The 72,089-nt window shown below is 40.8% G+C and overlaps 1 protein-coding gene across 1 annotated transcript; it reads right to left on the bottom strand.

The window, feature by feature from the left end:
• Positions 1–17,108: 17,108 nt before the first annotated feature.
• Positions 17,109–56,943, bottom strand: LOC135092852 (carboxypeptidase B-like). The gene is made up of 9 exons (XM_063991593.1): positions 56,799–56,943; positions 42,568–42,674; positions 41,021–41,208; positions 31,057–31,204; positions 30,490–30,653; positions 19,255–19,390; positions 18,194–18,396; positions 17,923–18,007; positions 17,109–17,823 (listed from the first exon to the last, which is right to left on the bottom strand). The coding sequence occupies exons 1-9, from the start codon at positions 56,873–56,875 to the stop codon at positions 17,630–17,632; spliced, it is 1,302 nt and encodes a 433-aa protein (XP_063847663.1). The 5' UTR covers positions 56,876–56,943; the 3' UTR covers positions 17,109–17,629.
• Positions 56,944–72,089: the final 15,146 nt, after the last annotated feature.

The following is a 72,089-nucleotide window of genomic DNA, read 5'->3' on the forward strand; positions in this document are numbered from 1 at the left end:
TCTCTCTCTCTCTCTCTCTCTCTCTCTCGTTATATATATATATATATATATATATATATATATATATATATATATATATATATATATATATATATATATATATATATATATATATATATATATATACATATATTGTTATGACCACATTCCAGCCCTTCTTACAGCCGTCCTGAGGCGAGTCAACTTTCACTAGACTGCCAATCTTGCAGTCCTATATGGGGCAAATTACTAAGTGAATCCAGGCCAATTCACAGCTGAAGCCACGAGGTTGCCACCCTGTTTCAAGTCACAAGGAAAAATAAGATGCAAACTTCTCCTACTTGCCGGAAAACGACTAGCCAAACCACGTGCCAGGGAAAAAGATGCCACAAATACGAAGTTGTAATGCTGCATGGTCATTCCTCCCACATCAGATGGTCCACCCACTGCCCAATAGGACAGCTCCCTGGTCCGAATTCAACTTCTCTCCAATCTCTCCAAAGACAGGGTTGTCTTCAGTCTTTCTAAACACACTCTCAACCCCTCCTAAAATTGGCAAGCCTGGAGAGAAAGCAGATAGCAGAACACGGAGAACAACACAAGCTTATTCTCTGGCCAAGACGAAAGGCAATAAATAATACACATAAAGGTAGTAATATTTAACAAAAGGAGAAGATACTGGACTTCAAAAGACAAGACGGGTGAATGCCTGTTCCCAAAATGGGTCCCACGAGGCCACAACACAAGAACAGGATGACTAGGGGTTGAGAACAAGTTACATTCTTCTGAGACGTATAGAACAGCCACAGACTAACCACATGCATGGGTTGTGTACTACTACTAGTCTTCCACACACTAAATGTCTTATGCCCCAGTTCCACCCTCCCAAACAATAGGTTTTGAAAAACAGACATGGAATTAGTTTGCCACTGAGGAAGCCAGTGGCCCAGCATGTGTGTACCAAAAGGCATCATGAGCACCACAACCTGCAAGGCTATATAGATTGGAACGAGACCACAATTATTTCTTCTTTTGCTTTTTCTCCAAGGGCAGCAAAATCGCAACTATAGCAACCAGCTCTTGATTTATTTTCTGATGCAGCGGGCAGGCTGCTCTCGACCGTGTGAATGTTTTCGGCCGGAACCTGCTGGCTACTCTGGGTGGCTGGAACATGGAAAAACAGCCACGTGCAAACCCACCACCGTGTCTGATCCTTCCCAGGACCAGACACGGTGGGTGTCAGCTCATGCAGTGGGCCACTCCTTTTGCTAGCTAATGATACAGCTACCATCGTGCCCAACAAGGGTTCTGCCCTTCAGGAACGCGTTGCGGTACTTCTTTCCAAAGCAGGGGAGGGCAGCAAGGAAGCGGAGGGTCGAGCAGTGTTTGCAGAGAGTAACAATATTCTGTGTAGCCGGCGGATAGAGGAGGACAGGGATTTGGATCTCCAATTTGCTGTGCCATCTGCATTTAAGGAGGCACGGGTGCTAGTAGCACGTAGCGACCCGGTGTTTGGCCGTTTTGGAGTCAGAATGATTCGGGAGCGTTTGCCGCGATTTTCTACCCCGGCGTGGCCACTTTAATTGAGTATAGCCGCATTAGTCAAGCAGGTAAGCTTGATTACCTCTTGTCTGGGATCCCTCTCCCTCGTGTTATGGCTAGCGATGTTTTCTCTGGGATGGTGACTGTAGTAGATATTGCTAATCCGGTCCCTCATTCCTGTGGGAATTGTGATGTTGTAGCTGACGTGAGCGTTATGGCGTAGCATCGGAAGGCAGTGATGAGTAAGGCTGCCGGTGATGTGTTGCTTTGCGTTCGGGGAGCACCCACAGCCTTGCTGGGGATTCATATAGCCAAATTGGTGTTAACTGTCAGGTGTTGGACCCAAGCAGGGAAATATGTAGCGATGGCAGCTGTCCCCTTTCAAGCGACAGTGAGTCCGGTTTGACGCGAGGTGATTGCATGCAGGAGCAATTGCTAGGATCAGTGGAGCTGGTCTAGGAGCACGTTGGCTGGGCTCATGTTGGAGCTGAGGTTGGTTGTGTTGTGATGGCCAGGTGCGGGAGTTTTGCTTCGTGTGCGGGAATGGATGTGCTGTGTCCTAGAAAAGAGCAGCCGTCAGCACCATGTGACGACTCTGTCATCGAGTGGTTGGCTTGAGGAATGAAGTGCAATAGTATTGCTGTGCCTAGCATTGAGAGACAAGCTTGATTGTGTTACACTTGCGAAATACCATTTTATTTGAGTAAGAGCGATCAGGAGGTTCCTCTTATTTTTTTGCCGAGAAGGTGGCATTTTTATTTCATTTGTTTTATGGGTGGGACATGGCAGTTCTGAGGAGCCAGGAACGGGCAAGATGAAGTGGAGATGTGGGCAGTGAAGGCCCGGTGGAGGATGAAATATATTCTCCTTTGAGGAGAATTGAAGGGGCCAGCAAGTTAGACTTTCTTGGCAGTGAGAAGGGGAGATTTGTTCGGCCAGGAAATGTGTTGCCTGGTGGTGCCTTGATGATGCACCACGAGGCTATGGGCCTACCGTTAAATGATTCTTCAGCACGGAATCGCATGAGAGATTCCGTCGTCATAAAAGTGGTACCGTTAAACCACTCTGAGCTGTGAGAGATGCCGTTCCACGGCCTGCGACAGAATCTTTCGGAGGGAACCGCCTTTCCCTTCGCGGACACTGGTAGCTTGTTAATAATTATCACCTCATTTTTAGATTAAGTAAGCCTATTTGTTTTATAATTTTTTTATTTATTTTAATATTGCTTTTTATCAACTTAATGACGGAATTGACGTATGTGTATTATAAAAAAAAGGCTGATCTGATGGCCAGTTTCCTTATGCTAGAATGTGACAATATACTTGCTAGTACATTCCCTTACCATGAGAATTTCGTCTAGTTAGTTGATAAGATGGGCACATTTCCTTCGTAGTTTGCTTGTAGTTTCATAACAAAGGTAACATGTAAGCATAATATACAAAAAAAAAAAACTGTCTTCATTTGTATTCTTTAAATAAACGATGTCAAAATACCTGTGCTAGGAATGTCGGCACTAGTGTTGACTTGGGGTCCCTGGCTGGCTGGGCCGCTTCTGGCAGATCTGAATTGCCAGTTGTATATTTTCCTTGCAGTGTTAAGGTGAGGATTACACACACACACACACACACACACACACACGTAGCTTTCGTGTCGATGTGTGGTCCATGAAGAGAGAGACAGAGAGAGAGAGAGAGAGAGAGAGACATACATATGATGCTCGTATGGTGACATGTGATCATATCTCTTGCCAGAGAGAGAGAGAGAGAGAGAGAGAGAGAGAGAGAGAGAGAGAGAGAGAGAGAGAGAGAGAACTATGCACGTTTAGCAATGTAATAGTGATCATATATTGTGTTTGAAGAGAGAGAGAGAGAGAGAGAGAGAGAGAGAGAGAGAGAGAGAGAGAGAGAGAGAGAGAGAGTGTAATATCCTCGCCTGACCTGGTAACACTGCAAGGAAAATACACAACTGGCAACTCAGACCTGCCGGACACAGCTCTGCCAGCCGGGGATCCCATGTTTATTTATTTATTTAATTTATTTCTAAGATTATCGCATTTTCTTAGTTTATTGGCACTTATAAACTATAAAATGACAAACTTCAGCTTGGAAGGGGAAGATATGAGTTGAAATTAGAGTGATTGTCTAGAGTCCATTCCTGGCTTGATTACTGGTCTATTCTTTTCCATTCTTTCATATATATTCCTTTAAATACACCCATAACGCAAATATTATATGGAGAAGTGCTCCCATCCTTAACTAAGGTCCCCCTGGTTAGGTAAGGTTAGGTAATGTTAAGCTAGATAATGCAAGTTTTGATTAGTGCCCTTAAGGGGGCTCCAGGTGGGGAGAGAGTTGGAATAGATTATGTTAAGTTAGATTATATTATATTGTATGTAACTCATTAAACCTATCAAACCTAACCTTTCATAATATGAAAAAGTGAAGGGTACAACAAATCAATGTTGACCATTCTCCACTTTTTTTCACAACTTTCAAAGATGGAGTGGGAAAAAAAACTTTTCAGAGCAAGCCCCATCTCTGCTCTTGAGCAGGATCTCTTAATCTACCTCATCAGAAATAAAAAAATAAAAGTTTAGGACTGGAGGACTGAAGGGAAGACCGTTCTGCAGATGAAAAAGGCCTAGACCAAGGTGATGAAACAGTTTAATTCTCATAACCTTGGGCCTGTACAATCTAAGTAGCAACTCAAGAAAGCCTAGGACTGCTTGAAAGTAAAGTAAGTTTATCAGGTGATGAACACACTGTATAAATATGTAGTAATGGTGACAAAGTATTATTCCACACTATGAAGCAGTGGTTCTTAACTGGGGAATACGGACACTCCCTCAGGGGGAAGGGGAAAAAAATTGAGGAAAATTACAGGCTCACTGGCTATTAGCATAAAGGAGATGCAGCTGTTATGCTTAGCCGAGGGCTATCTATCTATCTATCTGATTCTATCTATCTATATATGGTGGCATATTTGGGGAGGGGGTTGAATGGGTGGTACAGGTAGGAGGGAGTCCCAACTGCACTGAACCAACCTTGGGGGTGCCCAGCTTGCAAAACGTTGAGAATCCCTGCTGTGAAGAATTGAAGTTAATGCTAGTAATAACTTAATAAATTTTATCCATGTTTATTTATTTATTTATTTATTTATTTATTTATTTTTAAACATGAGCAAGCTCTCCGGATGAGGGAGCAAAAGAGGACTGGTGGTGGGATCCCTCTGCCTGCTGTCTCCTTGCCATAGACATTGACGACATAGGGAATCCTACCTTGTGGTAAGTTACCACAAGCTTCCCTTCAAATTTGTACTGTCAACATGAAATTATGAGTCACTGAAAGCATATATGAGAAGGCATTAATGCAAAGTACAGTAAAATCCCTCTTATCCGGCATCAACGGGACCGCCGACATGCCGGATATTTGAGTATTGCCAGATACTTGAATAGAAGTGAAATTATGTCCACGATCACCACCCTACACTCACGCATCTTACCATAACAAAGATCAGCTAATCTTAATCAGCAGCTGATCTGATCAGCTGCTTAAGTGTAAGCACAACACGCTTCCTCTTTTCTACAACTTTAGGCATGATGAAGGTGTCAGGCGATAAACAGTGCACACGCGGGACTGAGTCACTGAGTAATTACAGTGCAGTGGGCCGCGGGTGGCGCGAAGCAGTGCGCTCTGGTGGCGAGGGGACAAAGTATGCCTTGTGCGGGAAAAATTTACAGTAAAATCCCTCTTATCCGGCATCAACCGGACCACCGACATGCCGGATACTTGAATATTGCCGGATACTTGAATAGAAGTGAAATTAAGTTCACAATCACCACCCTACACTCACGCATCTTACCATAACAAAGATCAGCTGATCTTAATCAGCAGCTGATCTGATCAACTGCTTAAGTGTAAGCACAACATGCTTCCTCTTTTCTACAACTTTAGGTATGATGAAGGCGTCAGGCGATAAACAGTGCACACGCGGGACTGAGTCACTGAGTAATTACAGTGCAGTGGGCCGCGGGTGGCGCGAAGCAGTGCGCTCTGGTGGCGAGGGGACAACGTATGCCTCGCGCGGGAATTTTAATCGATTTTATGAGTACACATTGATTTTTTTATTGATTTTAAGGCTCTGGGAAAAATGTGCCGGATACTTGAAGCTGCCGGATACTCGAATGCCGGATGAGAGGGATTTTACTGTAATTGATTTTATGAGTACACATTGATTTTTTATTTATTTTAAGGCTCGGGGAAAAATGTGCCGGATACTTGAAGCTGACGGATACTCGAATGCCGGATGAGAGGGATTTTACTGCATATCACAGAATTAATGACTGTAATTTTATTCCATCTTAATCCACAACTTCATTTTTGGAGTGAAATTTTTTTTTCATTTCTATTTATTTATTTATTTATTTATTCTTACATCTCTTAATTCAGCTGTTAACTGGCAGAACACTCTTACTTGCTGGTGTGCGAGGTAGTCTCAACAGAGCCCACTCCTGAGGAGGTGGAAGAGGTGGAGGTGGAGGTTCTGACAGCAAGGCCAAGTACCAACAAACCACTTGTCTCACAAAGGCCCAGTAAGTGTCACAGACTTCATGGTGGCATGTATGTCACCATAAAATGAATGATGGAAAGAAAAGAACACTTAAGATTATCAAAGAACAATAGGTGACTGCCACAATGTGTCACAGACAACAGTCAGTGAATGCCTTCAGACTGCCTCAAGAACAGTTACCAGTAGGAGCAGGCATCACATCTTTCCTCTTCCTTCTGGCAATGATTTGTATTGTTCAGGGGCTTTATGATATTTGGGGAATGCCAGATGTTGTAGGGGTCATTGGTTGTACCCACATTGTCATTTTTAAACCATCAGTGGATAATTCTAAAGTGCTCTGTTGTCTGAAAGTGTTTTTTTTTTTTTATCACTGTGCAAAGTGTGTGTGAGCCTGAGTTTCTGTTTCATAATGTTGTTGCTCATTGGCCTAGGAGTATCAGTGACAGTAGAATTTTTCAAAATAGTCAACTTTGGAATATAATCTTGATTTTAGACACCATTTACTTGGACATGCTGCTTATACACTGAAACCATTTGTAATGACTCCAGTGTCAGCTCCAAGGGATGCCTATGAGGGGAGGAAGCATATAACACTAGCCATTCTCAGGTAAAATTGAACAAGCATTTGGCTATTTTAGTATGAAATTTAGAACAGATTTTGACACCACTAAAGCCATCATTGTTGCATGTGCGGTGATACATAACACAGGTGTTAAAAGTAGATTGATTTTGCCTCATGATGGGGAAGATATCATTCAGAATGATGTCCCATCAGAATGGATGTACAAGTACCTGAAAATGAACAAGGGAGACAGAAACAGGAACAAATAATCAAAATCACTTCTAAGTGTCCCTCCATGGCATACACTGTAGAGGTGGTGTGCCTTGCTAGGAAATAATTTGTAAGAGATAAATACCTTTATGATTAGAAAGAAACAGTATTAATTCTTTGCATTGTTTTATTTCTTAATGACTATGACATACATAGGTATTGATGTGTATTATACATTTTTATATTGTCAAGGCTGGTATAGGTGTGAACAGACAAAGGGCTGTAGAGAATAAAAGTAAGGATTGAATGAAAGGATTGAAATTCATATGAGAGGTGCAAGGAAAGCAGAATACAAGCAAAAAAGTGTTGTGTGTGATGCTAAAGGGAGGGGTGATGAAAGATGGGGGAGAAAGTTAATAGAAAATGTTCAAGAGAATAAGAAAATGTTTTGGAAAAAAAAAGTGAAGAAAGTAAGAAAAGCACCATAAGGTAATGAGTAACAGGTGAAAGCAGAGGATGGTAAGATGAATGTATTTTAAGAAACTGGTGAGTATGGAGCAGGAGAGAGAGCCTGAGATTTGTGTATTTCGAAGAGATATTAGAGTTAATGTGCTAAGCGAGATAAATGGGGCATATATAATGAAGCTGGAGGTGCAGGCAACAGTAAGGGAGATGAAAAGTGGAAAAGCACCAGGATTGGATGGATGTGCAGTTGAGTGCTTGAGGAGAGGTGTAGTCACTGTCATAGAGTGGTTAGTGCACACCACTCTATCCCCCTTGGCCCATGATGGAGAAGAGAAAGTACTCCTGCCCTCACTTTGTGGGGATCAGTCGAAGTTTGGTACAAGCAAAGCAAGTATTCTCAACTACACACCTGATTGTTCCTCACCTGTGTGAGTCTCCATCTTTGGAGGCTGTGGAAAAAAAAAAAAAAATAGGAGAATGATTCACGTTAAAAATCACGTTATGCTCTTCAGTACTTCATGTTTAAACATAGTACGGTAGTATGCAAACATGTAGTCTGCGTCTTCACATACAGCTTTACAGTCTGCATATTTTGTGAAGCCTTACAGAACTGGAGTAGAAACTGAGAAGGAGACCAGGATCATACTAAGGGTGAGCTGAAGTTAGGATAGGGGATAGGTGAAATAAGAGTAAGGTTAGTTTGATCGGTAATGAGTTAAGGTTAAGTGAAGCAAGGTTGAGGTTAGTTTTAATGAGTTACATATAATACATCTAATCCCGTGAATTAAAATGACATCTGCACAACACTTCGCTATCTTATTCACAATTATATTAACTATATTATATTAATTATATTTCGTAATTATATTATAAACAAGGTAGGAAGGATTATTATTATTATTATTATTATTATTATTATTATTATTATTATTATTATTATTATTATTATTATCATTATTATCATTATTACTGTTATTATTATTATTATTATTATTATTATTATTATTATTATTATTATTATTATTATTATTATTATTATTATAATTATTATTTTCAATCAGTCTTCCAACAAATTTCACTCAATATCATCCCCCCACAAGCTTAAGTTCATCATTATATAGCTTATAAGTACCAATAAAATAAGAATGTGTAATGATGTTGGCAATAAACTGGCATAAAAAAGCATTTTTTTTTTTATGTAGGGAGGACACTAGCCAAGGTCAACAAGAATACAATGAGAAAAAAAAAAAAAAAAGCTCACTGGGATGCCGGTCCCTGAACAGGGTCCCAAGCAGTAGTCAAAAGTTGAAGGATAAGTACCTTGAAACCTCCCTCTTGAAAGAAATCAAGTCGAAGGATGATGGAAATACAGAATCAAGCAGGGAGTTCCAGAGTTACCCAGACAAAGGGATGAATGATTGAGAATACTGGTTAACTCTTGCATTAGAGAGATGGACAGAATAGGGGTGAGAGAAAGAAGAAAGTCTTGTGCAGCGAGGCTGTGGGAGGAGGGAAGGCATGCAGTTAGCAAAATCAGAAGTGCAGAAAGCATGAAAATAGCAGTAAAAGGTAGCAAGAGGTGTAACATTGCGATGATGAGAAAAGACTGAAGACAGTCAGTTAGGGAAGAGGAAATGATGAAATGAAAATCTTTTCATTCCATCCCGTCTAGAAGAGCAGTATGAGTGGAACCCCCCCAGATATGTAAAGCATACTCCATACATGGACGAATAAGGCCCTTGTACAGAGTTCGCAGCTGGCGGAAATGTCTCAGGACGCTTAACTTCATAGAAGCTGTTTTAGCTAGAGATGAGATGTGAAGTTTCCAGTTCAGATTATAAGTAAAGAACAGACCGAGGATGTTCAATATGGAAGAGGGGGACAGTTGAGTTTCACTGAAGAAGAGGGGATAGTTGTCTGGAAGGTTGTGTCGAGTTGATAGATGGAGGAATTGAGTTTTTAAGGCATTGGACAATACCAAGTTTGCTCTGTCCCAATCAGAAATTTTAGAGAGATCAGAAGTCAGGGATTCTGTGGCTTCCTTGCGTGAACTGTTTACTTCCTGAAGGGTTAGACGTCTATGAAAAGATCAGGAAAAGTGTTGGGTGGTATCATTGGCGTAGGAGTGGATAGGACAAGTTTGGTTTAGAAAATCATTGATGAATAATAAGAAGAGAGTGGGTGACAGGACAGAACACTGATAAACACCACTATTAATAGATTTAGGAGAAGAACGGTGACCATCTACTACAGCAGGAATAGAACGATCAGAAAGGAAACTTGAGATGAAATTACAGAAAAGGATAGAAGCCGCAGGAGGGTAGTTTGGAAATCGAAACTTTGTGCCAGATTCTATCAAAAACTTTTGATATGTTTATGGCAACAGCAAAAGTTTCACCAAAATCTATAAAAGGGGATGACCAAAACTCTGTAAGGAAACCCAAAAGATCACCAGTAGAGCGGCCTTGACGGGATCCATACTAGCGATCAGATAGAAAGCTATGAAGTGATAGATGTTTAAGAATCTTCCTGTTGAGGATAGGCTAACAACTCTAGATTGGCAGGAAATTAAAGCAATAGAATGGTAGTTTGAGGGATTAGAACGGTCACCCTTTTTAGGAACAGGCTGAATGTAGGCAAACTTTCAGCGAGAAGGAAAGATAGATGTTGACAGAAAGAGTTGAAAGAGTTTGACTAGGCAAGGTGCAAGCACGGAGGTGCAGTTTCGGAGAACAATAGGAGGGATCACATCAGGTCCATAAGCATTCCGAGGGCTTTGGCCAGCGAGGGCATAGAAAACATCATTGCGAAGAATTTTGATGGGTAGCATGAACTAGTCAGAGGGTGGAGACGAGGGAGGAACAAGCCCCAATTCGTGTAAGATAGAGTTTTTAGCAAAGGTTTAAACGAAGAGTTCAGCTTTGGAAATAGATGCAATAACAGTGGTGCCATCTGGTTGAAATAAAGGAGGGAAAGAAGAAGCAAGGTTATTAGAGATATTTTTGGCTAGATATCAAAAGTCACGAAGAGAGTTAGATCTTGAAAGATTTTGACAGTTTCTATTAACGAAGAAGTTTTTGGCTAGTTGGAGAACAGCCATGGTTCTGGGCAGAAATTTAAAGTGCATGAGATTCTGGTGATGTAAGGCTTAAATACCTTTTATGAGCAACCTCTCTATCATGGTTTCTGTAACTTCATCTCATGTTTCCTTTTTGACCGTTCTATTGCTGCTGTGGTAGATGGTCGCTGTTCTTCTCCTAAATCTATTAACAGTGGTGTTCCTCAGTGTTCTGTACTGTCACCCACTCTCTTCTTATTATTCAACAGTGACCTTGTAAACCAAACTTCTTATCCTATCTCCTCCTATGTTGGTGATATCACCCTGCAGTTTTCCGCGTCTTTTCATAGACGTCAAACAATTCAGGAAGTAAACATTTCATGCAGTGAAGCCACAGAACGCCTGTCTTCTGATCTTTCTAAAATTTCTGATTGAGGCAGAGCAAACTTGGTATTGTTCAATGCCTCAAGAACTCATTCCTCCATCTATCAACTCAAAACAATCTTCCAGACAACCATCCCCTCTTCAATGAAATTCAACTCTCCCCCTCTTCTACACTGAACATCCTAGGTCTGTCCTTTACTTATAATCTGAACTGGAAACTTTACATCTCATCTCTAGCTAAAACAGCTTCTATGAACTTAGGTGTTCTGAGACATCTCCACCAGTTTTCCTCTTCCCACCAGCTGCTAACTCTGTACAAGGGCCTTATCCGTCCATATATGGAGTATGCTTCACATGTCCAGGGGGGATCCATTCATACTGCTCTTCTAGACAGGGTGGAATGAAAAGCTTTTCGTCTCATCAACTCCTCTCCTCTAACTGACTGTCTTCAGCCTCTCACTGGCGCAGTGCTGCATATCTAGCTGTCTTCTACCGTTATTTTTCTACTAACTGCTCTTCTGATCTTGCTAACTGCATGCCTCCCCTCATCCCACAGCCTCGCTCCACAAGATTTTTTTCTTTCTCTCACCCCTATTCTGTCCACATCTCTAATGCAAGAGTTAACCAGTAATCTCACTCATTCATCCCTTTCTCTGGTAAACTCTGGAACTTGCTGCTTACTTCTGTATTTCCACCTTCCTATGACTTGAATTCCTTCAAGAGGGAGGTTTCAAGACACTTATCCTTCAATTTTTGATCACCGCTTTGGATCTTTTATGGGACTGCCATTTCGGTGGGCTTTTTTTTGGGGGGGGTTTTTGTTGGCCTTCACCAGTGCCCCTCCTACATAAAAAAAATAAATAAATGTGTGAAGGAGAAAGAGAAGTAGAAACAACCAGAACAGAGAGGGGAAGGAGAGCACGAGGAGTGGACGCGTTTCTTACAGGTAAGAGTCAGGCATCAATTACCGTAACTTTCTATATAAATTTAAAGTTAACCTTCCTCATTTAATTTATTCCACTACCCTTTCTTTTTGAGAGTTGAGACTGCAGGGGCTTGTAGGGGAAGAAATGATGTCCCTCATGGTGTGATTTGTTTTGATCCAGCTCCTCAAATAATACCTCTTGGACTTTTTACAATATGGATGATTAGAAGAAAGAGAGTAGCATAGTGAAGTGTGGCTGTTTCCACATTCCTGTCCCTTCCGCGTTCCTCCCGCTCCTCCTATGTCACAAGATGTAACTGTCGCTTCTGAGCGTGTGGATAAGGGCCCAATTTTTTGGTGTTATTAAATCCCAACACTAAGCTCCACGTTATATTTCCTCTTACTAATTTTGCCAATGCGTTTTTAAACTTGGGGAAGGAGACACAACGTGGTGTTAGGAGAACCCTACACAAATGACACTCTTCGCACAGGTTGGCAGCTCAGAAGTGTCTCAAAGCAATCATCTGAGTAATGCTTTACAGATTTCCAGCCTAAACGGTCTACATTGAACACTGCATTCGCATATATATATATATATATATATATATATATATATATATATATATATATATATATATATATATATATATATATATATATATATATATATATATATATATATATATATATATATATATATATATATATATTGTTACAAGGGCAAGGAAATGTTTGTTTTCGCTGTTTAAATCTAGCACGCTGGGCGACCATGCCCAGCCTGCTCTGCCTTATTGCAGTCTACCTCAGGAGTCAGATCCTGCAAGCACCTGATGCCAGGGCCCACGCCTCGTCTTAGGGCAAATAACAGAACAAACAGCAACTTCAGCAGTCGCCACGTCCGGTTTGGCGTCCTCGGATGGTGAATGCACTGAAACTCTTCTACATGCTAGGTCATTCTCTAGAAGGAAAGCGACCCTAGACACTGGCAAGTCCTCTGCTAGTGCCACCTGCGCCTCCGCAGTTACTAGCGGGCATATATATATATATATATATATATATATATATATATATATATATATATATATATATATATATATATATATATATATATATATATATATATATATATATATATATATATATATATATATATATATATATATATATATATATATATATATATATATATATATATATATATATATATATATATATATATATATATATATATATATATATATATATATATATATATATATATATATATATATATATGTGTGTGTGTGTGTGGGCTTTGCCCAAGTCACCAAGTTACAAGGTCCTCTTTTGACTTGCACCCTCTAGATAGATGGTCATAACGCCAGGATACACTAATGAGATCGCCAGCCTGTTTCATTCACCCACAGGTAAGGTAATATTACAACAACCGCCCAAACCACTCCAACAGCTGGGAAAGAATCAATAGCCATGTTGCAGGGAGGGACAATCACAATAAGGAACACACACTTAAAAGGGTGAAGTGTAACACCTCACTGGACAACCGCCTTCAATTAACGAATCTAACCTACTGTCCAACTATGTACTATATCCTCCAGCTAAGAAGTGTCGTTTACATCCTCCTGGATGGCAGGCCTCAACAGGGCCTGAGGAGGGAGTAAAGTTCCACTACATGGCAACACACTTAAAATTGTATGCAGTCAAACACTCTACCAGGGCCTTGACCAACAGTAGCATTTGACTAAACACGATGTTAGCTGCTCACTCTCACCAGATACTTGCCTCATGAGTAGATGAGGAGTCATGTCTTAATGTAAGCTAATTACCTTACAGGAAAGTACACTTATAGGCAAGCTGATGGAGACCCCAGCACTAGGTATATAATAATCAGGGACGTACTGCAGTAAATTAATGCAATACCCCTTAAAGCAATTGGCTTGTCTAGCTGTATCCTGCCCAGTCTTCTTGAAAACTCTGCTTACCATGATATGTCTATCTCGTTCAAGCAACCAACTGTGATTTGTGGGAACGTGCCACACATTGAGCTCTCAGTATTCATGAGGATATTACTTATGTGGGAGGAGAGGGGGAGATGGGGGTGCACCTCATACTGGCTGCCGCCTCCTGCATTCGCACTCACTGGCTGGTAACTCGGTACAATAAAACACTTTTCTTTTGAAAATTTTAGTGACTAAACTATGGGGCCTGTGTGAATACTGATTATGCTGTCGGCAAGAGCAAGTCTTCTACTAATAAGTACATGAGGCTCAACATAAGGAAAGAAAGGGAAAGTACCGAGGTTAAATATAGGAGACGGTGAAAAATTTGAAATTACACAATGTAACACGATTTTTGTCTTTGATAAGCAAGTGTTATTTTAAAATTCTTTTCATTGCAAAATAGAAGAAAATGTCCATTATTTCTGTTAAACTTTGCTTTTGTAGCTTTTGAAATGATTTTTTGCCCCCAAATAGCAAAATTTTACCATTCTTTAAGATGCTGTCATAGAGAACTTTGTTGCTCTTGTCTTGATGAATTGACCACATATGGAGCAGAATGCATCTGGTGAGTGATTGCAACCTCTTGATGCCATTGTATTCCATATCTTGCGATATGTCCTCTCAGACAGCCAAAAATGATTCGTGGTCTTCAAGCCCCTTCTTTTGTATTGTCAAGCAGTACTCTATAATATTCTTAGTCTTTACTTATTTATTTATTTATTATTTCTTTTATGTAGGAGGGACACTGACCAAGGGCAACAAATAACCAATAAAAAAAATGCCCACTGAAATGCCAGTCCCATAAAAGGGTCCAAAGCAGTAGTCAAAAATTGAAGGATAAGTGTCTTGAAACCTCCCTCTTAAAGGAATTCAAGTCATAGGAAGGTGGAAATACAGAAGCAGGCAGGGAGTTCCAGATTTACCAGAGGAAGGGATAAATGACTGAGAATACTGGTTAACTCCTGCGTTAGAGAGGTGGACAGAATAGGAATGAGAGAAAGAAGAAAGTCTTGTGCAGCGAGGCCGCGGGAAGAGGGGAGGCATGTAGTTAACAAGATCAGAAGAGCAGTTAGCATGAAAATAGCGGTAGAAAACAGCTAGAGATGCAGCATTGCGACGATGAGAGAGAGGCTGAAGACAGTCAGTTAGAGGAGAGGAGTTGATGAGACGAAAAGCTTTTGATTCCACCCTGTCTAGAAGAGCAGTATGAGTGGAACCCCCCAAGCATGCGAAGCATACTCCATACATGGACGGATAAGACCCCTGTACAGAGTTAGCAGCGGGGGGGGGGTGAGAAAAAACTGGCGGAGACGTCTCAGAACACCTAACTTCATAGAAGCTGTTTTAGCTAGAGATGAGATGTGAAGTTTCCAGTTCAGATTATAAGTAAAGGACAGACCGAGGATGTTCAGTGTAGAAGAGGGGGACAGTTGAGTGTCATTGAAGAAGAGGGGATAGTTGTCTGGAAGGTTGTGTTGAGCTGATAGATGGAGGAATTGAGTTTTTGAGGCATTGAACAATACCAAGTTTGCTCTGCCCCGATCAGAAATTTTAAAAAGATCAGAAGTCGAGCGTTCTGTGGCTTCTCTGTGTGAAATGTTTACTTCCTGAAGGGTTGGACGTCTATGAAAAGACGTGGAAAAGTGCAGGGTGGTATCATCAGGGTAGGAGTGGATAGGACAAGAAGTTTGGTTTAGAAGTTTGGTTTATAGATTGTGTTCCAGAATGTTCTCAATTTTTTTAGAATATTCTTGAACCTACTTTAGAATATTCTGAATCATTCTAGAAAATTCTAGATATTTCTACATATTTCTACTGTATTCTAGAAAGTTCTAGAACATTCCGGAAATGTTTACATGGAATAGAATGCTCTAAAATTTTCTAGAAACTTCTAAAAGCTTCTGGAAGAACAGTCTGGAAGATTTAAGATTTCTGAAAATTAAGAAAATTCTTCTAAATATGAAAAATTTCTTGCTAGATCTGGTCAATTCAAGAATGATCTTATTAAAATGAAAAATCTTTAGAACACTTTATATTCTTTCTTTCATTGTTTTAACTTATCTGCAACATTTCAAAAGCAATTACATGAGTAATTGAGATTTTGCAAAGGTCTTTAGCTTTAGGTTTTTAGCTGACATGAAAACCAATGGTAACCCATACTATAATGAAATAAGGCAAACATGCAAATTCATTGTTCTAATGACAAAAGCAAAGTTTAGGATAAAAATATTTTTTCTATTTTGTTTATATGGAAATAACTGGAAAATTATAGTTTGGGGCCAAGGACAAGACAAAAGTAAAATTCTGTTACGTAATGTTACGAGTATTAATGTAACTGTGACAGCAGGGCAAAGACTCATCATGCAGCTTGCGTTCTTCTCTCTCTCTCTCTCTCTCTCTCTCTCTCTCTCTCTCTCTCTCTCTCTCTCTCTACCCTCCTCGTATTCCTTCTCATCTTTCTCTCCCATCTCTCTCTTTGCGCTCTCATCACCTCATCCAGACTTATGTGTACCTGTCCACATGTACACATACCTCATAATTACACCATATATATATATATATATATATATATATATATATATATATATATATATATATATATATATATATATATATATATATATATATATATATATATATATATATATATATATATATATATATATATATATATATATATATATATATATATAACTGCTAACTCTGTACAAGGGCCTTATCCGTCCATGTATGGAGTATGCTTCACATGTCTGGGGGGGTTCCACTCATACTGCTCTTCTAGACAGGGTGGAATCAAAAGCTTTTCGTCTCATCAACTCCTCTCCTCTAACTGACTGTCTTCAGCCCCTCTCTCACCGCCGCAATGTTGCATATCTAGCTGTCTTCTACCGCTATTTTCATGCCAACTGCTCTTCTGATCTTGCTAACTGTATGCCTCCCCTCCTTCCGCGGCCTCGCTGCACAAGACTTTCTTCTTTCTCTCACCCCTATTCTGTCCACCTCTCTAACGCAAGAGTTAACCAGTATTCTCAATCATTCATCCCTTTCTCTGGTAAACTCTGGAACTCCCTGCCTGCTTCTGTATTTCCACCTTCCTATGACTTGAATTCCTTCAAGAGGGAGGTTTCAAGACACTTATCCACCAATTTTTGACCACTGCTTTGACCCTTTTATGGGACTGGCATTTCAGTGTGCATTTTTTTTTATTAGATTTTTGTTGCCCTTGGCCAGTATCCTTCCTACATAAAAAATAAAAAAAAATGTGTGTGTGTGTGTGTGTGTGTGTGTGTGTGTAATCATGAGGTATGTATACATGTGGACAGGTACACATGAGTCTGGATGAGGTGATGGGTAAGTCTCAAACATGATGAGTCTGTCACTTTTTGTTGTCACACTTCAGGGAATAAAATTAGTCTGTGGATTTTTTCTTCTTTACTGATGATAGCAAGAAATGCTCCAGCCTCTACATAATCGTTGGAGAATTAGCGTTTTGTAATGTTAATGAGAGCCTACAGCTGATCAGCGCATGCAAATCGCTGAGGTGTGAGTGTCACTGCTGCAGCCACAGGGGGGAGCACTGAGCGTCGTGGTGAACGCAGCCTCCTGGTGGCGCCGTGGTGACGCCACACTCTGCTACCTCTCACTGACTCCCACACTCGTAGTCTATCGAGTTAAGAAGTCCCTCTTTTTTCTAGTTGATTCAAGAAGGCTGATTCCTTCTTTCATGCCATCAAAATTTATAAATGGGGCTGCAATACCAAGAAGCTTACTGTACATACTCCTGTTATGGATCATTCCTGTAGTGCTCAGGCTCTCTATTTCTTCGTTCACTCAAATAGATGTTTAATTTCATTATATATTTTATCTTAATCCTTCACTATCATCATCACAAACTACTAAATGCTTCATCTCGTAGTGGCACTTTTGGGTTCAACTTGTTAGTGAGCATATGTTTCCTTGACATGGTCGGCGAGGACCAGGAGCGCCTGAAAGGTCTCCTCGCCGGATGGGATGATATCGGAGCTGTTGGGACAGAAGAGATTGCCAGAGTTCCCCAGTTCCACTGTGTAAGAAAGCTTCACGTTGGCCACGCTCTTGACCCAGTCATGTGAGCCTCCCGCTAAGGCTCTCCCTGCACCAGAGAAAGAAAACCAAAGGCATTTTGTTGGAGGTCGGACAAGGGTTTCATAAAATCATTCCAAAGGAAGAGCGGTAAGGGAAGTAAACCTACGGAAGATGTTGTTGGTGGTGCCGATCGTGTAATTGGTGCCATAGACAGCCGTGAGGGCACTGACTGCTTTCCGGGCTATGTCGTCCTGCGGAGAAAGAAAAGAGAGAGTACAGAATTCCAACCGCCTGAGAGCATGGTGGAATGGATGATCAGTAACTGAAGAAGGGAAGTAAGAGCAGCGTAGGTACAGAATAATCAAACAGAAGAAAGTGTTGGGCTTAACGCGAGTGTAACAATACTGAGATGAAGAATGGGTTAAAGAAGAGCTCACCAGCTCCTTCCAGTCATCAGGGTAGACGTGGGTGTAGCCCCAGGGGTACATGAACTGCTGCCCGTATGAGTGGAATGAGAGGTACATCTTGAGCTTGCTGCGTAGCCTCAGAATCTGGTCCCGCACCACCCTGTTTTCCACCTCAGAGAAAGGTTCGGGTCCGGCGTAGGTAAATCGGCAGGAATTATTGCTGGCGCCACCCTCTGTGGAGCGTCAGAGAAAACAGAACCCTCTTTGGAAGAATAGTGATGAGCATGGAGTCGTAATTCAGCTCCTGTTGGTGGCCTGTTGCTGGCGTGTACCTGACATGCAATCCAGCAGGGCAAGATTTAGCGTGTAGTATTAAAACTAAAAGACAGGCACACAGCGATCACGAGTCATATACTGCTGTATTGTGCAGAAGCTTGGGCGTTGAGGATGAGTGAGGAGAGACAGGTGATGATGAAAGAGATGAGAATGCTGCGATAGTTGAAGGGAGTGTAGCTGAGAAAGAGGAAGAAGGAAAGAGTGCACCAGAATGGTAGCAGGCCTTATGCTATTCGTGGAAAAGGCAAGAGAGGCACGTCTGAGGTTGTATGGACATACAGCGAGGATGGAAGAGGGTAACCTTGTGAAGGTGACGTAGAGGAGCCAGGTGGAGAGGAGAATAACTAGGGGCAAACGAAGGCTTAGGTGGGGAAATGTAGTGAAGAGGAAGATGTAATTCAGAGGGCCATGAGACAACAGGGTCTGGCGGAAGAGAATGAACAAGACATCAGTTATTGGAGTTAATATATAAGAGCGGCTTACCACACCAGGGGAAGAAGGGATAAGGGGAAGAAGAAGAAGAAAAAAGGTGATGATGATGATGATGATGATGATGATGATGAAGATTAAGACTGAAAGAGTGGACGATTGTAATAAAGATCATATTTTAACTTGAAAACACCAGATCACTAAACACAAGTGAAACTTTTGTTATAGAAGAGAAAGAGTTCGAGGGCACTTCAGAGCAGCGCCTGGAGGTTCTCGTAAGCCCATGCTCCTAACACTTACAAGGAAACCGATCCTGTGGCACTTACCCATCCAGTGGTGACCCCAGTTTCTGTTTGCATCAACGCCAATGCAGACTGGGTTTTCTTCTAATTCTTCTGGTTCTTCTGACTCTTCTGGCACTTTTGGGCGGTAGTCTGAACGGGTCTTGCGCCAGAAGCGATTCTGTGGACGAGACGACAACGAAAATTGGATTTTTTTTCTTTTTTGTACTACGAGCTACGAACACGCGCACAAAACAAATCTTGTAACTCTGGTATGCTTTCCTTTTATTTTTTTTGAGGGTGGGAGGCGGCGGGGCAGGCTTCTGTTGGTAATAATACAGGATTTCGCAGACGATTGGAGCCTAAGACAGAAGTGCGCATCCAGACCAAGCTGTCTTAATTCCACCTGGTCAGTTAGAAAATGACTTTATTAATGGCATGAAACTTCAGAGTAAAGTGAATGTGACGCAAGAACATTTCTTTATATGTTTTTTTAATCATATTATATCTTATTATATTTATCTCTTTTATTTATTTTATTTTATTTATTTGCTTTTTTCTGCATGAGCAAATGTATCAGTCACATCAGTCATAACAATTATTATTAGCAATTATTAACAATTATATATATATATATATATATATATATATATATATATATATATATATATATATATATATATATATATATATATATATATATATATATATATATATATATATATATATATATATATATATATATATATATATATATATATATATATATATATATATATATATATATATATATATATATATATATATATATATATATATATATATATATATATATATATATATATATATATATATATATATATATATATATATATATATATATATATATATATATATATATATATATATATATATATATATATATATATATATATATATATATATATATATATATATATATATATATATATATATATATATATATATATATATATATATATATATATATATATATATATATATATATATATATATATATATATATATATATATATATATATATATATATATATATATATATATATATATATATATATATATATATATATATATATATATATATATATATATATATATATATATATATATATATATATATATATATATATATATATATATATATATATATTTAATTCCACATGCACTGTCCTCATGTGGTAGGTCTCATCTATATTCAACCTTTCCCCTTCCCATCTCCCTCTCAAGGGAAAACACCATTGGCCAGAATAACAACCTCTAGTATTGGTTTCTTCATTCCATTTACGAACACCTGATTGGCCATCCCTTCATCTCATATTCTGAATACAGATCCATTTCTTCCACGTAAACAGAGCCTGTACGTGTAGTTAGCTCAGTTCAGAGCACATCAGTTCAGAGATTGAGAGAGCACATCAGAGAGTTCAGAGAAGAGATCGGAGACAGACAGTTCAGAGAACAGAGATCAGTAAGTCTTCAGAGAGAGAATCAAGCATCGTCACGTCCGTCATAATCTGTCTCGATATCACGGGTGTACAACTGTATCCATCATCAAATCAAGAAGTACTTTACATATGTCTGCTTGTGTATCCTTTACTTGCACATTCAACCATAATTTAAACCACTACCCATGTTCTCCACGCTATCGCAAAATCAACGCAATATCAACGCAAAATCAACAAGACACCACCATCTATCCTGCCAGTGTCATCTCCAGCAACATCAAGTAAGTCAGGCAACCAGTGACAAACAATCTAGTACAAGTGGCAGTGAAGCCTCTTCATAACAGTGGGCAGCAAACTTCTATCGAAACAGTGGTGTGCAGTGGTGTTGTGTGATCAAGGAACACATGAACATCTCGACTCTCTCAAAAATCCATTACATGGTAAGACTCGCATATCACACCATCATCGCAGGCAAGTTGTGAGTCAGTATTCATCCATCACATAGATGACATCGTGGGTATATTGCTTTCGACGTCACAAGTCGTGGTCCAATCCTGCCTATCCCTTACCGTGTTCAAATCATGGGTCAGCTCACTTCACCGGCGCCTCGCTCTGCACAGTCACTTCTGTTCTTGCCCACGCCGCCACTCTGATCCAGTACACCCGCCAAAGTCACCGCAGCTCTCCCACTCACATCTGCTCCTCACGCGAGCACATACACACCCTCATGGGCTCTCTGCTGCTCCTGCCTCATTTCTCTGTGGCCCTACCTGTCAGCTGGTGCCATTCCTGCTCACCCTCTTCGCTTAACCTGGTTGCCGCCCTGCTTCTTCCTGAGGTGTGGGTGTCCCTTGGTTCCTTCCCAAGCCACCCTTACCACCACCCTCTCCTATCTGGGGACTCGTGGTCATGCCTCATAGTCATCTTCCTCGGCCACAGTGCACACGTAGTCACCGCGCCTGTCAGCTGTCACCTTCCCACCGCCGTCCTCACTGCCTGGGCCCGCCAAGGTCATCTCTACATGTCTGCTCCCAGCCGTGTTCTCCAGTCATCCATCGTCACCTTCATCACCGCCAAATTTAAGTTTTCCGTCTGATTCTGATTATTCTTGTCTTTTCCACTCTTTCTTCTTCTGATATTAAGTGGTGTCTCTATCTATCTATCTATCTATCTGTCTGTATGTCTGTCTGTCTATCAGTGTACATATTATTCCCTTCTGTTCTTCATTATTATTTATTGTTCTGTGTTATCATTTTGTATGCCATTCTGTGTATCATATTGTGTGCTCTTCTGTGTGTTTCATATTTCTGTGTATGCTATTCATTGATTCTCTGTGCGATTCACGTCTCACAGAATAAAAACACGCTCGCAGTCTGCACCAACATCTTCATCACTACCTGCCACAATGTCTACTGAAAGCACCACAACACCTCAGATCACCTTTACTTATAAATCCCATCAACTTAATAATTTTTCTAGAACTGGCACAGAAACCGTTCATCAGTTTATTCTGAGGATTGAGGAGGAATGTACCACACGTTCAGCCATATCTGATAAGGAGAAAATATCTATTTTGAAACCATGTATCTGTCACGAGCCCTAGAGTCTCGCTAAAATCGGATAAATTCGTATCTCTCTCTACTTTTGATGACTACCGCTCACCTCATAAATAATTTCCAGAGTCATTCAAAACTTGGAGCAACCCATTTTCTCCTTAAACTTTCAAAATTTATCACACAGCACGTCCTCCCACACACTAATTCTTACAAGAAAGAAAACATTACTTCCTCTTTGAGCTCGGAACTGATCGCTTAACTCCAAGATTCAAATTGGTTCACTGGTGACTCACTGTCAAAGGAGGAATTAAAAAGACTGATAGCTTATTTCTTGTTCACCACCTTCCTTGATGCTCCCAACTTCCAGGTTGCAAGCAACAAAACATAGTACATATATGATATCTGCATAGTAATATCTGATAAGCATCTTCCCAGCTCTGAGCCTGTTCAGATACTTGACATTCCCTCACTTGACTCTTCCATCCCAACTCATCACCCACCTTCTCGTCCTTCTTCACCTTCTTGTGGACGTTTTTACGCTAGACGTGCATCCTCATAGCCTGGATACCAGTACACTCGATCGAAATCGAGATCCAGAAATGTCACCTACACCTGCTGCAAGCTGCCTGATCATGTTATCATATAGTGTAAGGTTGTTTTTGATAGCTCAGGGAGACACTCATTCAATCCTGATGCATTCTGTTCCTTCCACAAAAAGGTAGGTGATTTCTTGCACGACTGCAGGTATTATCTTGCACAGTCTCAGGTTGCTCAACAAACATCATCGGGAAACTTTTCATGCCCTCTGGCCAATCCATCATAACATCATCATTACTCCTCAACTCATTAACTTATTATATACCTAAAAAAACGTATGCTTCAACCATCATCCTAACTCAGCACTTCCTTATTTTAACATTAGAGATGCTGGATTATTCAATGGCATTGTCACAGATGTTACATGTCACTCTGCATCATACATACTTCATACATCATCATATCTTATCAAGATGGATTTATTTAGGGAATCTCTTCCTTTTCTCAGAATCACATCACCGCATTACCTTCTGACATTAATCCCAATGGGAAATCACTGGGAAAATTGTCTTACCTTGCAGGAAAGTACTCTTATCACTATCTTTATCACCCCAGGAACCAGACATTTGTGATTATTTTTACATTGTATCAAATGTATCTTTTAATGCTGATCTTTTCATGGGCTTTAACGCCATGTGGCAGTATGACATCAGTTTATTCCATGTTATCATTGAAATCGCTCAAGGGGATACTTATATTCTTACTGGTCTTCCCGACGATACTTCTTCTCTTGCTAATGTGGTAAGGTCAGTCGCAACTCTTCCTTCTCCTAGCGACAAGACATTATCCGCACGGGATTCTCGTGTTAAATCACCTAGTTTGCCTGTCTCACAGCCTCATTCTCAAGTATCTTCCCAGTCTGACCACGGTGTAACTACTTGTAACCACATTTTGTTAAGAAATCCTGTAAAACTATCTGAATGTGCTTTATATGTTGTAAATTCTGCTGTATCAGACACTGGTATCCTCTTCTATGCACAACAGTCTCCATGTAATGGTGTTGAATTAGAATCTGTTTTTACCACAATCGATAACAATAGATTCTGCAAGATTGGGCTGAAAAATGTCACGCCTACACATGTCAAGCTCAAAACAGGTGTGCTACTCAGAGAAGCCCTGCCTTACTCTGAGAAAGCTGTAACGTTGGAAAATATCGCTTTCTCTATCAATAATATACCTGCATCTGACAGCCATAACATGTCTCCTCTCCTGCCTGTCACGAAAGATCACATATCCTAAATTCTTTCAGGAATGTTATTTCACTCCCTGACGAACCTCAGGGCCACACAGACGTCATTACACACGTTATCCATCTTATGCCTGGGTCCAAACCATCTTACATCCCCAGCTACAAGGTGCCACACGGACGTAGAGTTCTGCTTGATGAAGTTATGCAAGGTGTATTGCATCAGGATGTTGTTGAACCTACTTGTTCTACTCACAACGCCTCTTTGTTAATAGTTCCTAAGAAACAAGGCGATTACCGTGTCGTTATCGACTTCAGGAAATTAAATGCATTTACTATTCCTGATCGTTATCCAATGCCGACGTTAGGTGATCTTCAGACTCTGGGTGATTCAAAGTCTCGCTGTGATCTGGGCGTTACGTCATTTTCGTGAACTCATATTAGGCTATAAAATTCATGTTCACATTGATCATTGTGCTGTCACAAAGACCTTCAAAAACAATAACTTCACATGTAAGTTTTCTTGCCGGCAACTCACGATTTAGGAATTTAATCCTACATTTTCATATATTTCCGGTAAGGCAAACTCAGTGGCTGATTCACTCCCACGCAATGTTGCCGATATTTCAGCCATCACAGATAAATCTGCCATGCCGACCATAGATGAGACCGAGAAACATTAACAGTCAGACGCGTTCTGTTCTAGTGTTGCATATCACCTCGAATCTGGTGACGAGACAAATCTTCCTAAGTTACAAGTGAGTGCTGATGCGTTTTTCATGCAAGACGGTCTCTTGTAGAAGTCGAGTGACGTCTCTACTGACAATTCTAGTGAGCGTTTATCTCAGCTTGTGATACCTCGACTCACCCGACGCATCCAGGTCCAGGACATCCAGGTCGAGACAGATGCCTCGAACAAGCAAAACGATCATACTTCTGGCCGACTATGAGGAAAGATATCTTTCAGCATTGTGCGCTCTGCTCTCAATGTGCTTCACACCGTCCATCACTCGCTCACGACAATCCCTCACTTCCTTACCCCATCGCTTCAGCTTCTTGGGATTCAGTTTCTGTTGATTTGCTCAAACTTCCACTTACAGAGAACGGTTACCAGTATCTTCTAGTTTTGATAGTTTCACCCATTTCACCATTCTCGTTGCTCTGAAGGACAAAACTGGAAATTCTGTTTGTAGCTCGATCGTTGACATTATTTGTCCTTATGACTCTCCTCGTGTTCTCTTATCTGACAATGTCGCTGAATTCAGTAATGCTATCTTACAGGAAATTTGTAAAGAATTTCATATCAAGAAATGCCCAGTTCAAACGGCAAAGTAGAGCGTTGTAATAAACGTATCCTTGACGTTCTGCGATACATAACAGAAGCAGAGCACTCATGGGACGAATGGCTTCCTCAACTAGCCTGCTCTCTCAGCTCAGCGATTCACTCTACTATCAACAAGTCTTCCCCTTTCATGCTGTTCGGTAAAGACGAGCTTCTTCCATATGAATTTCTTCACAGCACCCCGCGTCCTGTCTACAACATGGATGACTACGTCAAATGTCATCTGTGTGATTTTCAGTACACTCATAAGGTCTTTCATGATCACCTCACTGTATCGCAAACTGTGGAAACAACATCGTAGAGTAAAAGATTCTTCCATCAAAGTCGGAGATATCGTTTTCACCAGAGATCACGATCGCAACTCTATTCATTGGGCCACAATCTTGTGATCGAATCTCTCCATGGCCACAAAGTAAAAATTTTAGATCTCAAAACCTTAGCAAATAAAATTGTCCATGTCGATCACTTGAAGCGTGTGAACAAAGGGTTTGATGATGAGTGTGCACATCAGGTAACACTTCGATTTGATTCAACTGATCCTCAAAGCTCATCAAGTCTAACTCCACACACACCTTCTTACACATTGAAACTTTGTTATCACTCCAAGGTTCAATAATTTATTTCAATATCCTGTAAATATGTGTATATTTTTCTTACTTATATGTGTTGTATTATGTATTGTATTATGTCATCATGTCTGTATACTATTATTAAGGTTATCTCTTCCATACTCTCTCTCTCATGTCATTATAATCTATCAATTAATTATCTATCTATCGCTCTCATTATTATGTTCAAATGTAAGGACGGATTTTTCATGGAGGAAGGCACTTTATCAGTCGTATCAGTCATAACGATTATATATATTCATCACTCATATATTTCATTCCACGTGCACTGTCCTCACGTGGCCAGTCTCATCTATTTTTAACCTTGCTCCTTCCTATCTCCCTCTCAAGAGAATACCACAACTTCCCTACATTCCTGTCAGTCCTTAGGGAAAACACCTACATTGCCTTCCTGTCTTCCTCCCAGGTCATTGGCAAGAATAACGACCTCTGGCATTGCTTCCTTCACTCCATTTACAGACACCTGATTGGCCATCCCTTCATCTCTGATTCTGAATCCTGATCCATTTCTCCTGCATAAATAGAGACTGTATGCATAGCTAGTTCAATTCAGACCACATAAGTTCAGAGAAAGAGAGCACATCAGAGAGTTCAGAGAAGAGATCGGAGACGGATAGTCCAGAGAGCAGAGATCAGTTCAGAGTTAGTTTTCAGAGAGAGAGAATCAAACATCGTCGTGTCCGTTGTAATCTGTGTCTCTATATCACGTGTACATTTCTGTCCATCATTAAATTAAGAAGTACTTCACATCTATCTGATCGTGTATCCTTTACTCGCACAGTGAACCATAATCTAAACCACTACCCACGTACTCCACGGTACCACTTATTCATTGGAAAATCAACTAGCCACCACCATCTATCTTGCCACCGTCATCTCCAGCAACATCCAGTAAGTCAAGCAACCAGTGACGAACAATCTAGTATAAGTGGCAGTGCAGCCTCTTCAGAACAGTGGGCAGGAAACTTTTATCGATTCGCAAATATTACATGTGAGCAGCTTTCTTGAGCTTCATGTGCATACAATGCAACCTTAAGTAATAGTTGAGACATTGAAAAAAAAGGAGAACGTTCTTCTCTGCCATTTTTGGCTTGTGAAATATTTAATTTTCTCCCAAATTAATGAATGTATCTCACTGAAATTTGTGAATTTCACGTTTAAGATACAAACACATGCACACCAAATTCCCTACCAATTCCCCCCCCACACACAAAATGTCGCTCTCTAAGTATCTCATGCTGCCTTTCCGTCTCTGGAAATCCTCCTTATAAACTTTGACCTCCGATATCCACTATGTGCATACAAAATTTTATGTTATTTATTTATTTTTTTTTCTGAATCTGACAAACTTCGAGCTCACTTCTACCTCTCTAAGGATCATTGCATACATAGAAGTCCTTTTACTATACTGCTCTACTCCTTCATTTTAGACCAATTTGAGATTTATTCTAGCACTTCAACACTTTGTGAATGTAAGTTCTTACGCTACACGACGTAACTCCTACCTTTTAAATCAACTTCTGACATTTCTAAGCATCACATTAACTTCGTCTTTTTTCTTGTGGCTTCCATGAATGAGCATTCATTCATTTGGATCTGATCCCGCTTTGAACCACCTCAGGCTTTCTCTGCAATTTGCACCAACTAACACTAAAAACATTGTGCAAAATCTTAACAAACAAAAAATATAGGTGCAAAGATTCTCCATTTTATAATAAGTAAAATATCCAGAGGTGGGAAGTCGCCGTGGTACAGTGGAACCATGTGGGCTTTGGGGACCAAAAGATCCTCATGCGCACGGGTTCGAATTCTGGCCACGGTTTGAAGGTATGAATAACGGTTCTCAAATACGAAACCAAAGTCTTTCATTAGGAGGCACCGTCTTAGCTCCGATAGACTAAGAAAACCGAACGTAAAACCGGAAAAAAAAAAAATATTTAGAGGTGGCTGTAAAAAAGAAGAAGAAAAAAAAAAAAATCTTAAAGTGGTTTTGTGAGTAAGGAACGATGCACCAGATAGCAGTGGGAGGGTTAAATGTGGGTCATTACCGGCACCCTGCAGTACACTGACACTATTGATATATTGACACATTGCAGTACACTCGCCTTTTGACACACCGAATCAATTAATTTATACCGTTGAGCCAATGATGAAAAAAAAAAAAAAAGTAGTGCTTTAAACCGTGACAGAACACCCAAGGCCTTCGAAGGTCAAGGAATGAGGAATTGCTCGGTTTAGAGCTGATTTATGCTACAATGTCACGCCACATCACGTCACGTCACGTCAGAATCTCTTCCCGGTAAACAAGTGGGCGTATTAACGGTACACCGTCGCGACACATCACATCACATCACATCACGTCAGAATCTTTTCCTGGTAAACAGGTCACCGTCACGCCATACATCTGGAACATTTCGACGTGACGTGATGGTGTTGTGATGTGATTGCCTCTCAAAAAGTAATGTTCTTAGACAAGATCTGTCTTTGTTTTTTTGTTTTTTGTTTTTTTGACATATTGTTTAATTTGAATCTTGGCATTGGGAGGGGACTGACAAATTTAGCCTCATCATCTTCCAACTCTTTATAGAGGCCAGTATTCACCTTTGTAGAGGTCCAGTATTCACCTTTGTAGAGGTCCAGTATTCACCTTTGTAGAGGTCCAGTATTCACCTTTGTAGAGAGTCCAGTATTCACCTTTGTAGAGGTCCAGTATTCACCTTTGTAGAGAGTCCAGTATTCACCTTTGTAGAGAGTCCAGTATTCACCTTTGTAGAGAGTCCAGTATTCACCTTTGTAGAGAGTCCAGTATTCACCTTTGTAGAGAGTCCAGTATTCACCTTTGTAGAGAGTCCAATATTCACCTTTGTAGAGAGTCCAGTATTCACCTTTGTAGAGAGTCCAGTATTCACCTTTGTAGAGAGTTCTGTATTCACCTTTGCGGAAAGTCTAGTATTCATCTTCGTAGAGAGTCTAGTATTCATCTTTGGAGAGAGTTTAGGATTTACCTTTGTAGAGAGTCCAGTATTCACCTTTTGTAGAGAATCTAGTATTCACCTTTGTAGAGAGTCCAGTATTCACCTTTGTAGAGAATCCAGTATTCACAGCTCTCTAGCTAAAACTGCTTCTATGAAGTTAAGTGTTCTGAGACGTCTCCGCTAGTTTTTTTTCTCACCTGCTCAGCTGCTAACTTTGTACAGGGGCCTTATCCGTCCATGTATTGAGTATGCTTCACATGTCTAGGGCGGTTCCACTCATGCCGCTCTCCTAGACAGGTTGGAATGAAAAGATTTTCGTCTCATCAAGTCCTCTCCTCTAACTGATTGTCTTCAGCCTCTTTCTCATCTCCACAATGTTGCATCTCTTGCTGTCTTCTACCGCTATTTTCATGCTAACTGCTCTTCTGATCTTGCTAACTGCATGCCTCTCCTCCTCCCGCGGCCTCGCTGCACAAGACTTTCTCTAACCCCTATTCTGTCCACCTCTCTAGTGCAAGAGTTAAGCAGTATTCTCAGTCATTTATCCCATTCTCTGGTAAGCTCTGAACTCCCTACCTGCTTCTGTATTTCCTTCTTCCTATGACTTGAATTCCTTCAAGAGGGAGATTTCAAGACACTTATCCATCAATTTTTAATTACCGCTTCGGACCCTATTTTGGGACCAGCATCTCATTTTTTTTTTTTTTTGCTTTCCTACATATAAAAAAAAAAAAATGAGTCCAGTATCTAACTTAGTAGAGAGTCCAGTATTCATGTTTGTAGAGTCCAGTGTTCACCTTTGCAGAGAGTCCAGTATTCATCTTTGTAGAGAGTCGAAAGTTCACCTTCCAGTCCTTTGTAGAGAATCCAGTATTTATCCTTGTAAAGCATTCACAATTAATCCTTGAAGCGTGTCTTGTAGAAAGTCCAGGATTCATATATGTAGATAATCCAATATTCATCGTCCGTTTCTTTGTAGAAAGTCCAATATTCGTCTACGTAAAGAGTCCAACATTCCCCTTCTGTTTTTTTTTTTTTTGTAGAGTCCAGTATTCATCTTGTAAAGAGTTCAATATTCATCTATATTGTAGAGAAAACAGTATTCATCTTTAATTTGTCTCCTCATGGTTTTATGTATTAGCATCATTTTCTTTTTAGGACTGACTTGCTTCTCTTCTGACCATTCCAATTATTATTATCAATTTCTTGAATCTAAGTCTACGAAGCACGGTGTTTACTTGAACGACAAGCGGGAGCTGGACGAGTCTGTTTACAGGATGGTTACGTGATGTGAAGCGATGAATGGTGTAAATACATGGCGCGGTTGACGTGACGGGAAACTAACGTAACTTCATGAGACGTGATGAATGGTGTGAATACATAACGCAGTTGACAGGGCGGTGACGTGGTGTGATGTGATGTGACGGTTTAGTTGACGTGATGCAACAAGGGGAGAGGATGTAGAGGCCTAATCCAACCCAAGCATGACTGGCGGGGCGGCGGACAACACTCACGTTAGGGTTTATGAAGGTGAAGTCGTAACCGTCAGGGTTGATGACTGGCATGAAGTAGAAGTTCACTTGGGACAGCAAGTCGTCGTACTCAGTGCTGTTAGTGACAAGTTTGTTGATCATGTAGGTGACGGTGGCGGGAGCGATCCACTCACGCCCGTGGCTGCCTGTTAAAAAAAAGAGTGAGCGGGGAATGAAGGCGAACTTCAAGCTACAAGAATAAAAAAAACATAACCCTTGCGATCTTTTATCCCCACTTTCAAGCTAAATGCTCTTCTGGTCTTGCTAATTGCATGCCTTTCCCCCCTCCCGCGGTCTCGCTGCACGAGACTTTCTGATTCCTCCTACCAATTTTCTGTCCACCTCTCTAATGCAACCAGTATTCTCAGTCTTTCATTCCTCAGGCAAACTTTGAAACTCCTTGCTTCAAGACACATCATTCAATTTTGGAAAATCCATTCGCCCTTTATCTTGAGGGACTGGCACCTCACTGGACCCTTTTTATTTTTTTGTCCTAGGTCAGAGTCCTTCTCACATAAAAAAAAAAAAAAATCTATTGTAGTTGCTTACCTCCATCAATGAAAATGCCCGGGTTGTCTGCGCCGCCCTTGCCCACCATGAACAGCTTCATGGGGCGGCCCTCATAAGACTTGCCTACCTCCTCCAAAGTGCATAGGTTAGGGTAGTCTTTGGACAACGAGGTCAGCCACTTGGTGATCTGAAGGAAGGGATGGGTAGTGGATGAAGGGTGAGGGAAGGGACGGACAGGGGGATGGAGGCTGTGGAAAGGGACAGGCAGATGAAGACTGAGAGAAGGGATGGACAAGGGGTTGAAGGCTGAGGAAAGAGACAGGCAGAGGATGTAGGCTGAGAGAAAGACGAACAGGGGGATGAAGGCTGAGGAAGGAGACAGGCAGAGGATGAAGGCTGAGAGAAGGACGGACAGGGGGATGAAGGCTGAAGAAAGAGATAGGCTGAGATATCTGGATGAAGGCTGAGGAAAGAGACAGGCAGAGGATGAAGTCTGAGAGAATGGACGGACAAGGGGATGAAGGAGAATTGCATACCCATTGCACTGTGATATTCAACAATTCATGATACTAAAAATTCACTGAATACATGTGTAAAATCTCTTCTCTCAACATAAAAAAAAAAAAAGAGGGATTAAAGCAATATATTTTCCACTGTCTAGCCAGTGTAATGTTTTCTGTGAAGGAGTTAAGTACTAATGTGACAATTAGTGGAGGTCATCGGATTGCCAGTGTAATGCACACATCCTGAGCAAGCGAGTCATTTCTTCTTTGGTCATTTGGGAAGATGACTTACAGCTATGCTCCTCAAGGCTGTCTACACTGAGTTAGAACATAACATAAGGGAAGTTGCAAGAAGCCTTTAGGTATAATACACTTAGCAATCTTACGAAACATACCTGCCTGTTTTCGCCTATCATCCTCATTCATAAATTTAATTCATGTTCTTTTAAAGCTCCCTAATAATTCAGTATTAACAACCTGATTAATTAGTTTATTCGTTCATCTATCACCTTATTTGAGAGCCAATTCCTTCGTGTTGCGATCTACACTTGATTTATTCTCCAATAAAAAAAAAACACTAAAAAGAGCGTTTATATCGCCTTGCGTGAAAGGAAGATGAGAACCCACTGTAGCCACACGTTCGTGCAACTTCAGGTCTTTATTCAGAAAGGCTTTGCTCTCTCACCAAGGCTATTTTCTAGAGGACACAGATTAATCGGGTTCTCAAGAGTGTTTTCCTTTTTAATAATTTAAAAGTTTTGTTACTTTTTTTTTCTAGAGGACACATATTAATCGGGTTCTCAAGAGTGTTTCCCTTTTTAATAATTTAAAAGTTTTGTTAATTTTTTTTTCCCTAGAACCGTCAAGTATCCTTAAAAATCCGCGTAGCTTCAATTGCAGCCTTTTGAAACTAGCTTGAGTGCAGCGTAGAAGCGTTTCAGACCATAGTTTAATGTCTCAACCTCACACCTAGCGGCCAGAAGCTTCGGGGGAATCAAGAGCAACAGCACTTCCAGCCATCTCCCGTTCCTCTTGTACCCACTGCCTTGGGTAACTGATGGGAAGTAGAGTATTCTGAAATACTTCTGCGCTGCGCCTCCATTACATTGAAGGAACTTGTTGAAGCTACACGGATTTTTACGGGTGTCTTTAATGATTTCAGCGATAGTTTATCGACATTTCTCTACATTATAGTAGGAAAAATACTTGAGAATACGGCTAATCATATCTGCAACCCTTGAAAATAATCGTGGTGAGAAAGTAAAGCGTTTCAGAATATGGACCTAAGAATGAAGCTTCAAGGTTGTTCAGGGAGCAACGCAAGTCTGGCTAGTGAGGCGAAGCAGACCACAAAAGGTGTTGGGCGAATTTTAGCAATCTCACCTCTAGAATTTTTAAAGTTCAGTGCACACAATTCCCTTTACTGCACAACTCAACTCCCTCCTTTTAAATTAACTTCTGATGCTTCTGGGCATCACATACGCTTCGTCTTTTTTTTGACCCCACTGTAAAACCAACCTTTCACTTCGATCACCACACATATCAACATCCAGGAAGTGATTCGTGGTGCGATTGCCATCACAGGAGACAAAAAAAGAAGTGTCAGGGGAAGTAGGGATGAATAATCACCGCCAACGAAAGTGACGTGCTGTTGTTTTTGTTGTTTTTCATGTCACACATATCAGGGTCTTTTGCTTTATTCCTCCTGTTGAAAGGAATGGTGAAACAATCAGCGGACGCCTTATTAAAAGCGTTTTATTTTTATTAATTAATTATTTTTTTTTACAAAACATATCTTCATCCAGGGATAGTTTGTTTCATTGGGATAGGATCATCATTATTTTTACGGCATGTTTTCAGCCAGCACTGCACACAGTGCAATCCTATCTTCCTAAAAATCTCCTTAGGCCCAAAATCCCCTTTATCTAGGAAATCAGAAAGGGGGAGGGCCTGCACGCAGGAAAGTCCCCGCACACTCTGCGCATGTGCGAGCAGTCTCGCCACGTGATTGGCCGCCACCTTCTCATCAATTAACCTAACCCTAACCAAATTAATCTAACCTTACTTAACCTTAACCTTAACCTAACTACCTTGTACCAAATTACTGGATATGGTTTCTTATTTACTATAACACATTATTTCGGTTAGAGAGGTGGACAGAATAGGGGTGAGAGAAAGCAGAAAGTCTTGTGCAGCGAGGCCGCGGGAGGAGGGGAGGCATGCAGTTAGCAAGATCAGAAGAGCAGTTAGCATGAAAATAGCGGTAGAAGACAGCTAGATATCCAACATTGCGGCGGTGAAAGAGAGGCTGAAGACAGTCAGTTAGAGGAGAGGAGTTGATGAGACAAAAAGCTTTTGATTCCACCCTGTCCAGAAGAGCAGTATGAGTGGAACCCCCCCAGACATGTGAAGCATACTCCATACATGGACGGATAAGGCCCCTGTATAGAGTTAGCAGCTGGGGTGTGAGAAAAACTGGCGGAGACGTCTCAGAACACCTAACTTCATAGAAGCTGTTTTAGCTAGAGATGAGATGTGAAGTTTCCAGTTCAGATTATAAGTAAAGGACAGACCGAGGATGTTCAGTGTAGAAGAGGGAGGCAGTTGAGTGTCATTGAAGAAGAGGGGATAGTTGTCTGGAAGGTTGTGTCGAGTTGATAGATGGAGGAATTGAATTTTTGAGGCATTGAACAATACCAAGTTTGCTCTGCCCCAATCAGAAATTTTAGAAAGATCAGAAGTCAATCGTTCTGTGGCTTCCCTGCGTGATATGTTTAAGGTTGGGTTTTGGTTAGTCAGGTTAGGTTTGGTTAATTAGGTTAGGTTTGGTTAAGTAAGGTAAGGTTAGGTTACTTAGGTTAGGTTAGGTTACGTTAAGTTACTTGATGAAAAGGTGGCGGCCAATCATGAGGCAAGACTGCTCGCACATGCGCAGAATGTGCGGGGACTTTCCTGCGTGCAGGCCCTCCCCAGAAAAGGTTATATTGGTTGGAGATATTTGAAGCTTTAAGTGCCATCAACATTTAAATTATAACATTGATGTGAAATCCGCGAAAAAAATCTCGCACAATTTCCGGGTTCAGGAGTCAACTGAGTGATGACGTGACAGTTTACAGATGATTAGACTGTTAATCGATGTTGCCACATTTTCATATTAATAATTTTATTTCAGCTGAGCTGGACATCTTCCACAACTATGAAACAATGATTTTGTTTATCATGCGCGCCATTTTCATTGGCAGTGGGGTGTATTGAAATAAAGGATTCAAGATTGAAAAATTTAGATTTAGGAAGGAGACAGGAAGAAATTGGTTCTCAAATAGAGTGGTAGATGAATGAAACGGACTCAGTATTCATGTTGTTAGTGCTAAGATATTAGGGAGCTTTAAGAGAAGATTAGACGGGTCTATGGATGGGGATGATAGGTGGAAATAGGTAGGTATATTTCATACAGGGACTGCCACGTGTAAGCCTGGTCGCTTCTTGCAGCTTCCCTTATTTCTTATGTTATGTTCTTATGTATTCACTGCCCGGATCAGAATTCAGACTAACTTCCTCTTATCTATTAACAAATCATGCTGACAGATACGATATATATATATATATATATATATATATATATATATATATATATATATATATATATATATATATATATATATATATATATATATATATATATATATATATATATGTGTGTGTGTGTGTGTGTGTGTGTGTGTGTGTGTGTGTGTGTGTGTGTGTGTTTCGTTCCCAATAGGGATAATAGGCCATTAACGTTAATGGGCTATTATTCCAATTGAGCTCTATGTATGTGTGTGTGTGTGTGTGTGTGTGTGTGTGTGTGTGTATATATATATATATATATATATATATATATATATATATATATATATATATATATATATATATAGAGAGAGAGAGAGAGAGAGAGAGAGAGAGAGAGAGAGAGAGAGAGAGAGAGAGAGAGAGAGAGAGAGAGAGAGAGAGAGAGAGAGAGAGAGAGAATAGGAACATAAGAAATAAGGGTAGATGCAAGAAGCCACCAGGCTTACACGTGGCAGTCCTTGTATGAAATATAGCTACCTATTTCCACCTATCATCCCCATCCATTAATCTGTCTAATCTTCTCTTAAAGCTCCCTAATGTCTATCACTAACAACTTGATTACCTAGTCCGTTCCATTCGTCTCCCACTATTTGAGAAACAATTTCTTCCTATCTCCTTCTTAAAACTTAATTTTTCAATGTTAAGAGAGAGAGAGAGAGAGAGAGAGAGAGAGAGAGAGAGAGAGAGAGAGAGAGAGAGAGAGAGAGAATGAACCTAGAGCCAGAGTGACGTAAGCGCCGAAAATTGAAAACGGAGAAAAACGCTGTCAAAGTTTTGTGAATTTTAAAATGCGATATCTCTTCAAGGGAATGAGACAGCAAGTAATGACTGATATTAAATTCAGTAATTTGTGCCATTTACAACTATTTAGTTGAATTACATTATGAAGTTACAATCAAATTACGTTATTGAAAATGAACAGGTGATTGAGTTTTCTTCGATACGATTTTGTTAAGTATATCACACAACTACATTAAGGTTGTATCTTAAGATTGCATTTCCTTTATTCTATCAAATTGTTTTATTTTCTATATACTAATAGGGGAACGTCAACCATTAAAAGTCTTTTATTTAATGAAATGATCGATTTTATGAAGCGAAAAACGTAAGGGACATGCAAGTACTTCCTAAGATGAATACGAACGAAGAAAATTATACAAGTAAAAAAAAATATAAATAAATAAATAAATAAACTTGAAAAAACTAAAACAAAGGAACTAATAAACATGATGAAAATATACCGGTATAAAGGATAATAGAATATAAAGAAATAATAAAATCATCCGATGTCTCCACTGCTCATGTAGGCTCCCCCAATGCTTCTTCGTCTTTTAGCCAAGTTTTCTTTCGTTTTTCTTTCTCTGGAAGGTTCTGGCTCATCAGGGAGGGTAGGTACTCTGTTGTCCCTCATAATAATGAAAGGGTTTCGTGTTGTTTAAAAGCAAAATCAAGACAAAAGCCTGTCATTTAATGATAGTAAGCAGGCTGGAGGGAGGGACAGTGTGAACTGTGTGGGTGTGTCACAACACAAAGGGGCAGTCAAAGCCTTCCCTCAAAAAACAATTCTCTTTCTTCATGCAAAACTACACGCACCTAATTACACACACACAACCTTCACTCAGAATTCTGGGGATGGGACCAAAAATATCCCCAGATCGGAATGCTCTTCTGGTATCGACTCTAAGTATCTTGACACACTCCTTAACTTTTTCTTCGTTAACTTCTGCAACATTTGTGGCCTTAGATCTAATTTTCAATCTGTAGAACACCACCTCTCCTCTACTAAACCTTATCTTCATTTCCTCACTGAAACACAGGCCTCTTTTCTCTTCCCTCCTACTTTCTCTATCCTCATTTTCAGTCCAAAGCTGGATGTTGCGTCTATGTGCGCAGTGATTTAATTTTCTCCAGTGCCTACGCTCAGAGTCACTCTTAAACTGAATTTATCTGTGTTGTATCTCTTACCTAACTCCTCTGACAATTCCTTCACTACTTAAATTCCAAAGTGAAGCATATTCTGACTCACTTCCCTTTTGCCGAGATCTCCATTCTTCATTGTTCACCACGAGCTTTCGCTTTCCTCTCTTTTTCACTGACTATCCTGATGAACTAGTCTTTAACTTTGCTATCCTCCATGACCTAGATCAACTAGTGTAACACTCGTATTCCGGACTGTTTTGGAGATACGCTCAACATCATTGATCTTTTCCTAACTTCTAATCCTTCCTTTTATGCTAACACCCTATCTTCTCCTTTGGGCTCCTCCGATCACAACCTCATTTCTGTATCTTATCGCTATCGCTCCAATCCCTCCTCAGGATCCCCGAAAGCGGAGGTGCCTTTGGCGTTTTGTCTCTGCTAGTTGGGGAGACCTGAGGAATTATTATTCTGATTTTCCTTAGAATGACTTCTGTTTCCGTGTCAGAAACCCGTTCATAGCTTAACAGAGGTGATAGTGTCTGACATGGAAGCGTACCTTCCTCACTCTTTCTCTCGGCCTAAACCTTCCAAACAATGATTTAACATAACCTGTTCTCGTGCTATACATGACAGAGGTGTGGCCAACAAAAGGTAAGTAACCCTTCCATCAACAGAATCTCATGCTCTTTATATTTCTGCCCAGAACCATGACAAGTCTGTTTTCCAACTAACCAAAACTCCTTCATTGATAAAAAGTAGCACATGCCCAAAAACATTTCTAGTAACATTGCTTCTTCATCTTTCCCTCATTTCAACTTGATGGCACGACTGCCATCTCATCTATTTCTATAGCTGAACTCTTCTCTCAAACCTCCATCATGGATGATTCATGGCTTGTTCCCCCTCTCCTCCACTCTCTGACTACTTCATGCTGCCCATTTAGATCCTTCGCAGTGATGTCTTCCATGCCCTCTTTGGCCTTAACCCTCTGAAAGTTTATGGCTCTGTTGGGTTCCCTCCTATTATTCTCCAAAACTGTACCTACGTGCTTGCACCTTGCCAAGTCAAACTCTTCCACCTCTGTCATCATCTACTCTTCCTTCCCAGCGGAAGTTTACCTACATTCAGCCTGTTCCTAAAAAGGCTGACCATTCTAGTCCCTCAAAATTTAATTTCCTGCCTCTCTAAAGCTTTTGAACAGGAACTTCCTTAAACATCTATCGCTACGCTGCCTTCTGTCTGATTGCCAATATGGGTTTCATCAAGGCACTCTACTGGTGATCTTCAGGCTTTCCTTAATGTGTCTTGATCATCCTCTTGTAGGGATTCTTATGAAACTTTAGTTGGTGGTTAGACATACCAAAAGCTTTTGATAGAGTCTGGCACAAATCTTTGATTTCCAAACTACCCTCCTATAGCTGCTTTCCTTCTCTCTGGAACCTCGATTCAAATTTCCTTTCTGACCGTTCTATTGCTGCTGTAGTAGACGGTCACTGTTCTCCTAAATTCATTAACAGTAGTATGGATAAAGCCAATGCACAGAGTTAAAAGCTTGGGTGGGGAAGAAGGTGAGAAAAACTTGGGGTAGGGAGGACTCAGAACGCTTAACTTCACAGAAGCTGTTTTAGCTAGACATAAGATGTGAAATTTCTAGTTTAGATTATAAGTAAAGAACAGAGCGAGGATGTTCAGTGTAGGAGAAGGGTGCAGTTGAGTGGCATTGAAGAAAAGGGGATAGTTATCTGGAGGGTTGTGCCGAGTTGATAAATGGAGGAATTGAGTTTTTAAATCATTGAACATAACCAAGTTTGCTTTGCTCCTATCGGAAATTTTAGAGAGATCAGAAATCAAGCGTTCTGTGGCTTCCCTGCGTGAGCTGTTTACTTACTGAAGGGTCGGATGTTTACGAAAAGACGTGGGAAAATGCAGGGTGGTATCATCAGCATACGAGAAGATGGGACAAGAAATGTGGCTTAGAAGATCATTAATGAATAATAGGAAGAGAGTGGGTGACAGAACAGATCCCTAAGGAACACCACTGTTAATATCTGGCACAAAGCTTTAATTTCCAAACTACCCTCTTATGGCTTCTATCCTTCTCTCTGTAACTTCATCTCAAGTTTCCTTTCTTACCGTTCTATTGCTGCTGTAGTAGACGGTTACTGTTCTCCTAAATCTATTAACAGTGGTGTTACTCAGTGTTCAGTTTTGTCACCCACTATCTTCCTATTATTCATCAATGATCTTCTAAACCAAACTTCTTGTCCTTTCCACATCTACGCTGATGATACCAAGCCGCAATTTTCCACGTCTTTTCGTAGACGTCCAACCCTCCAGGAAGTAAACAGTTCACGCAGGGAAGCCACAGAACCCCTAACTTTTGATCTCTCTAAAATTTCTGTTTGGGGCAGAGCAAACTTAGTATTGTTCAATGCCTGAAAAACTCAATTCCTCCATCTATCAACTCGACACAACCTTCCAGATAACTATCCTGTCTTCTTCAGTGACCCTCAACTGTCCCCTTCTTCTACACTGAACATCCTCGGGCTGTCCTTATAATCTAAACTGGAAACTTCACATCTTATCTCTAGCTAAAACAACTTCGATGAAGTTAGGCGTTCTGAGTCGTCTCCGCCAGTCCCTCCCCCAACCTCCCCTTCCCAGGCAGCTTACTCGGAACAGGGGCTTTATCCGTCCATACATGGATTATGCTTAACATGTTTGCTGGGATTCCACTAATATCGCTTTTTTAGACAGGGTAGAGTCAAAGACTTTTCATCTTACCAACTCCTCCTCTCTAACTGACTTTCTTCAGTCTCTCTCATCGCCACAATTTTGCATCTCTTTTTCTCTTCTACTGTTTTTTTTTTTTTTCATACTAAATGCTCTTCTGATCTTGCGAACATCATGCTTCCTTTCCTCCCGCGGTCTTATTGCACAAGACCTCCTTCTTTCTCTCACCCTTATTCTGTCCACCTCTCTAATGCAAGAGTTAACCTGTATTTTCAATCTTTCATCCGTTTCTCTGGTAAACTCTGGAGCTCCCTTCCTGCTTCTGTATTTCATCCTTCCTGTGACTTGAGGTCTCTGAAGAGGGAGGTTTCGAGACACTTATCCTCTAATTTTTAACGATCGGTTTTTGCTTTGTTTGGAGACCGGTACCTCAGTCGGGTCCTTTTTTTTATTATAATTTTATTTCACCGGTGCGCCTTCTTCACGGAAAAAAAAAAAAAAAAACGGACACACACACACACACACACACACACACACACACACACACACACACACACACATATATATATATATATATATATATATATATATATATATATATATATATATATATATATATATATATATATATATATATATATATATATGTATATATATCCCGTATCTAGTTGCTGTTAGTTTCACAGGGGCTGCACGCTAAAAGGTTCCCTAATTACCTCGCCGCGCCTGGGACTGGAACCCAGCTCTTCTTGGTTATGAGCCGAGCGTGATTATCGCTACGCTACATCGTGTGGCTTTGTATGTGTGTGTGTGTGTGTGTGTGTGTGTGTGTGTAGTTAATAATCAATACGATGCTTATAGGAAGGAGCCTAACTTTGGTCTTTGAAGCTGTATTTGATCCTCTTCCTTCCAATGTGAAGAGTGGAAAGAATCTGTTACTTCATTATGACATTTTCTTTGATTCTTACATTTACTTGAGATTCTAAGTACAGTGCAAACTATGTTTTGGAGATGCGTCCATAGGGACTGCTTAGCGCATTGATCCCCATTAATGCGGTAAGAGACGTGTGGCCGAAGCAGAGGGCGCCCCGCCCGTCATCACTCATGTAAGTTAAGGAGGCAGCGTGAGGCGCGTGGCAGAGTGTTCGAGGGGCAGCACGCTGCATCGGGCATCACTCGTCGTGCCAGTAAGGCGGCATGGGGTGCATGGCCGAAGGGTAGCGCATGGTATCACTCACCGTGGTATAGTCATGGAAGTCCTCCCAGTCCATGGCTCGGGGACCTCGCGCATACACTGCAAGACTTCGCTCCACGACCATCTGGCCCACGTCTTTGATGATCTCCTCCGCCGTGAGACCTTGGCTTGTCAGGGTGTGTATCAGCTCAGGCAGCTCGGAGAGTGTGACCATAATGTCCACTGGCATGCCTGAGAGGAGGAAGCGGGAAGAGACGAGTGCTACCAGGTGAAGATGCCATCGACAGAAGGAGTGACTGCAGCGTCCTGCCCCCACTCAGCTGACTGGCTTATCTCGACTCACACACCTACGCAGACAAGTCAGGACCAACAGGGTTACTAAGAACAGACTCGTCCAGCGTATGTCGACCTTGGCTGTCTTGTCTCTTGTCACTACTTCAGCGTCTCGCATAACACTATGCTGGCCTACGTAGTATTACTTTGTCATGTATTCTGTGTCCACTATGAGATTCCAAAGATGTCACCGGCGTTAAAGTTTGTTTACTGGATGTCCTTCACCATTAGTGTGTGTGTGTGTGTGTGTGTGTGTGTCGATATTTTTTATTGTTTTAATTTTCCACATTCTTGGCAGATAGTGCCGTTAAGCAATGCTGTTTTTGGAGACTCAGATGTTATTTTTTCTCTCTTCTTTTCTGAGGTTCAGAGGTTCAGTTTCCATTCTTTCTGGCATAGAAAATGCTTCTTTGAGGGATCTCTTTGCAGAGAGCTCCTCGATGCAGTCGCAGAAGACAGGCTTGATAAAAAAAAAAATAGTGTTTTTCACCCACTCGGGGATAGCTTAAAAAATGGCCAGTTTCCGCAAGAACTTGAAGTCAACAAGTGTGGCATAAACAAAACTCTCAGGATCAGTAATCAGGATAGAACAAGAAGTAATGGGTTCAAGCATGATAAAGTTATTTTTAAAAAGAAGCAGCAAGGAATTGGTTCGCAAACAGAATGGTAGATCAGTTATCAAATTGTTAGTGTTGAGTCATTAGGGAAATAAAAAAAAAAAAGACACATTTATAGATGATGATCACAGGTGGAAATAGATAGGTAAGTTCCATGCAGGGACTGCCCACGTATAGGTCTGATGGTTTCTTGTAGTCTCCCTTATTGTATATGCTTATGTTCGTAACTCGGGTCACGGGGATCACCACATCCGAGAGCTGATCAACTGGCAGCGCTTTTTTTCAAACAGAAATACAGCATCTTAACATATGGTGAGTTGCATACGGTTTCTTCGCTGACAGGTCCCGCCTGGCTGTGACACTGAAGAATCCTTGTTGTTGTTGTTTTTGCTGTTGTTGTTGTTGTTGATGATGATGATGATGATGATGATGGTGATGGCGCTTTAGTGGAAAGAATATGTGACACCCATGCTTGCTTTGTCCCTCCAATAGATCAAGTGTGCCCCACACAGATTACATGGTGCCCTGTGAGTCTGACAGTTCCCACGTGGCTTGGGCTCCATCTGCTGTGTACTGTGGAGAAATTGCACTTACCTAATTATTTGTGACCCCAGCAGTGTCAGTGAGAGCTGATACTTACCTACTTCGCGAGGCTCCCTCCAGAAGTCAAATGGGGAGTTAACGAGCATAAAATGTAGGTGGTCGAGTTGGTCATGGCTTTCCGGCACCACCCTCAGCATCCTCGCCCTGAGGGAAGGAGCGGGAAGACCAGTAAACGGTTTTGAAATACACGAGCTCTTGCCTCCATTCGCTGAGAATCCACACATCTCATATATTTCTGTATCGTCCGCCATATGCACATAGTAGCCTGAAATAAATATTGAAATTCTCCGTTATATATATTTTTCTGTTTATACATATATATATATATATATATATATATATATATATATATATATATATATATATATATATATATATATATATATATATATATATATATATATATATATATATATATATATATATATATATATATATATATATATATATATATATATATATATATATATATATATATATATATATATATATATATATATATATATATATATATATATATCATTGAATGTTATAGCTAGTTGAGCATTTATTATTTTTGTTAAGATATTTTCCTTATATCTTATGATTGTCTTATATTCTTTTTTAATTGGCTGTATGACTTCGCCGAAGCCAGTCATTTTCGCTAGATCGCGATTTCGGGTCCTTGACCCTTCTTCAGTAGCGAAGGTCTTTCCGTATTGAGGGTGTCGGAGAGAATGGCTCAAGCTGATTGCGGGGGTGTATTTATACCGGTAGGCTTGTCACCCCGCTGCGCGTCCTGGTCTCTGATTGGCTGACGGCTGTCGCGGGCTGTGCTGGGCTGCTATCCAAGCTGGGTCTTCGCGCGCTTGGTAATGCTTGTAGGTCTTCGGATTGTTGATTTAATGTAGGGTTTGTCTCTTTTATATATAGTGCTTCTAAGATGGGGAGACGCCTGGTGTCTGGGCATGTAGTTAGGATCTCCGTTTTATCTACTAGCATTCCTTTTGTGATGTTTATGTTATGCTTCTCCTTCAGATGTTTCTTGGGTGCTCCTGCTGCGAGGTGGAAAGTTAGTCGTTGGGAGAGTCTTGTTGTCGTCATGCCAACATAGGTGGAGGGAAGGACTTCACAGTTTCCTTGGTTACACGTAAACCTATATATGACATGTGACTTTTGAAGGCTCTCTTTCTCTTTTGAGGGGTTATTTTTCAGAAGAAGATGGCTGGTTTTCTTGGTGTTGTAATAAATAAATAAATAAATAAATAAATAATATATATATATATATATATATATATATATATATATATATATATATATATATATATATATATATATATATATATATATATATATATATATATATATATATATATATATATATATATATATATATATATATATATATATATATATATATATATATGAAATGCTTACTTCCTAAAGGGTCTGACGTCTATGAAAAGACGTGGAAAAGTGCAGAGTGGTATCATCAGCGTATTAGTGGATAGGACAAGAAGTTTGATTTAGAAGGTCATTGATGAATAATAAGAAGATAGTGGGTGACAGGACAGAACCCTGACTATTGACCAATGTCAATAGATTTCGGAGAAGAACAGTGACCGTCTACCACAGTAGCAATAGAACGGTCAGAAAGGAAACTTGAGATGAAGTTACAGAGAGAAGGATAGAAGCCGTAGGAGGGTAGTTTGGAAATAAAAGCTTTGTGCCAGACTCTATCAAAAGCTTTTGATATATTCAAGGCAACAGCAAAAGTTTCACCAAAATCTCTAAAAGAGGATGATCAAGACTTAGTGAGGAAAGCCAGAAGATCATCAGTAGAGCGGCCTTAACGGAACCCATTATGGCGATCAGACTGAAGGTTGTGAAGTGATAGATGTTTAAGAACCTTCTTCTTGGGGATAGATTCAAAAACTTTAGATAAGCAGGAAATTAAAGGAATAGGACGGTAGATTGAGGGATTAGAACGGTCACCCTTTTTAGGAACAGACTGAATGTAGGGCAAACTTCCAGCAAAAAGGAAAGGTAGATGTTGACAGACAGAGCTGAAAGAGTTTGACTAGGCAAAGGGCAAGCACGGAGGCACAGTTTCGGAGAACAATAGGAGGGACCACATCAGGTCCATAAGCCTTACGAGGATTTAGGCTGTGTTATTGCTCTAGGTCGTGGAGGATAGCAAAGTTGAAGGCTAGTTCACAAGAATGGTCAGTGAAGGGAGAGAAAAGCCAAAGCTGGTGGTGAACACTGAAGTCTCCAAGAATGGAGATCTCTGCAAAAGGGAAGAGAGTCAGAATGTGATCCACTTTGGAAGTTAATTAGTCAAAGAATTTCTTATTGACAGAGGAGTTAGGTGAGAGGTATACAGCACAGATAAATTTAGTCTGAGAGTAACTCTGTGGTTATAGCCAGACGATGGAAAACTCGGATGATTCAAGAGTAAGGGCACGAGAGCACGTTAAGTCGTTGCGCACATAAACACAACATCCAGCTTTGGATCGGAAATGAGGATAGAGAAAGTAGAAGGGAACAGAAAAGGGGCTACTGTCTGTTGCTTCAGACACCTGAGTTTCAGTGAGAAAAAGAAGATGAGGTTTAGAAGAGAAGAGGTGGTGTTCTACAGATTGAAAATTAGATCTTAGACCGCAAATGTTGCAGAAGTTAATGAAGAAAAAAATGAGGGGGGTGTCAAGACACTTAGGGTCGTTGACAAAAAGGCAGTCTGACCTGGGGACATTTGTGGTCCCCTCCCTAGATCGGGACTCCGAGGCCGGTGTAAGAGTCGCCATGATAATTTTAAAATTTTGAGTGAAGGGTGTGTGTGTTATTAGGTGCTTGTAGTTTTGTGTGGAGGAAGAGAGTTGTCTTTAGAGGGCAGGCTGTGACTGCCTCCTTGTGTGTCTCTCTCTCTCTCTCTCTCTCTCTCTCTCTCTCTCTCTCTCTCTCTCTCTCTCTCTCTCTCTCTCTCTCTCTCTCTCTCTCTCTCTCTCTCTCATTGGTAAGGAATCATTGGTAAGGAAACTACTATCCATAATACTATTGTGGACTATATTATTGGGACATCATTCCTACTATCTAAGGTGCAATATTTTAAGATCTTGGATTTCGACTCACTCTTTTTTCAGATATCCATTGTTGTATAACTTTTGGTATCAAGAGAACTAACAATAGTAAGGTAAGTAAGGCTCGGCATGAGGAAAGGGAAAAGAGAGAATCTTAGGACAAGCAGCAGAGTCAGTAATTAAGCCAGGGAAGTGGGATAAAAGTAAAATTAATGAATATGTTTATAGTAGTAACCATGGTTTTGTTACTCAAGTAATTGGAAATGCTGATTTTAAATGTTTTTGAGCTTAATGAAGACCTAAAGAAAATACTTGTTGACCCAGCTTAGGAAGTTTATTTTCCCAGGAGAGGTAAAGGCTTTGTTAAAGAGAGCAATGACGCCAATATGTGTGGTTATGATAAATAGTGTTTCCAAGTCGGGAGGAGTACCATAAGGCAAAACATAAGAATAATAGGGAAAGAAGTACAACTAGTAATAATAACATGATTATGAAGAACAAGAAGTACAAGTAAGAAATGAGACGAGTTAGATCTAAAGGAGAAAATAATTTAAGAGCAAAATTGCAAACCGCAAAGACAAAGGATTCAAGACTATACTGAGAAATTTTACAAGGAAAAAAAAAAAAAAAAAAATGAAATACCAATTTTGATTACTGAGTTCATGAAACATTTTAAAAGACTAGCGCAAATGGAGGACGTGGAAGAATTTCCAAGTGATATTGAATTTGACATGACAAATAAGAGTGTGCTTAACAAAGAGGTTACAGAGGATGAAGTTTTAAATGTATAATAATGGTGAAAACAATAAAGCTGCATGCATTGACAATGTCATTAATGAGTATATAAAGAACACTAAACATATACTACGTCCTCTATATGTAAAACTTTTTATTAAGGTTTTACAGACTCTTAAACATCTATCACTTCACAACCTTCTATCTGATCGCCAGTATGGGTTCCGTGAAGGCCGCTCTACTGGTGATCTTCTGGCTTTCCTTACTGAGTCTTGGTCATCCTCTTTTAGAGACTTTGGTGAAACTTTTGCTGTTGCCTTGGACATATCAAAAGCCTTTGATAGAGTCTGGCACAAAGCTTTGATTTCCAAACTACCCTCCTACGGTTTCTATCCTTCTCTCTGTAACTTCATCTCAAGTTTCCTTTCTGACCGTTCTATTGCTGCTGTGGTAGACGGTCACTGTTCTTCTCCTAAATCTATTAACAGTGGTGTTCCTCAGGGTTCTGTCCTGTCACCCACTCTTCTTATTATTCATTAATGATCTTCTAAACCAAACTTCTTGTCCTATCCACTCCTATGCTGATGATACCACCCTGCACTTTTCCACGTCTTTTCATAGACGTCCAACCCTTCAGGAGGTAAACATATCACGCAGGGAAGCCACAGAACGCCTGACTTCTGATCTTTCTAAAATTTCTGATTGGGGCAGAGCAAACTTGGTATTGTTCAATGCCTCAAAAACTCAATTCCTCCATCTATCAACTCGACACAATCTTCCAGACAACTATCCCCTCTTTTTCAATGACACTCAACTGTCCCCCTCTTCTACACTGAACATCCTCGGTCTGTCCTTTACTTATAATCTGAACTGGAAACTTCACATCTCATCTCTAGCTAAAACAGCTTCTATGAAGTTAGGTGTTCTGAGACGTCTCCGCCAGTTTTTCTCACCCCCCCAGCTGCTAACTCTGTACAAGGGCCTTATCCGTCCATGTATGGAGTATGCTTCACATGTCTGGGGGGGTTCCACTCATACTGCTCTTCTAGACAGGGTGGAATCAAAAGCTTTTCGTCTCATCAACTCCTCTCCTCCAACTGACTGTCTTCAGCCCCTCTCTCACCGCCGCAATGTTGCATATCTAGCTGTCTTCTACCGCTATTTTCATGCCAACTGCTCTTCTGATCTTGCTAACTGCATGCCTCCCCTCCTTCCGCGGCCTCGCTGCACAAGACTTTCTTCTTTCTCTCACTCCTATTCTGTCCACCTCTCTAACGCAAGAGTTAACCAGTATTCTCAATCATTCATCCCTTTCTCTGGTAAACTCTGGAACTCCCTGCCTGCTTCTGTATTTCCACCTTCCTATGACTTGAATTCCTTCAAGAGGGAGTTTTCAAGACACTTATCCACCAATTTTTGACCACTGCTTTGACCCTTTTAAGGGACTGGCATTTCAGTGGGCATTTTTTTTTATTAGATTTTTGTTGCCCTTGATCTGTTTCATTATAAAAAGAAACTGTTTTGTCTTTTTGTTGATAACAGTAAAACTTTTGACCTTGTGTGGAGAGATACTCTGTGGTATAAGTTGTTAAAAATAAGAATTAATGATAAAATTATTAGAATGATTAAAAACATGTATAGTAATATAAAAATTTTTGTTGTACTTAATCAAGATTTTTTTTATTATTTTTAAAGGTATGCTGGTGTTAGACTGTAAAAAATTGTCACCGCTTTTATTTTCACTATTTGTAAATGATATAGAAGATTATTTGTTGTAAAATAACTATGTTGATATTGACAACGATTGGACTGATGATATGCTTAGATTGCTTATATTAATGTATGCAGTCAACACTGTCATATTTGCTAATAATGAAACAAGGATTTGTAACTCACTTAAGGCTATGGAAAAATACTGTGATAAATGGAAGTTAGATATAAACTGTAAAAAGACTAAAATTGTTGTATTCTCAAAAGAAAAAAAGTACACAAAATTATAATTTTCAGTTCAAAGGACAGAATATTGATGATGTTGATGAATATAAATACTTGGGTGTTGTTATGAATTATATGGCTAACTTTAAAACAGGTCAGGAAAAACTTTGTGAACAAGGTAGAAAAGCGATGTATAGCTTGATTACTAAGTGTGGAAAACTTAATCTCCCCATCGACCTGCAATTAGAAATTAGAACTGTTTGATGAGATGATGTTAGCAATTATTACTTACGATTGCGAGATATGGGGATACAGACCTATTAAGGGTATACAAAGTGTTCATGTTACATTCCTCAAAGATATTATGAATGTTCGTAAGACCACATGTAATGTTCTGTGTATGGTGAGTTAGGTAAATATCCAGTATTCATATCGAGAGCATAATGCTTAATTATCAAGACTGGTAACTGGCAATCAAGATAAAATTTGTTATGTGATGTATCAAAAGCAAGTTGAAACTTACTTTTGAAAGAAATGTTAAGGATCAATGGATCACTGAATGGTAAATCATCATGTAGGACTTATACCTCTTATAAAGATAGTTTTATTCTTGAAGAATTCTTAATAATATTATCAAAGAAGCATAGGATCATTTTGACCAAGTTAAGAACCAATAATCACAAATTACCAATTGTAACAGGTAAGTACAATAAAACCCCAAGGGAGGAAAGGTTTTGTAACATGTGTAGCGATAGTGTAGTAGGAGATGAGTACCATGTGTTGCTAGAATGTAATAAACAAGACATTACAAAATTGAGGAATCATTATTTACCTTTGTACTATAGAAACAACCCAAATAGACATTACTTTCCTCAGCTATTACAAGATACTAAACACAAAACACTATGTAAAACTGCAATTTACGTCGTCTGTATTTAACAAATTTCGTTAATTAACTGTGAACAATGGGATTAATTCATAATGCATGGTAATTCTCGGGAAGCTGTGCTCCATACTTTTGTAAAAAAAGTCTGAGCATAAATAAATGCATGTCTATGTCTCTCTCTTGCCCTCTGTTAGCCTTTTCTTCCAAGAAGTACTTAATTACTGAGTAAATAAACTCTTTTTCTCAGCTGTAGAGGAGACAAGAGCGAGAGGGAAAGGTTCCTTCCATCGTGGTCGGCGGCACGAGACTTGAGGTCACTCTGACAGTGTTACCTGACTCAGTCACTCATAGAGATGTGACAGCGCCCGAAGGAAACATTGTCAAGTATTTTGGTGTTTGCGGAAAAAAAAAAAAAAAACGCAATTATCTGTAAAGAATAAACATTTATTACATTAACTTGCCTTTTCAGAGCATTACATTGTATATATACTACAACTTCATTTAATTTTGAAGTATTAAGTAACTGACATGGGGTGTGTCATGGCACAAGTGTGGCACTGTTGTAGGCAGGGAAATCGCCAGAAAGGACAACGCCCAAATGCTCAAGATAAAATTATCAGCCCATAGCCAAAAACTTATTCATTAATAGAAAGTGTTAAAATCTTTCAAGATTTAACCCCCCTTGTGATTTCTGGTACATAGCCAAAAATGTCTCCAATAAATTTACGTCTTTATCTTTCCCTCACTTATTTCAGCTTGATGGCACCATTGCCATCTCATCTATCTCTGAAGCTGAACTCTTCGCTCAAACCCTGAATGATTCATACCCACTCCTCCCACTCCTCCGCCCTCCAACTACTTTATGATACCCATTAAGATCATTCGCAGTGATGCTTTCCATGCATTCGCTGGCCTTAACTCTCGGACGGCTTATGAACCTGATGGGGGTCCCTCTATTGCTCTCTGAAACTGTGCGTCTGTTCTTGCACCTTGCCTAGCTAAACTCTTCCAAGGCTATCTATCAACATCTACCTTTCCTGCTTGCTGGAAGTTTGCCTACATTCAGCCTGTTCCTAAACAGGGGGGATCACTTTAATCCCTCAAACTACCATCCTATTGCTTTAATTTCCTGCCTCTTTAAAGTTTTTGAATCTATTCTTAACAGGAAGATTCTTACTCATCTATCACTTCACACCCTTGTATCTGATCACTAGTATGGGTTCCGTCGAGGCTGCTCTACTGGTGATCTGGCTTTCTTTACTTAATCTTGGACATCCTTTTTAATGAATTTTGGTGAAACTTTCATTGTTGCCTCGGATATATCAAAAGCTTTTGATAGAGTCTGGCACAAAGCTTTGATTTTCAAACTATCCTCCTATGACTTCTGTCTTTCTCTCTGTAACTTCATCTTAAGTTTCCTCTCTAACAGTTCTATTGGTGCTGTGGTAGACGGACACTGTTTTTCTCCTATTTTTTTTTCTTTATGTAGGAGGGTCACTGGCCAAGGGCAACAAAAATCCAATACAAAAAAAAAAAAAAGCCCACTGAGATGCTAGTCCCAGAAAAGGGACCAAAGCAATAGTCAAAAATTGAAGGATAAGTGTCTTGAAACCTCCCTCTTGAAGGAATTCAAGTCATAGGAAGGTGGAAGTACAGAAGCAGGCAGGGAGTTCCAGAGTTTACCAGAGAAAGTGATGAATGATTGAGAATACTGGTTAACTCTTGCATTAGAGAGGTGGACAAAATAGAGGTGAGAGAAAGAAGAAAGTCTTGTTTAGCGAGGCCGCGGGAGGAGGGGAGGCATGCTCAGAAGAGGAGGCAAGATCAGAAGAGCAGATAACATGAAAATAGCAGTAGAAAACAGCTAGAGATGCAAAAAAAAAGGCTAAAAAAGAGGCTAAAGACAGTCAGTTAAAGGAGAGGAGTTGATGAGACGAAAAGCTTTTGATTCCACCCTGTCTAGAAGAGCGGTATGAGTGAATCCCCCCAGACATGTGAAGCATACTCCATACATGGACGGATAAGGTCCTTGTACAGAGTTAGCAGCTGGGGGGGTGAGAAAAACTGGCGAAGACGTCTCAGAACGCCTAACTTCAAAGGAACTTTTTTTTTTTTTTTTTTTAGCTAGAGATGAGATGAGGAGAGGGGGACAGTTTAGTGTCATTGAAGAAGAGGGGATAGTTGTCTGGAAGGTTGTGTTGAGTTGATACATGGAAGAATTGAGTTTTTGAGGCATTGAACAATACCAAGTTTGCTCTGCCCCAATCAGAAATTTTAGAAAGATCAGAAGTCAGGCGTTCTATGGCTTCCCTGCGTAAAATATTTGCTTCCTGAAGGGCTGGACGTCTATGAAAAGACGTGGAAAAATGCAGGGTGGTATCATCAGCGTATTAGTGGACAGGACAAGAAGTTTGGTTTAGAAGGTCATCGATGAATAATAAGAAGAGAGTGGGTGACAGAACAGAAGACTGAGTAACACCACTGTTAATAGATTTAGGAGAACAGTAACCGTCTACCACAGCAGCAACAGAACGGTGAGAAAGGAAACTTGAGATGAAGTTACAGAGAAAAGGATAGAAGCCGTAAGAGGGTAGTTTGGAAATCAAAGCTTTGTGCCAGATATTAACAGTGGTGTTCCTTAGGGATCTGTTGTCACCCACTCTCTTCCTATTATTCATTAATGATCTAAGCCACACTTCTTGTCCTATCCACTCGTCTGACGATACCACCCTGCATTTTTCCCACGTCTTCAGTAAATCTTCAGTAAATAAACAGCTCACGCAGGGAAGCCACAGAACGCTTGATTTCTGATCTCTCTAAAATTTCCGATAGGAGCAAAGCAAACTTGGTTATGTTCAATGATTTAAAAACTCAATTCTTCCATTTATCAACACGGCACAACCCTCTAGATAACTGTCCCCTTTTCTTCAATGCCATTCAACTGTCCCCTTCTCCTACACTGAATATACTCGGTCTGTTCTTTACTTATAATCTAAACTAGAAACTTCACATCTTATGTCTAGCTAAAACAGCTCCTGTGAAGTTAAGCGTTCTGAGTCCTCCCCGCCCTAAGTTTTTTCTCACCTTCTCCCCCACCCAAGCTTTTAACTCTGTGCATTGGCTTTATCTATACTACTGTATGGAGTATACTGCATTGTAATTGTGGGTTCCACTCGTACTGCTATTATAGACAGGGTGGAATCAAAATCTTTTCGTCTTATCAGGTCCTCTCCTCTAACTGTCTATCTTCAGCCTCTTTCTCATCTCTCCAATACTGCATCTCTTGGTCTTTTGTACAGCATTTTTTACGCTAACTGCTCTTCTGATCTTGCTAACTACATGCCTCCCCTCCTCACATGGCCTCACTGCACAAGACTTTCTTCTTTCTTTTATCCCTATTCTGTCCACCTCTCTAATGCGAGAATCAACTACTATTCTCAATCATTCATCCTTTTCTCTGGTAAACTCCGGAACTCCCTGCCTGCTTCTGTATTTCCTTCTTCCTATCACTTGAAAATTTTCTAGAGTGAGGTTTCAGGACACTTATCCTGTTTCTTGATTATTCTATCTGTACTCTGTGGGAACTGGAATTAAGTGAACCTTTTCTTTTATTTAAATTTTTGTTGCCTTTGTCCATTGGTTTCCTTGACAAAAAAAAAAGAAAAAGAAAAAAGGAAATGTAAATTAATGCATTTCGTGTACACTCACGGTGTTTGATAACGTGCCGTATTCTTTTCTACAAATCTTAGCTGTTTCCCTTAATTGTGAGTGCTTGCCTTACAAAACCTGGCAACTGATAGATTCTTATTCTAAGGAGATCAAAAGACTTCAGGCACAGGGAAATCGCTGAACGCAATTACTGAGGTGATGGTGGCAGGTTACTTGACTTTTGACTGCGGCTCCCCACTAGCAACGCCACGGAACTTGTAGCTGTGTTGTTGTGGTAAAAGGTATTCCATGCAAAAATTCAAAACAACAAGAGTTAGAGGGATTTTCAGGTATTTTCAGGCAAAGAGAAAAAAAAAAGATAAGCATTTAATTTAGATTATAACTGCTGCCTCCTTCTCCATAGAAGGAGGCAGTAGACATCTGACGAAACGATAATAACTACCAGTGAGGTCTCAAGCACTGCATCAGGTGTTGTGAACTTATCATAACCCTACTGTGACCTCACTGAATGTTTCGCTTTGTGTTTCACAACACAAGGGAGCAGTCACAGCAGTGCCCTGTAAATACAACTCTATTCCTTCACATGCACCTAATTACACACACAACCATCACTCAAAATTCCAAATAAAAAATGGCGACTCCTACACCAGCCTCGGAGTTCCCATTTAGGGAGGGGACTACAAATGTCCCCAGGTCGGATTCTGGTATCGGCCATGAGTGTCTTGACACATTCCTCAACTATTTTTTTATTAACTTCTGCAACATTTGCGGCCTTAGATGTAGTTTTCAATTTATAGAACACTACCTCTCCTCTCCTAAGCCTCATCTTCTTTTCCTCACTGAAACAGGTGTCTGAGACAACTCATAGTAGCCCCTTTTCTGTTCTTCTACTTTCTCTATCCTCATTTTCAATCCAAAGCTGGATGTTGCGTCTATGTGCGCTCTCGTGCCCACGCTCTTGAATCTTCCGAGTATTCCACTACAGTCTCTCTCTCAAACAAGATTTATCTGTGCTATATACCTCTCACCTAACTCCTCTAACTATAAGAAATTCTTTGGCTAATCAATTTCCAAAATGGAACACATTCTGACTCTCTTCCCTTTTGCAGAGATCTTCATTTTTGGGACTTCAATTTTTACCACCACATTCGGCTTTTCTCTCCCTTCACTGACCATCCTAGTGAAATTTTTTGACTAAAATGGAGAACATTCTGACTCTCTTCCCTTTTGCAGAGATCTCCATTTTTGAGACTTTAATTTTTACCACCAGCTTTGGCTTTCCTCTCTCTTCACTGACCATCCTGGTAAACTTACCTTTAAATTTGCTATCCTCGAAGATCTAGAGCAACTGGTGCAATTGCCTACTCCTATTCCTGACTGTCTTGGAGATACGTCCAACGTTCTTGACCTTTTCATGTAAATATGGCCACAGGGATCAGTATTAGACCCATTATTGTTTTTAATATATATCAGTGACTTAGATAGTGGAATTAGTAGTTATGTTAGTAAATTTGCGGATCACACAAAGATAGGTAGATTAATTATGTCAGAATCGGATGCCATCGCCTTGCAGGCAGATTTAGATAGGATAAATAAATGGACGGACAGATGGCAAATGCAGTTTAATATCAACAAATGCAAAGTACTTAGCGTAGGTAGAGGAAACCCACACAGTAGGTACACAATAAATAAATGGACGGACAGATGGCAAATGCAGTTTAATATCAACAAATGCAAAGTACTTAGCGTAGGTAGAGGAAACCCACACAGTAGGTACACAATAAACATTGAAACTCTAGTAGGTACAAAGTACGAGAAAGATTTAAGTTATAGTTAGCTCTGAACTCCATCTAAGAAAGCAATGCATAGAGGCCAGAAACAGGGGAAGTAGGGTATTAGGATTCATTTTTAGGAGAGTTAAAAGTAGAAGGCCCGAAGTAATATTAAAGTTATATTTGGCGCTGGTCAGACCTCATCTAGAGACTACGCTGTGCAGTTCTGGTCCCCACATTACAGGAAAGATATAGTTCTATTAGAATCAGTACAGAGGAGAATAAGTAAAAGGATACAGGGGATGAGGAGTATTCCTTACGAGGTGAGATTCTTTAGAGAGACGTAGGTTGAGGGGACCTGATAGAAGTCTTTAAGTAGTATAAAGGTTATAAGAAGGAGGACGTAAGCAAAATTCTTAGGATCAGCAACCGGGATAGAACAAGAAATAACGGGTTCAAGCTTGAAAAATTTAAGTTTAAGAAAGATAGGGAGAAATTGGTTCTCAAATAAAGTGGTAGATGAGTGGAATGGATTCAGTAATCATGTTGTTAGTGCTAAGACATTAGGGAGCTTGATGTGAAGATTAAACGGGTTTATGGATGGGGATAATAGGTGGAAATAGGTAGGTATATTTCATACAGGGACTGCCACGTGTAAGCCTTGTCGCTTCTTGCAGCTTCCCTTATTTCTTATGTTATGTTCTTATGTTCTAATCCTTCTGCTTATACTATCACCCTATCTTTTCCGTTGGGCTCCTCAGATCACAATCTCAGTTTGTCCTATAGGTACTTGAGCCTTCCATCACCTGAATCTCATGTGCTTTATATTTCTGTCTGGAATCATGCCAAGTCTGTTCTCTAACTAGGGAAGAACTCCTTTATTAACAGAAAGTGTCATCTCATATATTTATAAACCTTTAACTCTTCACTCAGACCTTTGCTAAAAAAAACCTACCTTAGATGATTCGGGGTTTGTTCCTACCTCCCCTCCACTTTCTGACTGCCTCATTCTACCAATTAAAATCTTTCACAGTGATGTTTTCCATGCCCCCGCTGGCCTAAAACCTCGGAAGGCTTATGGCTCAGACCTTTGCTAAAAAAAGCCTAACTTAGATGATTCGGGGTTTGTTCCTACCTCCCCTCCACTTTCTGACTGCCTCATTCTACCAATTAAAATCTTTCACAGTGATGTTTTCCATGCCCCCGCTGGCCTAAAGCCTCGGAAGGCTTATGGACCTGATGGGGTTCGTCCTATTGTTCTCCGAAACTGTGCCTGTGTGCTTGCACCTTACCTAGTCAAAATGTTTCAACTCTGTCTCTCAACATCTACCTTTCTTTCTTGCAGTAGGATTACCTATATTCAGCCTATTCCTAAAAAGGGTGACCGTTCCAATCTCTCAAAATACTGTCCTATTACTTTAACTTCCTGCCTATCTAAATTTTTTTTTTATATATTCTCAATAGGAAGATTCTTAAACATCTTTCACTTCACAACTTTCTAACTGGTTCCGTCAAGGCCGCTCCAGTGGATGTTGTGAGGGAGCCAGAGATGAGGCAGGTTGTGAAGTGGTGTGAGACAGGGTGAGCAGCTAAAGAGTCTTTGTGTTAATGAGACCAGTTGTGGAATAGTGAGGCAGGCTGTGAGGGATAGTAAGGCAGGCTGTAAGGGTTAATGAAGCAGGATGTGAGGGGTGATGAGGCTGGCTGTAGGGGTGGGATGAGGCAGGCTGTGAGGGGTAATGAGCAGGCTGTGAAGGATAATGAAGCAGGATAATGAATAATAAAGCAGGCTGTGAGTGGTAATGCGGCAGGCTGTAATGGACAATGAGGCAGGTTGTGACGGATAGCAAGGCTGGTTATAAGATTCATTGAGGCAGGCTGTTATGGACAATGATGCAGGCTATGAGGGAGAGTGATGCAGGCTTTAAGTTTTAATGGGGCAGACTAAAGAATAAGGCAGCAAGCTGTGAGTAGTGAGGCAGGTTAGAGAATAATGAGACAGACTGTGAGGAAAAATGAGGCAGACTGTAAGGGAAATTAAAGATGGTAGTGAAAGGTAATGAGGCAAAAAGTTAGTAATTGTGAGTAATGCGATTGTTAATGAGGCAGGCTAAGGAGTATTGAAGCAGGATGTGAGGGGTAATGAAACAGGCTGTGATGGACGGCAATGCAGCTGAGAAGAGTTGAAAAGATAGCATGCGGCAGAACTCACCCGAACAGTTCCGAAGCACAAGCAGGGATGGTAGCCAGCAGCAGTGACTCCAACACCAACACCAGTACAGTCTCCATGGCGAAGTGTGGTGCTCAACTGTCGCTCACCGGCTTGTCCCTTTGTATAATATGTAGGGTGCACCTGCTGATTTGCCTCAAGGTCGATCTTTCCGTTCCGTGCGACCTGACGTCACTGTGGCACTCCCATCATCTTAACTCCACACCCACCTTCCCTCTCCCGCCACCCGTCTCATAGCTCGCTCTCTCTCTCTCTCTCTCTCTCTCTCTCTCTCTCTGGAAGACTATATATTTTGTGAGAAACAGGAGGAGGAAGAACACAGAAAAATGGGAGAAAAATTGTAAGGATGCCTCCATACTGGCGATTTTTTTGACAGACAAGAACACTGTCGGAAACATAACAGCCGTCATCTAGATACATGTCGACAGCAATGTTTGAAGCGGTGTTTATTATAATGTTGGCAGTCCGAGTCGACTTAGAGAGCTATCCCCTGTAGATCTGGAGACGTGTGAGGATCGGAGGACATAACGATGTAGAATCCGGAGAAAACTTTCTTATTACACGCCAGAAATGGTGCAGCTTGCCAAGGACCATATTCTGAAACAGTTCTGCACCGGACCCTCACTAATTTCAAAAGGCTCTAGTTTAACGAAGTTCTACGGTTCTAGTGGCATATTAACAAGATTTTTTCATCATTAACAGGAGAAGAACTGTTGAGAAACCAGCTAATCATCTCTGTGGCCTTTGAAAATACTCGTGTTGAGAGAGCAATGCATTTCTAAATACGGGCCCAGCAGAGCAACAAGATCTCGTGCCTATTGTTAGAGGGCAGTGTCTGGTCGTAGAGTCTCGGTTTTTTTTCTTTTTTTTCGCAGGCCAACGTGCGTATTTAAAATTGACGGCGTTGTTATTAGTGTGGGTCTATGAGTGTCTGTCAACTTATTTCCCTCAACACAGAGGGAAACGCCACGCCACTCGCTACGACAATTTTTCAAATGCCACAAAGATCATTGGCTAAGTTTCTCAAGTGCTTCTCACTTTAATTATATAGAAATTATCTTAATCTATTATTAGAACCGTAAACCGTCTTTAAAATCCTTTTGAATGTAGTGGATGTGCGGCCAGTAGTCTCAGAATATGGCTTACTTTTTACTGTGTAGTCGACTTCAGGGCTACCAACCTATCACCAAATAAATCTTCCTAAGATGTCTTCAGCATTGTATCGTTAACGATCCTAAGATGTCTTCAGCATTGTATCGTTAACGACTTCATATCTTGCTGCCTGATATGTTCTGTTTGGTGTTGACATGTTCTGTCCCCAGTGTGAATGCATCTTAAAGGGAAGAGAAGGGAGATGAAAGGGGAAAGCAAAAAGGAAGAATAAATGCTAAGACCAGGGATGGAGATAAAACAAAGTAAGGAAGAAAGATAGGACGGTTAAAATGATTTACTTTATAACCTAAAGTTTCACACACACACACACACACACACACACACACACACACACACACACACACACACAATATTCCCGATCTTTTATCTAATTTTCAATCTGTAAAACATCGCCTTTCTTCCTTCTACTTCTCGCTGAAAGTCAGGTGCCTAAGACTACTGACAGCAATCATTCATCGCGTGATACGATGGCCTTCTTTTCCTCCTCTATGTTACTATAGTTTCTTAGTGATCTCTAGGTACATCTTACTGTACCTGCATCATCAACACAAGCAAGAATACTGACAATCAGTGTGTCAATATCTGCTTTAGCTTGGTAAGGTGCATTCATCTCAGCTCAATAAGAGCTTTTGGCGATCCGTCTTGGACGAGAGAGTCATGCTCTTTCTTTCCACAGCTTTAAGTTCAAACTTTACAGTTCCAGTGCGCGAGATTTTTCCAGTATTTCCAAGCAGGTCTTCTTGTGTGAGAGACAGGCCCTCATTGTTTGGGCAAAACTTTAAGCTCCCGAGTGCGTCTATTCCTTGAAGGCAGCTGACACACACACACACACACACACACACACACATCATGGGGGGTGGGGGAGCGGTGGGATAGGCAGCTGTGGGTCGCAAGTTTCACAGGTGCGAGGACGGGCACCTGAAGTCTACCTGGCAGAGCGGGCGTCCAGCTCACCACGGTTGGGCTAGAGGTGAGGCCCAGGTGACATCCCGCACCCCAGCAGGTAGTCATCACCGTGCCTCTCCTCATCTCTCCCAACCACGTGCCAGATACCTCAGACCTGCATCTTGAGTAGCACAGTCGCAACATGCAGCACTTTCGCTCTCTTCTACGGTGTCCGTCCGTCTATTCTGTTGCTGCCGTGAAGTGAAGGTAGTGAAGCGTTCCTGATGAGGCGTTCTGCTTTTCCCTGCGTAGCTCGCTCAGCCCCGTCAACAGATATGGAGCGTCACAAGGTGATCTACTCCCATTCTACCTGTATTGCTTGATCGACAGTTCAGCTGGTGTGGAACATTATTAAGAGGTAACCTGCATCGGCCGCAGCAGTCACCTACTGGCAGGTGTCGCGCCGCAGCCAAGTGAAGGAAGGTGTTAGCTATGCCGCGGGGCATTCGTCGCGCAGCGTCCCTTCAAAAATCTCTTAACCTCCTAATGCCTAGGTGATGCAGCGTGTACTCTCAGGTTGCAAACCATGAGAAACTCCCCACGTCCACGTCTACTTTGAGAGTCCTGCCTCCACACTAAGATGTACTCATTACTGATGGTCTCTGAACTGTGATGTCACGCCCTGGATTTCTTCCTTCGCGTTAGTCAGACTGAACGTGCAGGAAATAGTCGCCGCGGCCAGGAGGTCATTAAAATAATTTGTAAGTTGTTGGCCCGTTTGGATGTGACAGCGTTACTTTCCACACTCCTTGCCAAATTGTTTTGCTGGAAAGTCACGCCGAGAATTCATGGGGGGTTTAACACACACACACACACACACACACGGAGAGAAGCAAGATTAACATATTCTCATTTAGAGAAGGAACATATAACCACTTAAATTAGTCAACACAACATTAATTCTCGGAAGCAATCATTCCCAGGACAAGGAGACGCGGGGTGCGCTGCACAGGTGAACAACCCTTGACAAAGAGGCTGCCACTACCGCTGCACTAACTCCACCTAAACTGCATGTGAATTCTCTCTCTCTCTCTCTCTCTCTCTCTCTCTGCCATCATAGTGCCATCAACACACACACACACATACACACACACATACACAGTATTTAGAGATGCGCTCATTGAGACTTGGAGTGTTGGTCGGCTGTGTTCGAACACCACTCTGAACTCGAAAAAAAAAAATCTTAAATTCACACACACACACACACACACACACACACAGGGGCAGCTAAAAACAGGTACCGCAAGACTAAAATTGACATCAGGAGAACAGCAAACACTTGTACAATACAGACGTATGGATAAGATTTCCTGTGTGGATCACGGGGAAGACGCAGCTCAAGGAAACACTAACTTAACAAATAGCGAGCAAGGAAGCTTAAATTATAGACTTAAATTTCGTCAGCAGTAAACGTGATAGTAGTATATGTATGTTTTGAGGAAGTTATACACATCGGTAGAAGACTCAATCACTCACTTGTGCTTCTATGTTGCACGATCTTGCCGTGTCCCTAATCTGGAAGACTGGCCTTTGTGAGCTCAAGGGAACGCGTTGAAGTTTTTTTTTTTTTTTTATAAATTTTACTTAATTTGTATTATTTACATATATTTACACTCAGACGATCTTATACGACTTCCGACAACAACGAGAAACTACGAAAATTGGATTCATCCATCTTCACGCAAATTCCATTAAATATCTCGAGCACTTCACTCTTCCGATTCAATTCACTTCACGCAGTTAACACTCAGTGATAAAACACATCCTACACAGACCCCGCAACTGATATTCAATAAGGAATATCAGTATGTATATCCTATACATACTCAATCCCACTCTGTCGATATACAATGGTCTATCTCTGACTGCCTTACAATTGTCAGCCTCTACTTACTAGTACTGCGACAGGCGGCTTGCCTATCTTGACCCTCAGCCTGACAGCTGTGTCTAGCTTGTCTCTATCTCTTGTCTATTCCCGTCGTCTACACCTCATAATATGCACTTAATGTTTGAGCGACCTTTTGCCCTAACAAGGCTTCCATTTTTATTAGATTTTTTTTTCAATATTTCGATCATACGATTTATTTTCCCATAACTTTCAGTAAGGTTAATTTTCGAGTAACTATATTTATTTTCGAATATTTCGATCATACGTTTCATTTTCCTATATTTTCAATAAAGTTAATTTCAAGTACTTATATGACTCACCGCATCCTGTCGTTCTCTTCGGTGGTCACGTGTCTTCTCTCATTTATCAGAGTGGTGATAGTTTCTCGTAATTTTGGTAACTGATTTCGTGTTTATCATCTTTTTCCCTCATTTTGTTGGCGCCAGGGGTTTGAATGATGTTGACGCCAGAGGTTTGAACTTGGTTCACTCGTTTGTGAGGGAGAATGGGATTACCAAGATTATTTGTATCGAGTCTTTAAAGGGTGTTGATATTTGATTTATTATTATATATGAATTTACATTAATTTGGGTATAAATTATATATGTTTGTTCATAGGTCGGTGCACAAATAAGCTGCGCCTGCCGACGTGGCAAACCCGCAGGCAACAATGACGTGTCAGGCACAGCTTAGTTGTGCACCGACCTATGAAAAAACATATAATTTATACCCAAATTAATGCAAATTCATACATAATAATAAATCAAATATCAACATCCTTTAAAGTCTCAAAACAAATAATCTTGGTAATCCCATTCTCCCTCACAAACGAGTGAACCAAGTTCAAACCCCTGGCGCCAACATCTCCCCACCATAGGAGTACTTTTAATAACTCCTATCCTTACTCTCAACAACATGATCATATGACATCAAGATGTATAAATACAAATGTCTCACTAAGAGACAACTCAACCCTCACCCTGGGAAGCAAATGATACAATAAAACAATAAACAATACCCAAAGGGACAATACTGATCACCAACCTAAATCTACAATACATCTCAAACTCTCAATCCGTTTCTGTTGGTGTTAAGGGACTATGAGCTTCATCTGTTGTAACATCCTCCCCTGCAGATGAAAGCTCCAAGTTATGCAGTTTTTGCACTTTGCACTTTGCACTTTGCAGTCTTAACTTTGACACTATGAATTATTCCATCCTTCCCAGGGAATAGCTCAACAACCATTCCAAGGGGCCATTGCAAACGAGGAGAATTATCTTCCCGAACCAGCACAACAGATCCCTTCTACAGTTTACATCTGGGTATGAAACCTGTAATGATAGGGAGTAAATTCAATAAATAGTCAGACACACACACACTCCAAAACTTATCAATTTGTTGTTGTCTCAGGCTCACATAGGTTCTTATGTGACATTTCAGGAACCTGGCAATCACCTTTAAGCTCTCTATGAAATCCAGCAGTGCGCCCAAAATGAGAAGGTGTTAAAAGGGCTTACAGAATTAGGATCATCTGTGGCAAAGGTTAAGGGTCTGGAATTTACACATGCCTCAATTTCATGTTAGGTAGTCTCTAGCTCACATCTTGTTAAACATTTTATACCAAGAGCTAATTTAACAGATCGGACTAATCTTTCCCACCAACCTCCCCACCATGGGTACAGCAAACTTCCACTGGGGAGCAAGGGTGCCAAAGAACCGATGCATTTGTTTAGACATACTAATAAAAATCTTGGCATTGTCAGAGTAAATAACTGATGGAAGGCATCTTCTGGAAGAAAACCTACGAAAGGCAAGTAAACAATCACCATAAGACATAGAGCTAGTCAACTCTAAGTGTACTGCACGGACAACTCCACAAGTGAATAACAAAATGTACAGCTTCTTGCATGGAAAATCAACACAAAACAGTGGTCCGGCAGTAGACACCTGCCGAAACGATAATTACTCCCAGTGAGGTCTAAAGCACTGTTCAGGAGGTGCTGTGAACTTATCACTAAACCCAGCTGTGACCTCACTGAACGTTTCCCTTTGTGTCTCACAACACAAGGGTGCAGTCACAGCCTGCCCTCTAAAGACAACTCTCTTCCCCCACACAAAATTACAAGCACCTAATAACACACACACCCTTCACTCAAAAAATTTTAAAATCATCATGGCGACTCCTACACCAGCCTCGGAGTCCCCATCTGGGGAGGGGACCATAAATGTCCCTAGGTCGGATTGCCTTTCTCTCGACGACCCTAAGTGTCTTTGACACCCCCCTCAACTTTTTCTTCATTAACTTCTGCAACATTCGTGGTCTAAGATCTAATTTTCAATCTGTAGAACACCACCTCTCCTCTTCTGAACCTCATCATCTTTTCCTCATTGAAACTCAGGTGTCTGAGGCAACTCACAGTAGCTCCTTTTCTGTTCCCTCCTACTTTCTCTATCCTCATTTTCGATCCAAAGCTGGATGCTGCGTTTATGTGCGCAATGACTTAACCTGCTCTCGTGACCACGCTCTTGAATCTTCCGATTTTTCCATCATCTGGTTACGACTACAGAGTCACTCTCATACTAAATTTATCTGTGCTGTATACCAATCACCTAACTCCTCTGACTATAAGAAATTCTTTGACTACTTAACTTCCAAAGTGGAGCACATTCTGACCCTCTTCCCTTTTGTAAAGATCTCCATTCTTGGAGACTTCAATGTTCACCACCAGCTTTGGCTTTCCTCTCCCTTCACTGACCATCCTGGTGAACTAGCCTACAACTTTGCTATCCTCCATGACCTAGAGCAATTGGTGCAACACCCTACTCGCATTCCTGACCGTCTTGGAGATATGCCCAACATTCTTGACCTTTTCCTGACCTCTAATCCTGCTTATGCTGTCACCCTTTCTTCTCCGTTGGGCTCCTCCGATCACAATCTCGTATCTTTATCTTGTCCTATCGCTCCAATCTCTCCTCAGGATCCCCCTAAGCGAAGGTGCCTCTGGTGTTTTGCCTCTGTTAGTTGGGGGCGCCTGAAGAGGTATTTTCCTGATTTTCCTTGGAATGACTACTGCTTCCGTGTCAGACACCCGTCTTTGTGTGCTGAGCGCAAAACAGAGGTGATAGTGTCTGGCATGGAAGCGCACATTCCTCACTCTTTTTCTCATCCTAAACCTTCTAAACTTTGGTTTAACACAGCTTGTTCTCGTGCTATACATAGTAGAAAGGTGGCCCACAAAAGGTACTTCAGCCTTCCATCACCAGAAACTCATGCACTTTATATTTCTGGCCGGAACCATGCCAAGTCTGTTCTTCAACTAGCCAAAAATTCCTTCATTAACAGAAAATGTCAAAACCTTTCAAGATCTAACTCCCCTCGTGACTTATGGCATCTAGCAAAAAATATCTCAAATAACTTTGCTTCTTCTTTCCCTCCTCTATTTCAACCAGATGGCACCACTGCTATCACATCTATTTCTAAAGCTGAACTCTTCGCTCAAACCTTTGAAAAAAACTCTACCTTGGACGATTCTGGGCATGTTCCTCCCTCTCTTCCACCCTCTGACTACTTCATGCTACCTATTAAAATTCTTTGCAATGATGCTTTCCATGCCCTCGCTGGCCTAAACCCTCGGAAGGCTTATGGACCTGATGGGGTCCCTCCTATTGTTCTCCGAAACTTTGCCTCCGTGCTTACACATTGCCTAGTCAAACTCTTTCAGCTCTGTCTGTCAACATCTACCTTTCCTTCTTGCTGGAAGTTTGCCTACATTCAACCTGTTCCTAAAAAGGGTGACCGTTCTAATCCCTCAAACTACCGTCATATTGATTTAATTTCCTGCCTATCTAAAGTTTGTGAATCTATCTTCAACAGGAAGATTCTTAAACATTAAACACTTCACAACCTTCTATCTGATCGCCAGTATGGGTTCCGTCAAGGCCGTTCTACTGGTGATTGGCTTTCCTTACTGAGTCTTGGTCATCCTCTTTTAGAGCTTTTGGTGAAACTTTTGATGTTGCCTTGGACATATCAAAAGCTTTTGAAAGAGTCTGGCACAAAGCTTTGATTTCCAAACTACCCTCCTACGGTTTCTATCCTTCTCTCTGTAACTTCATCTCAAGTTTCCTTTCTGACCGTTCTATCGCTGCTGTGGTAGACAGTCACTGTTGTTCTCCTAAATCTATTAACAGTGGTGCTCCTCAGGGTTCTGTCCTGTCACCCACTCGCTTCTTATTATTCATTAATGATCTTCTAAACCAAATTTCTTGTCCTATCCACTCCTACGCTGATGATACCGCCCTGCACATTTCCATGCCTTTTCATAGACGTCCAACCCTTCAGGAAGTAAACATTTTACGCAGGGAAGCCACAGAACGCTTGACTTCTCATCTCTCTAAAATTTCTGATTGGGGCAAAGCAAACTTTGTATTGTTCAATGTCTCAAAAACTCAATTCCTCCATCTATCAACTCGACACAACCTTCCAGACAACTATCCCCTCTTCTTCAATGACACTCAACTGTCCCCCTCTTCTACGCTGAAGATCCTCGGTCTGTCCTTTACTTATAATCTGAACTGAAAACTCGTCTCTCTCAAAACTCTCATCTCTGAACATCTCATCTCTAGCTAAAACAGCTTCTATGAAGTTAGGTGTTCTGAGACGTCTCTGCCAGTTTTTCAAAAAATCTACACCTGTCACAGTGAAAGGAGGAGTAGAGTTAATTCTTAGTCATAGGAGAGGACCTACAGGTTGACGGCAAGCTTGTGAGTGATGTCTACGACAAATCATACACTCTCTACAGACTACCCTAGCAAGCTTTCTTAATCCGACAATTAAGTAACAAGATCTTAATGTTGAAATTAAAGTGGAAACACCAGCGTGTTTCAGAAATACATGTTGGAAACTAACTAACAGCTTGGCAATGTGACCTGCTGGAATAATCATAGGATACTTGCAATCATAACTTAATTCAGCCTGGTCCAGCCGACTCTTGCTTCTCAAAAGACCATTTTCATCCATGAAAGGATTGAATTTCCTAATGTCAGAATTCTTAGGGAGCGACTTTCCAAGCATTTAGGCATTGCTCTCTTGGCTGTACCTTTCTCTCTGAACACAAATTATTAACTTTGTCTTAGCTTGATCTAACTCTGTATAAGACAAGGGCCCAAAACACTTAACAGCATGAGGTTTACAATTGTTCACACACCTTATTACCCAAGCTACACACTTAATAGCTTTTGTAAAATGACCCCAGCGGATATAGTCAATCCCTACTGATGGATGCACGGACACTAAGCATGTCACTGGGCTGTCAGGGAATACCTCCTCTACAATGGGTAGTGCTGCTGGTACCTCATCCTGTTGCATGGAAGTAAAGTGTTCAGAGAGCCAAGCAGGACCATTCAGCCACGAGGTACAGGAAATTAAGTCTTCAGCAAAGGCACCTCTGGAAATAAGGTCTGCTGGATTATCTTTACCAGGAATATGGTTCCACTGAACTGGGGGGATTAAACTCTGAATCTCAGTTACTCTATTCGCTACAAAAGTCTTCCACCTATTAGGGTCTCCCTTTGTCCATGACAATACTACTTTAGAATCAGTCCAGCAGTACATTTGTACATCAGTTAAGTGTAGGGAAGTCTTCACAAATACAGATAGCCTAGCACACAGAAGAGCACCCATTAATTCCAACCTCGGCACCGACAATTTCTTGATAGGTGCTACCCTTCCCTTGGCTAGAACTAAGATTACCTTAAATGACCCTTCTCTAGTCAAACACCACTGTAAACCAAGAATCTTTGTCTCTGCATGCTTGCTGGGCTCTAAGTAGTCATTAAATCTGTGTGTTAAGGCATTGCAGTTCGAGCTCCACTTTGAAAGTGTCATACTGGCCTTGGATAGAACTGACCGTGCCTCATCAAACTTAGCAAAGGCTTCCTCTGCACTGTCAGCTCCTGACAACCAGTCATCCACATATAGATTATCCTTTAGCTCTGCAATAACTTCAGAATCAGGAAAGCTTTTAAGATGATGTTTAACAGTTGCATTCAACAGAAAAGGACTACTTTTATTGCCAAATGGAACTCTTAATCTCATTATCCGAATGTTGCCATTATAGTTCCAAAGAAATCTATGCACGTCCCTGTCTTCTTTCCTTACATTAATCTGGAGGAAAGCTTTAGTTATATCACCAGTTAAGGCAACCTTCCACCTTCTGAACTTCATAAGTACCTCTATCAACTGTGGGTTAAGAAGGGGACCCACCTCAAAACATTGATTTAATGAAACTCCATTATAGCTCACAGCAGATGCGTCAAAGACTGGTTTTACTTTACTTGTGGTGCTGACTTCCCTGACGACAGGATGATGAGGAAGGTAGAATGTGGGGTATGGGGTGTTCATCTCACCCTCAGGTACCTCTTCAATGATGCCTTCCCGTTCGTAACCCTCAAATACGGCATCATACTCCTCCTGAAGTTTAGGATTGGATTTAAATTTATGCATCAAACATAACTTTTTTCTTGCAAGCCTTTCATTATTTTGGAGGCTACACTTATGCTCTGATTTCCAGGGAAGAGCAACCTCATATCTATCATCCTTAAACTTAACTGTCTCTGAAAAGGATTTTAACACAGGATGGTTGCTAACATCAGGATGTACTTCCTTGTTACAAAGGAACTCATTCTCATTGAAATTGTTAATGCATAACATCTGAGACAACTTACCATTTCCCTTGGATGCCGAAGCACAAATCCCAGACAGGATCCAACCAAACACCGTCTCTTGAGTCACTAGTCCATCAACCTGCAAATTCTTGTTGGGGATTACAAATTTCCAATAGGCATCAGGTCCTATCAAAATGTCCACATTTACCTTCCTGTCCCGCTCATACTCATCTGCTAACTGCACAGACTTAAAGGGCAGTAGGGTTTCAGCTGGAACACAAGGACGTAATAATGGAGCACATATTGTGGGCACTTCAGCTGCAAGTAACTTCATTATTAACATCCACTAAATTAAGGTCAAAAATATCACACTGGGTAGATCTAAAACTCTTACTTCCCCCAAAGGCAGAATAGGACATCTGTTCAGAAGATACCTATGTAGGCCTAACCTTTCTTACAAATTCACTCGACACATAGGATCGATCTACCCCAGAGTCGAACAACAAGTTAGCTTCACTGTACTTGCCATGCTTTCCATACACTTTAACTTTTGCTGCTGGTAAGACACAACACATTTGTTTAAAATGTGAAGAATGACAAACACCAACTAGATCACCAGGCATAACATTGGTATCTCCCGTTTCACCTTCACTCTCCTTGGCCGGCTGACTAACAGTCCTGCCCTTAGGTGAAACATTATCCTTTGAGCAGAGAAGGACATTATGGTTGCCTTTACACTTAGAGCACTTTGCCTTGCAACCTCTAGCTACGTGCCCCCTTTTTAAGCACACACACGAATATTTTCCAGTCGTTCTGCTGAGCTGTGTTTTTCCCGGGTCTGGGCACCACTTGTTCCTCCCACACAAGTCCCATAGGAGGAGAAACCGATGAATATAACTCGCGAGGTAGAGCAACACATGGGGGCTATCAAATAGTTCGAGTCTCCTGGAGTACTGAGTTTAATAACAGCGGTGAACCCAAACATCTGTTCGCCTGCCGACGTGGCAAACCCGCAGGCAACAATGACGTGTCAGGCACAGCTTATTTGTGCACCGACCTATGAATAAACATATAATTTATACCCAAATTAATGTAAATTCATATATAATAATAAATCAAATATCAATACCCTTTAAAGTTTCAATACAAATAATCTTGGTAATCCCACACAAACCGAGTGAACCAAGTTCAAACCCTTGGCGCCAACATCTCCCCACCATAGGAGTACTTCTAATAACTCCTATCCTTACTCTCATCAACATGATCATATGACATCAGGATGTATAAATACAAATGTCTCACTAAGAGACAACTCAACCCTCACCCTGGGAAGCAAATGATACAATAAAACAATAAACAATACCCAAAGGGACAATACTGATCATCAACCTAAATCTACAATACATCTCAAACCCTTAAATCTCTCATATTCAGCCTCTGAGGAGGCTTTACAGTTCGTCTGTTCTAGACACACAAGTTGACGACAGTGTCATGGAGTGAGCCGCATCAGAACCTTGAGCATATGCTGGGAAGGCATCTGTTGGTGTTAAGGGACTATGAGCTTCATCTGTTGTAACATACTCCCCTGCAGATGAAAGCTCTAAGTTATGCAGTTTTTGCACTGGCCTATTAATTACTCCCTTTGCAGTCTTAACTTTGACACTATGAATTATTCCATCCTTCCCAGGGAATAGCTCAACAACCACTCCAAGGGGCCATTGCAAACGAGGAGAATTATCTTCCCGAACCAGCACAACAGATCCCTTCTCCAGTTTGCATCTGGGTATGAAACTTGTAATGATAGGGGGTAAATTCAATAAATAGTAAGACACACACACACTCCAAAACTTAAGTTGTTGTTGTCTCAGGCTTTCTCGCTCACATAGGTCCTTATGTGACATTTCAGGAAGCAGACCCGGGAGCAGCCTTTACGTGCTCAAGCGAACTGAACTTCTGTATACGTGCAGCAAGCTGTGGTGATTACTCATGATGGCAGAGAAGGAGCAACTTGAAAGAGGATGATCGGCTGCTCGAGGGTGGTGTACGAGAGCCTCCAAAGCTTTGCAGACTTTGCTTGAACTGCCAACTGGGTCCAGGGTGCAGCTGAAGATGCTATAGCGGATTTAGATAAGCGTCTAGACACCTTGGACCGAGTTCAAGCGGAATATGAACTGACAATAAGTGACCCTGAGCTGTTGGAAGCAGACCTGGACAAAGCAGATAGTTCACGCAGTGGTGTTAGAGCTTTTTGGGTGCAGGCTGGCGAACTGTTGGCGAAACTGGATAAGACTGCCGTCCATGAAGGGTCGGGAAGTAGTGAAGATAAGTCTGCAAGTGCAAGCCTTGAGGAAGCTGCAGGATGACCTCCTGATCCACATCAGGAGTTTGGAGGCACTGGGGGTAAGTGGCAGTGAGTTTGGCCTCTTCCTCACCCCACTGATTTTGTCTCGTCTGCCGAGCGACATCCGTTTGGAGTGGTCGAAGGAAGGATCGGGTCACGAAAGGGATCTCGCATGGCTGCTGGATTTTCTTAGGAAGGAGATTGAGCGCCGTGAACGCTCAGACTACTTTAAGGACGTGACTACTGCTGCAGGGACAGACGGCTGCAGTGTGAGGGAGTCGGAGAGAAGAAAGAAGTCTCCTAGTTCTGCACTTGCTCTTCAGACAGTCTCAGAGACATACTCAGGTGGGTGTGGATTTTGTAATAAGTCCCATTCCAGTGAAAAGTGCTTTAAAGTTATCAAACTTCCACATGCAGAACGACTGGAAAATATTCGTTCTGCTGACCTGTGTTTTAAGTGCTTAAAAAGGGGGCACGTAGCTAGAGGTTGCAAGGCAAAGTGCTCTAAGTATAAAGGCAACCATAATGTCCTTCTCTGCTCAAAGGATAATGTTTCACCTAAGGGCAGGACTGTTAGTCAGTCGGCCAAGGAGAGTGAAGGTGAAACGGCAGATACCAATGTTATGCCTGGTGATCTAGTTGGTGTTTGTCATTCTTCACATTTTAAACAAATGTGTTGTGTCTTGCCAACAGCAAAAGTTAAAGTGTATGGAAAGCATGGCAAGTACAGTGAAGCTAACTTGTTGTTCGACTCTGGGGCAGATCGATCCTATGTGTCGAGTGAATTTGTAAGGAAGGTTAGGCCTGCATGGGTATCTTCTGAACAGATGTCCTATTCTGCCTTTGGGGGAAGTAAGAGTTTTAGATCTACCCAGTGTGATATTTATGACCTGAATTTAGTGGATGTTAATAATGAAGTTACTTGCAGCTGAAGTGCCCACAATATGTGCTCCATTATTACGTCCTTGTGTTCCAGCTGAAACCCTACTGCCCTTTAAGTCTGTGCAGTTAGCAGATGAGTATGAGCGGGACAGGAAGGTGAATGTGGACATTTTGATAGGACTTGATACCTATTGGAAATTTGTAATCCCCAACAAGAATTTGCAGGTTGATGGACTAGTGGCTCAAGAGACGGTGTTTGGTTGGATCCTGTCTGGGATTTGTGCTTCGGCATCCAAGGGAAATGTTAAGTTGTCTCAGATGTTATGCATTAACAATTTCAATGAGAATGAGTTACATAAGTTTTGAGATTTAGAGTCAGTGGGAATTTGTAACAAGGAAGTACATCCTGATGTTAGCAACCATCCTGTGTTAAAATCCTTTTCAGAGACAGTTAAGTTTAAGGATGATAGATATGAGGTTGCTCTTCCCTGGAAATCAGAGCATAAGTGTAGCCTCCAAAATAATGAAAGGCTTGCAAGAGAAAAGGTTGTTATGTTTGATGCATAAATTTAAATCCAATCCTAAACTTCAGGAGGAGTATGATGCCGTATTTGAGGGTTACGAACGGGAAGGCATCACTGAAAAGGTACCTGAGGGTGAGATGAACACCCCATATCCCACATTCTACCTTCCTCATCATCCTGTCGTCAGGGAAGTCAGCACCACAAGTAAAGTAAGACCAGTCTTTGACGCATCTGCTGTGAGCTATAATGGAGTTTCATTAAATCAATGTTTTGAGGTGGGTCCCCTTCTTAACACACAGTTGATAGAGGTACTTATGAGGTTCAGAAGGTGGAAGGTTGCCTTAACTGGTGATATAACTAAAGCTTTCCTCCAGATTAATGTAAGGAAAGAAGACAGGGACGTGCATATATTTCTTTGGAACTATGATGGTAACATTCGGATAATGAGATTTACTAGAGTTCCATTTGGCAATAAAAGTAGTCCGTTTCTGTTGAATGTAAATGTTAAACATCATCTTAAAAGCTTTCCTGATTCTGAAGTTATTGCAGAGCTAAAGGATAACCTATATGTGGATGACTGGTTGTCAGGAGCTGACAGTGCAGAGGAAGCCTTTGCTAAGTTTGATGAGGCACGGTCAGTTCTATCCAAGTCCAGTATGACACTTTCAAAGTGAAGCTCGAACTGCAATGCCTTAACACACAGATTTAATGACTACTTAGAACCCAGCAAGCATGCAGAGACAAAGATTCTTGGTTTACAGTGGTGTTTGACAGTGGTGTTTACAGTGGTGTTAGAGATAGTTTTTCATTTGATTGTTTAGAATTGAAGGATCTTGAGGTAGCAACCACAAAGA

The sequence above is a fragment of the Scylla paramamosain genome, chromosome 41, assembly GCF_035594125.1.
Source record: "Scylla paramamosain isolate STU-SP2022 chromosome 41, ASM3559412v1, whole genome shotgun sequence".
In the NCBI taxonomy this organism is placed as follows: domain Eukaryota; kingdom Metazoa; phylum Arthropoda; class Malacostraca; order Decapoda; family Portunidae; genus Scylla; species Scylla paramamosain.

Excerpts from the sequence above, each read along its gene's own strand:
- LOC135092852 (XM_063991593.1), bottom strand. The coding sequence starts at position 56,875 with ATGGAGACTGTACTGGTGTTGGTGTTGGAGTCACTGCTGCTGGCTACC. Across the intron at positions 19,391-30,489 it reads TCACCTTCATAAACCCTAAC|AATCGCTTCTGGCGCAAGAC; the intron begins GTGAGTGTTGTC and ends TCTCGTCCACAG. Across the intron at positions 17,824-17,922 it reads CACCACCAACAACATCTTCC|GGAGAGCCTTAGCGGGAGGC; the intron begins GTAGGTTTACTT and ends TCTCTGGTGCAG.